The 72,089-nt window shown below is 39.3% G+C and overlaps 5 protein-coding genes across 8 annotated transcripts; 3 read left to right on the top strand and 2 right to left on the bottom strand.

Moving 5' to 3' along the window:
- Positions 1–3,241: 3,241 nt before the first annotated feature.
- LOC135465552 (magnesium-dependent phosphatase 1-like) lies at positions 3,242–16,000 on the bottom strand. Its single transcript, XM_064742794.1, has 6 exons — positions 15,480–16,000; positions 11,799–11,859; positions 9,708–9,818; positions 9,103–9,210; positions 8,713–8,798; positions 3,242–7,045 (listed from the first exon to the last, which is right to left on the bottom strand). The coding sequence occupies exons 1-6, from the start codon at positions 15,511–15,513 to the stop codon at positions 6,936–6,938; spliced, it is 510 nt and encodes a 169-aa protein (XP_064598864.1). The 5' UTR covers positions 15,514–16,000; the 3' UTR covers positions 3,242–6,935.
- A 14,351-nt stretch (positions 16,001–30,351) lies between these two features.
- LOC135465821 (regucalcin-like) lies at positions 30,352–38,556 on the top strand. 2 transcript variants are annotated; one of them, XM_064743175.1, is made up of 6 exons: positions 30,352–30,562; positions 32,343–32,540; positions 33,583–33,762; positions 34,333–34,551; positions 36,655–36,789; positions 37,851–38,556. In XM_064743175.1, the coding sequence occupies exons 2-6, from the start codon at positions 32,384–32,386 to the stop codon at positions 38,060–38,062; spliced, it is 903 nt and encodes a 300-aa protein (XP_064599245.1). In that variant the 5' UTR covers positions 30,352–30,562; positions 32,343–32,383; the 3' UTR covers positions 38,063–38,556. The 2 variants fall into 2 exon arrangements, with proteins under 2 accessions (XP_064599245.1, XP_064599246.1); XM_064743176.1 differs by lacking the exon at positions 30,352–30,562 and having other exon boundaries at positions 32,362–32,530.
- Positions 38,557–39,577: 1,021 nt separating this feature from the next.
- LOC135466021 (regucalcin-like) lies at positions 39,578–47,681 on the top strand. 3 transcript variants are annotated; one of them, XM_064743410.1, is made up of 6 exons: positions 39,578–39,634; positions 42,669–42,874; positions 43,876–44,055; positions 44,773–44,991; positions 46,330–46,464; positions 47,458–47,681. In XM_064743410.1, the coding sequence occupies exons 2-6, from the start codon at positions 42,718–42,720 to the stop codon at positions 47,667–47,669; spliced, it is 903 nt and encodes a 300-aa protein (XP_064599480.1). In that variant the 5' UTR covers positions 39,578–39,634; positions 42,669–42,717; the 3' UTR covers positions 47,670–47,681. The 3 variants fall into 3 exon arrangements, with proteins under 3 accessions (XP_064599480.1, XP_064599481.1, XP_064599482.1); XM_064743411.1 differs by lacking the exon at positions 39,578–39,634 and having other exon boundaries at positions 42,660–42,874; XM_064743412.1 differs by lacking the exon at positions 39,578–39,634 and having other exon boundaries at positions 42,710–42,864.
- Positions 47,682–50,954: 3,273 nt separating this feature from the next.
- LOC135465816 (regucalcin-like) lies at positions 50,955–59,729 on the top strand. The gene is made up of 6 exons (XM_064743168.1): positions 50,955–51,312; positions 53,866–54,045; positions 55,232–55,411; positions 56,623–56,841; positions 57,013–57,147; positions 58,850–59,729. Exons 2-6 carry the CDS (start codon positions 53,889–53,891, stop codon positions 59,059–59,061), a joined length of 903 nt encoding a protein of 300 aa, XP_064599238.1. The 5' UTR covers positions 50,955–51,312; positions 53,866–53,888; the 3' UTR covers positions 59,062–59,729.
- Positions 59,730–64,243: 4,514 nt separating this feature from the next.
- LOC135465640 (biogenesis of lysosome-related organelles complex 1 subunit 4-like) lies at positions 64,244–68,726 on the bottom strand. The gene is made up of 5 exons (XM_064742922.1): positions 68,594–68,726; positions 67,479–67,550; positions 66,481–66,582; positions 65,917–66,051; positions 64,244–65,133 (listed from the first exon to the last, which is right to left on the bottom strand). Exons 2-5 carry the CDS (start codon positions 67,518–67,520, stop codon positions 64,963–64,965), a joined length of 450 nt encoding a protein of 149 aa, XP_064598992.1. The 5' UTR covers positions 67,521–67,550; positions 68,594–68,726; the 3' UTR covers positions 64,244–64,962.
- Positions 68,727–72,089: the final 3,363 nt, after the last annotated feature.

The following is a 72,089-nucleotide window of genomic DNA, read 5'->3' as shown; positions in this document are numbered from 1 at the left end:
TCTTCGTGAGTAAAGATATAGGCTGTCTTGCCTTAAATAAGTGTTATTATGAATTAAGTGTTATTAAGAATTAGAATGGATAATTGCTATTCCATGTTATTACGTAACGTGTGGTAAATATAGCGAAATCATACGTGAATCCTGCTTGAGAGCACACGTGGTCCTCTAGCTATCATTAACATTAACATATTATGCGTAGCGGAAGTATAGATCTGAATATTTGTTATATAAGTATTTAATTGATTTGTGGAGAACTGCTTGCTCAAAATTTTTTCTCGCTTGACGTTCAGCGTTATGGGGATAGTGCAACGACTGGTTGACTCGTGTAAGTATAATGGCTCAGGCGGTGCAGCTTACTTGCCTTCGGTAAGTCATCTCAGTGAAGCAGCATTAGATAAAAGAGCGGTGGAAATCCGTCCTGTAACAAGGAGGCACATTACATACACTCTAAGGACTCCTTCGTCGTCACGTGACTGAAAAATTGCTACATTTGTGGCGCAGTGATTTTCCCCACTCTACAGTGTCTAACATAAAAAAAAAAAGATATTTCAAGGCTACCATTTTTCGATTTTATGACCTATACGTTGCTTAAGTGAATGTGTGCCATATAGGAGAAAAAGAGGAGTCAAACAGAACTGAAAAAAAAACAAGAAGCCTTACGAGTGTGTCACCGGCTGTCACTCACAACTATAGTCAGTTGCGCTTCTTGAGGTGCACAGTTTCTTGCACTGGGACCGATTTCCCGTCTTACCATATGAGGTCCTGTATGTTAGGAATCTATTTTCTGGTACCTCATACTCTCCACCTATATACCAATGCGGCCGCTGTGAGTTCAAGTCCAGCTTATGCTGACTTCCTGTGTGGAAATCAGTTCATTGCGGAGGTACTTGTTAGCATTTGTCATGTTGATATGATATGATATTGATTTGTCGAGCGACAGTGATTAATCTGTATTTACAGTCTTCAGCCTATAAAAGATGCATCCGATATTCCTTTGTTTTACACATGAGAGATAAAGCGTTTAACATCGATCAATACTTGATACTGATGCATTGCAGCTTAAATTCGACAAATGACTTCAATATCGTATTTCTTGCTGTAGCCATGGCGGATGGGCTCGGTTCGCTTTTGTTAGACGAATCCTTATATATATATTGATTGAATTGTTTATTGTATCCATTTAATTACAATGCTTGCTGACCTGATGGCGTTTACAATCTTGGTTTTTCTCATTGTTTTGTTTTCAAAGGATACGTGTCTTGAGACAACATAGCCTATTTAGTGCCCTACAACCTTTAGTTTATTTTCTACATATTCTTGATCGTAGGGCGGCTTTTCAGTGTATCAGGAAAGTCTTTCATATAAAAATATTTTTGCCCACAGAAATGCGTATACTTATTTACACAGGAAATTATTTTTCTACTCAGGGAAAAATAACTGCCTATGCATGCAGTAAAAAAGTAATTTTCCATATTTAATTATTGCCACGAAAATTTGTTTCAGTGTAGGGCTAGCAAATAGTGAAATAATTTCAGTCGTCATTACCCTCCGTGCTTCGATCTCAGTCAGTATTGTAGTATACAGGGTCCAGGGCCCGGTTGTTCAAGCGTGTCTTAAAAGTTACCTCAGGCTTAAACCTTAACACCGGTCTGTTCCCAACACAATACGGGTGGCTTTGAAGTCAAGGCCAAAGTTAATGGGTTAACTGTTCATACACTTTTGAACAACTCGTCCCAGGAGCCCAAAATTCCAGGCTATCTCACGAACAGCTATGGCCGGCATACACGAGAGCTCGAAATCCAACTCAACTTGGCTCGACAGTTGTATTGTGCCCGTGTATGGGAAACAAGGTGGTGTAACCCAGTCGTTACATGTAAACCGGCTCAATCCAAAATCGTATGGCCACCAGGGACTGGATGTAACTGGGTACAACCAGCTGGGGTTTAACGTCGTACTCAACAATTTTTCAATCATATGACGACGAAGGAATCCTTAGGGTGCATGTACGTGTAATGTGCCTACTTGTTGCAGGACGGATTTCCACCGCTCTTTTATTTAGTGCTGCTTCACTGAGACGACTTACCGAAGGCAAATAAGCCGCCCCGCCCGAGCCATTATACTGATACGGGTCAACCAGTCGTTGCACTATCCCCTTCATGCTGAACGCCAAAGTCTTAGGCGTGACTCGATCAAGGATTGATCCTGGATCTACCGGTCCCAAAGCGGACGCTCTACCAACTGTGCTATCCGGGCCGGTCTACAACCAGTTGAGCGTTTACGTCGAACTTAAATGAAGGGAGCTTGCTATTGCCAGCTATTCTTTGGAAAACTGCACTAAATGATGCATTTCTCTTTATTTCCCCCAAATGACCCTCAATACAAATAACAATAATGAATAAAGACGTCCTAGGACTGCAAACATAAATTCGTGAGAGCATATACGCAACGCTATGGGATGAATTTTAAAGTCTTCAGCCGCGTTGACACCTTGCGACTTGTTGGATTTGAAAAGTGACATGAAGCAGTGACACGGAGTGACTTGTCGAATTTGAATAGTCTAATGGCAATAGGACTGATTGTTTCCCAAGCAGCGCAGACAAAGTGTGAGTTGTCGATTTTGAGCATGTTTTTTGTTTAGTTTCCTAACTAAGCCATGTTTACACGGTAAGACTTGTTGAGTTCAAAGAGTGGAATGAAAATAAAGCTGCTTTGTTTTCCTCAAGTCGATTTCGAGCATGAAAATAGGACTGCTTTGTTTTCCAATTAAGCCACGTCCACACTTTATCCCTTGCCGAATTCAGGCAGTGGAATGAAAATAGGACTGCTTTGTGTCCCAATTATGCCCCGTTCATACGGTGTCCCATGCCGAATTCAAGCAGCGGAATGAAAATAGGACTGCTTTGTTTCCAAGTAAGCCACGTTCACACTTTATCCCTCGCCGAATTCAAGCAGTGGAATGAAAATAGGACTGCTTTGTTTGCCAATTAAGCCACGTTCATACGGTGTCCCTTGCCGAATTCAGGCAGTGGAATGATAATAGAACTGCTCTGTTTCCCCAAGCCGCATTGAAACCATGCGATGTGTCAGCTTCTACAAATCGTATAAAATCGTTGGTGGCGCTTTTCATTCGACTAATCGATTCAACAAGTGGATTCTACAAGTTGCACCGTGTGAACCCGAGTTTCGGAGTAGCGGACATTTCAATCAATGGCACAGCAAATATGAAAACGAGATGGAGAATCATACAGGTATTTTATTGGTTAAGGTATACGTCCTTCGTCTGGAAAGCAAGTTCTCATTTCTAAAAGAACTCGCATACTAGATTACAGAATTCGTCTTTACGCCGGAAATGAGTGTAGTACAAAAACAGTGTAGTAAAAAAGGAGAGAGTTTACTCTTTCACCAAACTCAACTGATCTGTCTGCTGAACTCAGCATATTGTAGGCTGGGAGATAGAGTACTTATGGCTAAAGGCAATTTTACTTAACAATGTATACGTCCATTGGACTGTATATTATATATTTGTCTGGTATTTAACGCTGTACAGTATACTCCGACATGATTTGTTTTTTTTGTTGTTTATTTTTTCACTCATACAGTACAGTGATCAGGTTTATAGGTACAGGAAACAGGGGTGCCAAGAATAAACTACCGCCCTTCGTCTTCGGCCAAGCACTTTCCATAACTTTAATCAGTAGGTAGCAAAACCAGCATGAGCCACATGCAGGGATTCGAACACAAGACCAAATTGGCCTGGATCCGATCAGGCTAGATGTGCCAAGAAGAACATTTTTAATCAAATAAGCCAGCAATGGACTGGTCGCCAGGTTATATTACGTAAAGACGTAGAGAGACCTATACATCATTGTTCCTAAGCTACAACAATGACAACCCGGATGACAGAGAAAACACACAGTGTGAATCTTGGAATTCGTTGTTAGTCGTTGTTAACTTGAAACAGAGATCTCAACCTCTCTCTGTAATTCGTGTACATACTAATGTCACATCTTTGGAAAGACAGATGAGAACAGTTCGCAGGCTAGGATCGATTTACATGCATGCAATGTATATTTTCCAAACTCAAACAAAAAATCTGTTCATTTATCTAGAAAAGTCTGTGGTCTGAGTGATGCTAGAATGTATTCTGTTATTATAACATAATATTCTGTCATATTCAACACATTATTTTGTTAGTCTAACACAATCTTTATGCTGAGTTAACAGAATGTGTGTGCTATATTTAAAACAATAATCTACTGCAATAACAGAATACATTCTACAGTACATATATCACTCAAACAAGACTTTTTGTTAAAATTAACATTATTTTTTGAAGATCATAAAAACACACGAAATATATTAGTATGTGACTGTAACAAAGACAGTGTGATAGATAAAACTATACATTTGACAGTAATCAGCATAAAGGAATAATACAACCAGGTTTGAGGGAACAAAATAATGTCTTTCAGTTATATGCGAGTAATATTCTTATGAGAATCTATTAAAGTAATAAAATTACACTGCGGGAATGAAAGTGTGTACATGTACATAGTTATAGTAAAAATAAGGTAACAATACCCCTAGCATGATAAAAAACAAAAAACAATTGCAATAATGAAACAAATACGGAACATTGGAATATGGCCGTGGTTATTTTAGGTTACACAATTCCGTTTCAAAATACTAACATAAAAACGCATGGATAGATCCAAAAAGGGGGCAAAGCAAGTAGCAATTCGCTAAATAAAATTTCACACTGATAAGGCTTCAACGAGTAGGTTTTCGCACGCCAATAAATAAAGTTCGTAAGAAACGCTTGTGTTAAAAGAGCTATTCTAGTTCCGGTAACAACAAATGACAAAGGCTCTGGACATTAACCCGCCAACATGAAAATATACTTAAGACATCATTATTCACGTCATATGGTTTTTGATTTATTTATTTGATTGGTGTTTTACGCCTTACTCAAGATTATTTCACTTATACCACGGCGGCCAGCATTATGGTGGGAGGAAACCGGGCAGAGCCCGGGGAGATCCCACAACCATCCGCAGGTTGCTGACAGACCTTCCTACTACTACTGGTTTTTCAGTTTGAACTCACATGCATTTTAACATTCAATGTTTCAACAATGAAGGAGGCAGTAAACAATATGCTCTTAAGGAAGAGAAAGACTTTTGATCTAATCATTTACTTACTTTATTTCTGATACAGGCATTTTAAGATGTATTTATTGGTTCGGTATTTTTAAGTCAATTACTTAAATAAGGAAAACAGACATATCCTTTAAATTAATGTTGTAACAGAAATCTATTCACAACAGTTTACAAACGTAGACAGCCTTGTACTTTATCCATTCTTGAATACGGCGTAAAACACCAGTGAAATAAAAAAAAAAGTAAGTTGCTCTTCACCTTGAAGTCAAAATTTTAACCTTTAGCACAATTTAGCCCAAACAAGTTCAGATTAGAGATTTGTATAAGCGCAGGATTTAGGTTTTTCTGCATGGTCTGAGTTTATCGTCATACATGAAAAGTTTTTGCATATACGGAGGAGGAAACCGTAGTGCCCGAAGTAAACCATGAGCTATTCAATGTCACAGTGAAGGAAAGCAAAATGGTCAGCGGTCATGAGTGATATATTTGTTGTTCATATTGTTTGTGACTGGGTTTTATTGTTAGATCTATTACTAAAATACTTCGTCTCACTTAGATAAGTTTAAGGTAATCAGCAGAAACCACACAGTTTTAAAATAAACCATACACTTCTCACAATATTTATTAAAATTTGTAGTACAATTGCAGAGAGCAATGTCTGGGAAGAGAAAAAAAATCTCAAGGAAATAGGTGTACCGCCCGGTATTTCGCACATCGTTGTCACGCAGACCTATTCATTTTTTTAAAGGAAAGTAGGTTGTAAAATGCCGAAAATCAGAGTGGGGAAAACAATGCATTTCTTGTGGCGTTCAATGACAGCTTTAAGCCTAACTAATTTCCAGTAATCAGTCTGGATTACGTTTAATTAGCTATCTCTACATCACTGTATCAAGATTTGCGGCAGAGGACAAGTAGTTGTGAACATAAGCAGATCACAGGCGCATGCCGTTCTCTGCGCAAGAGAACAATGGTAGTCTAAACGAATAAATTCCATCCAGAAATTCCGATCTCAGAGCAGTCCTTTGACGCCAACAACAGCAAAGACTTCACCGACTAATTGGTGTCATTTAGAAATTGGTTTAAGTAACAGCATCGTCGTTATTGAGGATTTACACTTTTTGGCTACAGCAAAGATCTTAGTCATACTGCTTACATCACATGCGTCACTCGCTATCTATCGCTTTACACCACTGCCATCAGCATTCACCAATAAAATTGTTTTAGGTTTTGGTTAGAATCATGTTGGTCATATACTTTAGATGAAGGAAAAACATACATATAAAGTATTATTAGAGACAAAGGTTGAGGCGGATTGTTTGTGTTTTCTGACATCACTTCCTGCCTCTTCACCGTGACCGCCGTGACCTCGGCGTTGTTCAAGATTTCTGTACAAAATCTGCTATTGATGGATGTGATATAAACCTACAGGTAGAGAGCGATGCATGCGCTGTAAGGAGTATGGATCCCAGTGCCCAAAATTGGCTGAGATCACTCTGGGACAAACGATCTGTGCTATACCCCAAGAGCATACATCCCAAATCGGGATAATACTGTTGGTAAAAGACACCTTCATCTGTGAATAAAGCACATGCGTGTTATAACAGCCCTTCAAATCTTGCACAAATGCATAATGACGGCAATTTTCGTCTACGAGTTCAATATTCTTCCACAATTTACATATTGGCAAATCAAAACAAAAGGCATAAAACCCGACTTTTTTTTAACTTCACGAAATAATCTCCATATCACATCTACAGTTCATTAGAATTCTTCTGGTCATAAAGCTGACGTAGATTGATTCTGGTTCCTGTCCTGCGCATATTGTTTAAAGCCGCGTTGTATCACTTCTTCTGTGACGCCATCTTCTGCCAGTATACAGGTGACACCTGAACATGATAAACGGTTACACGTCACAACTTTTACCAGCAAAAAAGTACACTAGAATCCTTTACAAGAAAAATGATCACATGTTACATTTTTAACAAGATAAATGGTCACACGTCACACCTGAAGAAACCACATGGTTACATTTAACAACAGAACTGGTTACAGGTCACACCTGAACAAGACACGTGGTTACATTTAACAAGACAACTATTCACACGTCACACCTGTACAAGACACGTGGTTATATTTAACAAGACAACTGATTACAGGTCAAACCTGAACAAGACACATACTTACATTTAACAAGACAAATGTTACCAGTTAAAAACTGAAAACTATGAAAAGACAAATTTAAGGTGACCGACTCCCTAAAGCCATTTCTGATGCAAGTCAAAATTTAAAATACAATTGCAGAGCTTTGTTTAAGTCCACAGAAATCAAATTTTTTGAACGCCTCTTAGATGCTATCTTAAGGTAAATGCTTCAAAATTTCAAACCTTTAAGGCTTTAATCGACAAGATCTTAAATTCTGACTTCAGTCAGAGATGGCTTTGTGGAATTTGCCCACAGGCCCTATAGCTTTTCTAAAGAAAAAGACAGGCATTCCTGAATTTCCATCCCCATATGTTATCCAGAAAATGTAATTCTTTACGTGTGATAAGTCGCGCTGCATTCTTCTTGCTGTTGTTGTTGTTGGAGATGGTGAATTTTATATTGTTCTTAATCGTGACCCATGCAATCTTTTGAAATGAGCATGGGTCCTCTACCATGCATACCCAACTGATGCACAAATACTCTGTGTGTATTACAACACGGACGCATGGCTCATAACAGCTTTCCTAGGTTTTCCAAGACCCTTGTCAAAACGCACGTGCCTTCCACCTTCTCGACCGGGAAAAATTTTTGTCTTGTTTCTTACAATAATTAAAGCCAAACACCGTTTTATGCATTAACAAAAGCCGTGAGTATACTTTCATGCCTCAGTAGATGTCTTATTCTTAGGCCAATCATCTTGCCCTAGTTTTTTTTATCTCACAAACAGCTCACGCGATCGTCAACTGTTGTGAGTACATAAACACGTATGTGGCTAAACTCATGTGATTTAACTGGAGCTCTGGTGATTTCTGGCCGATCAGTGTATCAGAGAACTCTTAATGAGGGGTGTATCCACTGATATACGTAGATTAAAATCTTTTCAAGCTTCAACACTAGCCTGTATAAATACGTTTTATCAACTATTTCACAATTTTGTTTTCCTTGTCATTTTTTTTTAGATTAAGCGAGATTGTACCACTATCATGATACAATATGCTATGAACCAGAAAGTTTATCTAGACTGCTAAAGGACAGTTAAATGAATGGTTTAATGTCACTATCAGAGCCTTGATCATTAAGGTCAGGTGTTCAAATCCACTTGCGCTAATCTGGCTGTGGCTTTCGATCTGGAGCTTTGCTCGTCACGTATCTGGCACAGTGTGATAGTGCTGATAGGCATTTGTCATCAAATAAATAAATAAAAAAGTAAAGTAACAGGTTTGTCTGAGAAAGAGTCCAGCTTGTGGTCAATACTAAAGAGCTGACTGAGCTTAGTAAGAACACGTCACACAACTAAGCCAGCTGTTTCACCACAGCATGCAGTCATGATTCAATTTACTCTCACACTTACCTAGGTTACGCACTTCTATTATATTCCTATGTTCATCATCAAAAAACAACATGTCCTGATACTGCAGACCACTGTTTTTCAAAAATCTGTGAAAAAATGATTCAAAATAACAAAATAAAAACAATCAATCTTTTCATTTTGATATCTTAGAAGCTAGTGTATATTGTATACATAAAAATATCAACAAAAAGAGGGCAATATGGCCAAAGTTAAGATTTCTTAAGATATTATTTTGAATCTATTTTAGAATTTTGCAAATTTTCCTTTGCCCCCCCTCCTCTGAAAAATAATAATAATATACTTGTATATATTTCAATAATAAACAACAACAAAAATCACTATCATAGTCATGACATATTATAACGACTTTACAAGAAGCCTACATCATACCTCGCAAAGTGGGTAGTTTTAGAACCTGGATATATCTCCTTGTACGCAAAGTATTTATCCCAATCAAACAGTATCAACAGTTCATTAGCCTCAGCTGTTGCGCCAGTTCTGGTAAAAAAAAACAAAAAAAACAAAAAAAAACACACCACCACTTTTAAATTATGCAGGCCTACATGAAATACATATAAGTCATAAACCATACAGTGTAGTTATAAGCTCTAATCTTTGAAGAGTTGAAATATATTAGTTTAGGATTTTTACATGTTCGAGTAACAATGTTATTTAGATACCCACATAAAAATCCTCGTCCTATCTTTATTACTTTTTTTTTTTTCATGTTGCTGTCTTCTCAAACTATTTAAAATTCGATTTGCTCTCCTAATTTCAAAGTTCCCATTACTCATTACACTATGTATCAGCCATGTTCTATAAACACACCTAAATTTTGATTCAAGAGTGTAACAGCATGTCTCAAATTAGAAGGCCTTCAGTGGTGAAATCTTGGTTTCATTGTATGCCTCTCACACTTATCTATTGCTTCTAACAGCATAGTTCTATAATCCACAATCTAGAAGGGTAAAATAAAAAAGAAAAAGTGGAAAGACCTTGATGCCACTCCAAGCTGGTAGCCTTCATTTTGAAGCCTTTGTAAGATGTCAGGCACGCAGGAATAAAACTTGATCCTCTGTCCATTCCGGTCGTGAATTCTGCCATCACTACAACAGAGCCAATGGACAGATACGGACATGAATTCTACCATCACTACAACAGAGCCAATGGACAGATATGGACATGAATTCTACAATCACTACAACAGAGCCAATGGACAGATATGGACATGAATTCTACCATCACTACAACAGAGCCAATGGACAGATATGGACATGAATTCTACCATCACTACAACAGAGCCAATGGACAGATACGGACATGAATTCTACAATCACTACAACAGAGCCAATGGACAGATATGGACATGAATTCTACCATCACTACAACAGAGCCAATGGACAGATATGGACATGAATTCTACCATCACTACAACAGAGCCAATGGACAGATACGGACATGAATTCTACCATCACTACAACAGAGCCAATGGACAGATATGGACATGAATTCTACAATCACTACAACAGAGCCAATGGACAGATACGGACATGAATTCTACCATCACTACAACAGAGCCAATGGACAGATACGGACATGAATTCTACAATCACTACAACAGAGCCAATGGACAGATATGGACATGAATTCTACCATCACTACAACAGAGCCAATGGACAGATACGGACATTCATTCTACAATCACTACAACAGAGCCAATGGACAGATATGGACATGAATTCTACCATCACTACAACAGAGCCAATGGACAGATATGGACATGAATTCTACCATCACTACAACAGAGCCAATGGACAGATACGGACATGAATTCTACAATCACTACAACAGAGCCAATGGACAGATATGGACATGAATTCTACCATCACTACAACAGAGCCAATGGACAGATATGGACATGAATTCTACAATCACTACAACAGAGCCAATGGACAGATATGGACATGAATTCTACAATCACTACAACAGAGCCAATGGACAGATATGGACATGAATTCTACAATCACTACAACAGAGCCAATGGACAGATACGGACATTCATTCTACAATCACTACAACAGAGCCAATGGACAGATACGGACATTCATTCTACCATCACTACAACAGAGCCAATGGACAGATATGGACATGAATTCTACAATCACTACAACAGAGCCAATGGACAGATATGGACATGAATTCTACCATCACTACAACAGAGCCAATGGACAGATACGGACATTCATTCTACAACCACTACAACAGAGCCAATGGACAGATACGGACATTCATTCTACAACCACTACAACAGAGCCAATGGACAGATACGGACATGAATTCTACCATCACTACAACAGAGCCAATGGACAGATATGGACATGAATTCTACCATCACTACAACAGAGCCAATGGACAGATACGGACATTCATTCTACAATCACTACAACAGAGCCAATGGACAGATATGGACATGAATTCTGCCATCACTACAACAGAGCCAATGGACAGATACGGACATTCATTCTACAACCACTACAACAGAGCCAATGGACAGATACGGACATGAATTCTACCATCACTACAACAGAGCCAATGGACAGATATGGACATGAATTCTACCATCACTACAACAGAGCCAATGGACAGATACGGACATTCATTCTACAATCACTACAACAGAGCCAATGGACAGATACGGACATGAATTCTACAATCACTACAACAGAGCCAATGGACAGATACCATCACTACAACAGAACACATAAAGAGTTACTGACTGTCAATCTTGCTGACAACATTCTGATGAGGGATTGGGAGGGTGCTTGGCTGCATAAACTATAAATCACAAATGTAATACTATTAAGTACGTGATAAAAATTAAAAAGTGCTCTCAATTTGTTCTTTACGTAAACAACAAAAAAAAGAGACTTTCACACGCTAAAAATGGTGTAAATTGAGCTTAATAACCTTCCCAATACTACAATATCTATTTTTGCTGTCTTTTTCTTTCAGAAATGTTTAGGATAGTTTTGTCAAGACATATAATGAACCCTCGTATTTTAATACATAGTCAGGTGAATGCCTACCTTTTCTTTTTGAATGGTGGATCGACATGTGTATCTATCCAGAAAGGCCATAAGGTGTAATCTGTTTGAAAAAAAAAAGCACATAATTAATGACAAAAGCTCTGCAAATGAAATCATGATGTGACTTTGTAAATTCATATTTATATTTCTTATTTTATTCATATAAATAATTCATATTTTGTTATTTATACAGTAAGTTTGACAGGGGCTGAAGAACTTTCTGCTAAAATTTGAAAGAAAAATACAAAATAAAGTAATAAAAAATGCAAATATTTGTTGAGCAGTATTTTCCTCGGCCCAACTGTTTAAAAAATGAGGCAGTTTTGAATGTTCCTCTTACAAACTTAAAACTGTTTATGTCTCTCTTGTGCCAACATATGAACTTAACAACTAAGGAATGGTGACTTGAGAGAAGGCTCAGTCTAAGGGTAGGATAATCAGGCTGTCACTGATCTACGTTATTACAAATTTGTGGCAGACCAGTCACCAGCCCCAGACCAGTCACCAGCCCCAGTTTGTGATCTGAGGTAGTGGGCTGATATTTCCATAAGTGCTCACACATCTATACACAAAGTAACCTTAAACTATTAGATCAGTAGACAGAACTTTCAAGAAGCTTTTAATGTGTAGTCAAGAGAGTGTTTTAATGATAGTCAAGATGGAGATTTACAGCAATGAGGCTTGGTGTCAACTTGTGATATAATTTATCCTCACACTCAGGTAAATACTTCACCCGTTAGAGGCAGGGAATTTCTGATCAAATACATGCACATTGTATCTGTACTAAAAATTTCCCTGAAAAGGTTAATTTTTAGAGCCATAAAACAGTACACTTGGTGCAGGACCTTGAATTTTTCTGGTACGTCTAAGCATGAAGGTAGAGAAGGGGTTCTGTGGCATAAACCATAAATCAGAAATGTAATATCATAATGTGCAATACATTTACCATCCTACCTGTCAAACAAGCCTCTGACAAAAATACCTGTTAGATCAATAGAGCTCTCAAAATTATAGGTCAAATATGTCCAGTAAATGTTGTAGTATACTACTACATCCACAGCAAAGCCCACGCAAAATCTGAAATCTCTTGTAGTATACTAAAACATCCAGAGCAAATTCTGCGCAAAATGGGAAATCTCCTGTAGTATACTAAAACATCCAGAGCAAAGCCCGTGCAAAATGGGAAATCTCCTGCTCAATAACACAAGCTGGTACTTATTTAACTGTCAGGATTGGCACATATACCTCTAAACCTTCTAGCATGATTTTAAATATTATATAAAATGCATTGTTGATATTCACACAAACGTTACTGGAATTTTTTTCATTGTTCATTAATCAGAGACTTCTACTCAGGTAAGTTTACGTTTGATCCAAAATCATTTCTTAGGCTAAGCTGAGTTTGATTTCAAATTTTGGTGACATAAACATTCCACATTAACTTCATCAGCAAATGGAAATTTCACAATATTTATATTCAGTGGACTGGGGCCTCCGTGGCTCAGTCGGTTAGCGCGCTTGCGCAGCGTAATGACCCAGGAGCCTCTCACCAATGCGGTCGCTGTGAGTTCAAGTCCAGCTCAAGCTGGCTTCCTCTTCGGCCGTAAGTGGGAAGGTCTGTCAGCAACCTGCGGATGGTCGTGGGTTTCCCCCGGGCTTTGCCGGTTTCCACCCACCATAACGCTGGCCGCCGTTGTATAAGTGAAATATTCTTGAGTACGGCGTAAAACACCAATCAAATAAATAAATAAATAAATAAATATATTCAGTGGAAAAATAGGTTATAAAACATTTTATATCTAAAGACCTCTCTCAGTCTGTATTTTCAAGACACAGTGTTGATAACCTTTGTTTCACCAATAGTCACAAACACATTACATTTCGATTTTATGCTAGAAAGCTACTTAATCCTGCAACCAGGTTTACACTAACTCGGAGAGATTTGGGCTCTCTTCCACTGAGTTTTTAACTCAAAGACAGTATTTGTAAGCAGAAATGCAGTTTTAAGGATGCACAAAACGCCTGTTTTTCATTTCTTAAGGCAGAGTATGTATATACTGTGGCTTAACATTTAGCAGTACAAAAAACCTCTCAGTTTCATTCATGGGGTATAAAAAGGGCATTATACTACAGTTTTCTAGGGCACCACTTAAGTTATCTGCTCTGGCCATACCAACGGTGATAGCTGTCAACGCTGGTCCAAAGTACACGTACGTTTGTTTTTATTATTTCCATCCAGACAGAAAATCTTTCTTGCTTCATTTTCTTTAAAATCATACTCTTCATTTTACAGTACCTTAGTTAAAGTGCTATCCTCTAAACGGATTTTATTTTATACAGTACCCATTTTCATTTCAGATCAAAACTACCTTACTGGATTGATTGCCTAAGGCTTTGAAGGCTGATGTCATTATCTATTTATCACAAGCAGGAAATCGAGGAACAGGCACAGTTACTGATTAACAGTGATCTGGTGACAGGAAGCATGGAGGGCAAGGACAAATGACAATGAAATGAATCAAAGAACTCTACAAAGGCAGCTCTTTCAAGCACACACAGCCCAGATATTACTGCTTCTTTTTTTTATTTTTCATTTAGTCCATAAAAAGCAGTTGTGCTTGTTTCACTGGAGGATATGTGAATAAAATTTGTTTTAATATGATTCCCATATCCATGAATTACACTTTTATGGAGTTACTCAGAGAATACCACTTGGAGGGAAAATTTTAAACTTCTTCTTTCACAATTTGAAGACCATACTCAAAAAGTTCGGTTGTTAATTTCAAGGGTGGAGAAAATCTGAGTGCCAAAGTATAAGTCACTGCTGAATGTTTCTAACACTGACAGAGTGGGTGGAGGAAAAGTTAAGTGGTAATTACCAGATGTAAAACTTCTCAAATGGTATCATCACAGATTCACAAACATTGAAAGCAGGGAAATTTAGAAATTCTCTGTTGATAGCCAGAGACTGAACCTGCACCTTGACCTCAAATGCTAGCAATTGGGAATCCAACACCTTACCAAACTCCTAACTCTTGGCACAGGGCGTTGAGGTTGAGGTTCAATACTGACCTTTGACAGTGAATGCTTACTCTTTTAAATAATTTTATGTGCCGTAATGACTATTTATTTACTTTTTCATTGGTGTTTTACACCGTATTCAAGAAGGTTTCACTTATTCAATGGCAGCAGAAATATGGTGGGAGGAAACCACACCGAGGAATCCCACAACCATCCCCACGTTGCTGGCAGATCCTCCCATTCAAGACTGGAGAGAAAGCCAGCATGCGCCGGGCATGAACTCACAGAGACTCTATTAATGAAAGGCTCCTGAGTCATTGTGCCATGCTGTCACACTAGACACTAATGCCACGAAAGCCCCCACTGATAATGAATAAGTGAACTTGTTACTGTGAGAGAGTATCACATAACATATTGCTACATGTATAAATAATAATAACATAGCTCATAGTATAGCCTCACCATCACATATTCTGTGAAGAGATGCCTTATCATCACATACATGAACTGTCCACTAAATTACTGTAACCGATACCACTACAGAAAAATGTGTTATTAACACGGTTAATGATAATTAACATGGTTAACGATAATTAACACTGTTAACAATAATTATCACTGTTAACAATAATTAACACCAACAAGCTGCTCTTCACCTACCTAAATCAAACACGATCAGCTTGGGTTTTGCCATTGTTGAAACGTTGGAAATGCTGGCAGGCTAAAAGTTGACTTTTCTGTGAAGGGTATCACTAAAGCATGTAGGGACTGAAACTGTCTATAGTTTACCAACACGTTGGACGGAGAGAGCGCCTAGTGTAAAACGCTGTAGTGTTATTCAGTTATCAAGTCTCATAAACAAACAGCCGACCATCGACATAGGTATTGTCCAACAACACGGAGGTTTGCGTCACTCCGACAGAAAAATGTCGATATTACGTGAGAAACTGAAAATGAAAAGATAAAATTCCGGTCTCCTCTGAGGCTGTGAAGTGTGAAGCAAAGTGAGCCGGCTCTCGACTTGTTGACTAAGCGGCTCTACCAACACAGTCCAGCACGTATGCCTAACTACCTCTCAATAATGGCGTGATTTTCTGTGGATTTAGTGTACTGACACGAAACAAAACCGCAGACTATCCTTTGACACGGATATCCGACATTGTAGCTAGCCCAGAGGAAAAATAAATTCCCCGTATAGACGTTTGACATACCGCGTGTTTGTGTACAAGGAGATTACCGAAACGTACCTCTATTAACAAAAGATCATCAGGGGGGATAACTTATTTTGCAAGTTGTTTAATGTAGTGTACCGATTGATAGAAATTCTTATTGGAGAAAAAGTGATCTGTCCGGCCCCATGATATGTGTATTCTTGCTCAGTAAAATGTTATATAATGTTGCGACTTACTGAAAGAAACAAAAGAACTGTGCATGTGCAGGTAGGCCGAAGTACTCAACTGTTTATTAGCCTGTACCTGGGACTAATACAACAGTTATGTTAGTCACAGTATACACAGACCAAATGCCGAAGTACAGCATATAGAATAAAACCAGAGCAGAGACGACAGTGTGTTAGCTGGCAAACGGTCACGTGTATTACCACTGAAATCCGGCCTCTTGTCAATTAATCTCAGTCGGTGTTTTATTCTTTCTGTTCATGTGTTGTAGGTTGGCCTTCCTAAAACGTAGCAACAACATACATGCTGGATGCCCCCTAGCAACACGCCTTCAACAGAATTAGGTTTTAAAAAATGCAGGGATGTTAGTTAGAATTAATTAGGCGTCTCTGATCCAGAAAGATTCAAATTGCCATCTTGTCACCACATTTAATATTGGCCCACAATCACACGGGGACAATTCAAAGGCAACCGGTTCTCGGGGATGCTTAGTCCCCACAGCAGAATCCTGGTTTGTACAGGAACAAAATATAGAGGGCTTGATGTATGTAACATGGAGAGTAACTAGAAAAAAACTGAATAGTGACAACAGTGTGATAGTTGATAAATTTTCACACGTAACCGCTGAAATCTGGCCTTTTGCTAGTTTACCCTGGAACTAGTCCTCTGTTTACTTTAGTTGTAGATGGTTTTGTTCCAGTTTCTCGTGTATAAGCTTAAGCATACGCCCCCGATCAAGCACCATGACTTAAGCAGATTTAGCCACAAAAATGCAGCGATGTTAGTTGATGTAGGTATCTACATATAGGCCCTAGGCTAAGCCAGATTATATACGTAAGAAGGGGACCAGGCATATAGCATAACAATACAGCGTCTTTCCTCATTCACGCCATAGGCCGCTACCATTAATTCTCAAAAAATAGTACCCATGGGTTTAGAGGGTCTGGTCATTGTGCAGTGCAGTTGCCGGATTATAGAGCGTTAGCCGCGCGAACGTGGGTCTAACGATGCACTGACGTACTAAGCAGTACTGAGCCACACCGACGAGTGGTATTAAACGGTACATCCATCCAGATCTGTGACTATTGGCTGCAAAAACATGTTTAAAACAAGGTTTTAAACAAAGATTTTAAACAATGCAATATAGCTATATTTTTAGGACCTATATTTATGGTCTGAAGATGAATGTACTGTCACGTAGTGAATGAAATGAATTTTCTTCTGGCTCCGGCGAAAGCAAACCTGTAACACTGAACCTATTTTCGGTAAATCGGAGCAGTGCAGCGCTTTGTGATCGGCAATGTTCATCTCCCGAAGAAAGAAATTGTCACATTTACCTAAAATTGAGTCGGCCGAATTTAGCGACTCCGTCACCTTACACGCAACCCACAACACGGGAAATGCGACCATTTTTTTTATCAAAGAGAGCGAACAAATAACTCTAAAATTTTATTTAAAGAAAAACATAATTATGGCCAATATTTTATGAACTAAATCAAATGCTTCACCATAACTATGCCTCGATCTAGGCGGGATTACATTGTGTTTTTCCATAACCAAACTTGCAAAAGCACAAGCTGGCGATCATGAACTTCCAGTCATGTGTAGTTGTGCTACGATCATCGGAAGACGAAATTTTACAAGCGAAGTATTTCTCTGTCGACCATTTTGACATCTGTCACACAAAAATTAAAGTGACAGAAAAACGAGCTATTTTGTATGAAAATATAACATTTCTCTCTTCTTTAATTTCCCATGGCGAATAAGACAACGCAATATTTTAAAATTAAATTTTCTGCATTTCTGTCCCTAGATTCATATGACGACCGTACGTATACCACAACATCTTATTTACGAAATGGTGCGTTCATGTTATGCAAAAGACGACGAAGTGAGAGAGCGTCGAAAATGGACATCCATATATTTCCGATGGCGGTGAGTTTTCCGGTGAAGTAAGTTACTGACGGACTTCCCTATATGAAACCTACGGATGGACTTGCACTTCGAATCGATGGAACAACGAGCATAAGAGCATAAGTCTCTTCAACCATTTGTTGTCATGGAAGCACGCCAGGCGTTTGTGGCGACTGATTTCTCAAAACGGTTGCTTGAAGGTCATCCTTCATACAACCTGTCATATTAAACTCAAGAAAGCTATAAGCTTTCATCTAAAATGGCGTATATTTACTAAGTAATAAGATTCAGTTAGCATTAAATGCAATAATGGAATTGTGGAATGGAAAACGCCTGTTCCCGGGATATTATCAACAGAACTGAAAACTAAAAACATGCAAAGAAATCCATCTTGAAAGGGCGTTGAAAGCTCCATGCAATAAGGCATCTCTTTCGTTGCGGCCAACTGACACTTGGCCAATGAATTCTCGTGCTCGCTCCATGCTGAAGAATTTTGAGCTCCTAGGTATGTAAGACCATTGCGACCATACGTCGAGCTGTTTATTTGTTCTTGAACAACAGAGAGACATTTCTCTCTTCTTTTGAAATATTTATGGGTCACCTATACGCGTCGAGGCAATATTTTACATCTTTACGTTTTTGATGGGTTTAACAATGCCTGAGAACCATTTCTTTGTAAAATGGCACAGTTCTCTCACTTTCTGCTCACAGATTGATGGGTCCACATCATGTCGACACAACATTTTAGTTAGAAAATGTCGCCTCCCGGTTATTGTACATTCATCAAATTTATGCAAGTTCGAAACAATGAAAACCAATACTGCAGTATAAGGCAATAGCCAAATCTTTTTTTCTCTGTACAAGCACAAGGTGCTGACCGACCAACGTTATGTTCATGACCACAGAGTATAGGTAATTTCAATCATCTTTCGAACACACAACTTGCATTACGTAAACCTAACACAAGCCTGTGTCATATCCTGGCATTGTGTTTTGCTGGAATCCGGACACCATTCTGTGTAGTTTTAAGTCTTTTTTCGCTGCAAGCCTGCCATTTTTGATGTACAGGTGCATGCTTGGTATTATAACGATGGAAATTGTCTAAAATTTGGGCAGGTATGAGTTTTAAGGATGAAAGTTTGACACTCTGAGCGAGAGGACACAAGGAGACTTGCGGTGATTAGTGACGAGTGGCGTCCCCTTGGCGTTGCTGGGCACCCCTCCCAGCTGCCGACATAGAAAGGTCCATATTTTTACGGTCAACCTATGTCAGTATTTCTGTGACTGCTTTCTCACAGGCTGGGACAGGTATACACCAAAGTTTATTGGCCACGGAATGTTTGCGATTGAGCTACAGTGTAAAACGTTAACATTGTCGCTTATGGAAAATTAATAGGGTCTGACACATGCTGGCTACGATATATCTTCATTGTGCAGTAACGTTAATTCAAGTTAACTCTCTAATGTTGTGAAACACTTCGGACTGAGTTACGTCTCACAGACTGCAACGTTGTGAAAGAGCAGAGAACAGTATTGAGACTACATCCTGTCACTTACATGCAGGTATATGGCGGCTAATAGCGGTAATCCCACCGATGTTGTAATTAAAACAAATCTACGACCTTCATGCCTTGGGGAAGACGCAAAAATTACAGAAATCGCGACGGGGCGCGGATACGCGGCCTCCGCGTTCTCCACCGGGTTGCGGAGAATTAAGATAAAATGGTTTTAACTTAAAACAATTTTATTAAAACCCCGACAACAACCTCTTCGTGTCCCCGCAAACTCGCGGAACACTGAGATCCTTCCGTGACCTCTACGAGAGTAATATGGTCGTGGAAGGCACGGTTCCATGTCCCGAGGGGGGCATGAAGGTCGCAAAGTACGCAATTTTAATTTAAAAAGGCGAAAGGTGCGATTGGCGTACGTCACAAATATAAATGATCTTTAGTAGTACATGTGCAATTAACTGACAATAGACCTTTCCGAATTGTCGATTAAGGACATGCAAGTGACCAATCGTATAAGATGTATTGCTGCAAATAGGTCAGCTCGATGGCCCACACATTGGTCACAAATGTTCAATCTTTCTGTGACGTCATGGCGTAACAATTACTTTCATCCGGGAATGGAATGAAAATTAACGTCACCACGAGACGGTGTGGTAGGACATCGGATGTGTTGGACCCATCCATTCATCAGCGCGTCAGAGTGACAAGGTAAAGTATTGTGTTGTCACCAATTCCCCGCAAACAGCGAGATCGGAGAATCTGCCAATTCTCTGACCTGTGCTTGGTAAAAATAAATAAATAAAACCAGTTTGTATTCACAGGCTAGTGATATCTAACACGAGCCACGCATTTATTCATTGTCAGTTAATATTTACTCCATTCAGTAACTCTTGTGTTCACGACACACTATATAGCCTTGGCTTGAATAAACCAAAGATGTCATGCACTGGTGGGGCCTCCGTGGCTCAGTTGATTAGCGCGCTAACGCAGCGTAATGACCCAGTAACCTCTCATCAATGCGATGACTGTGAGTTCAAGTCCAGCTCAAGCTGGCTTCCTCTCCGGCCGTACGTGGGAAGGTCGTACGTGGGAAGGTCGTACGTGGGAAGAAGCAACCTGCAGATGGTCGCGGGTTTCCCCGGGCTCTGCCCTGTTTCCTCCCACCATAATGTTGGCCACCATCGTCTAAGTGAAATATTCCTCACTACGGCGTAAAAACACCAATCAAATAAATCAAATAAATAAATAAATCATGCATTGGTGTAATTAAAGAATGCATCTATGTATTTAACTATTGATATTTTTTACGCAGTTTATCGATGCCCTTTCGATGTTTTCCATTTTTCTCTGGAAACAACTTTATATTGGTGTTATATGTACCTTCATATACATAAATCATAGGAAATCACAGCACATTTCAACCACCTTGACGCAAGGCGGCAATCGAGGTAAGAATTAAGAGATGGATTTCTACAAGCTATTCCTCGTCGGTTAAAGGCAACAATTTCTAATAATAGAGTTACAATTTATTATGGCTATGTGTTAATCTTGAAAGGGAAGTTTCCATGACCGTTATAGTTGCTATATATAGTTAGGCTAATCAAAAAAATATCGTGTCCTATGAATCGTTTCCAGGAAGGTCGCAAAGTGTGTGCATGTTGTTACTACAAATATGCTAAATTAGCACGCGACTGAATATATGTAGTGAACAGTGGGTGTTATTTTGCTGGGCAGCCTGTCAGGGGCTAGGTCTATATATAACATGCGTCAGGAAAAGCGGCTAGCCATTTTTTCTCCGCCTTTGGACGACTTCAAGAATTGGTCTCCTGATACCATTTCAGCCAGGTAAGTGTGTTTCCGATTTTGTGCAGAAAATCGTACTGTTGAACGTTGTTATCCAATATGCTAATGAAGAGACCAAATACATTTATTTTGCTCGGCTCTATCCCTTCGGTCTTTTATTGAAAACGCCGCAGATTTTCTTGGCAGTATAAATGTAACTAATGGTTTGGACGAGTGTTCCCATAAAAGCAGTGATTGTCAAAATATAAAGCTTTAAATTCTTTGCACGCTGAACCTGGGTCGTGGGAAGATGTCAAAATGCAGTGATATATCCAGTAAACAAAGAGGTTTGCTAATGATAAAATATTTCATTGAATTACAAGTATATTGTGCTCGAAAGTACATAAATAATTAATCCCGTACCACTTTTAGAAAATCGCTAACATCCAGCTGTAATATTCTACCGATATTTCGTAAAACCATGGCTAATCATTCACTTTTCCAAAAATTTCAACTCTCAGTTTTTAGTACATGTAATTTGTCATAAAGCCTTTCAGAGGCACGTGCAATCTGAATGACGAAATATGATATCAGAAAATGGATTTAAGAGGTTAATGAAGTCAAAAAATGACATGATAGAAAAGTGGGTTTCGTTTACCATTTACGAAAAAAAAAAACATATCAGGGAGCAGTACATATTGCAGCTGTCGGGGTTAAAACGAGATCTTCCTTTATGTCATTCCGATAGGTCACTGGGGAATGCAGGCAGACTATTTTTTGCAGGGACAATTGATCTTATATACATGCATAGTATATAGTGCTGACTTACACCATCCAAGTTACCTTACAGTTCAGGCCTTCCACTGTACCCGTTTTTCTTCTAATGTCTGATATTATTTTACGTCCCTGGATTTTGAATTTACAAGGAATCAGTTGGCTTTTACCACACAGTTCGATACTGGCGGCATGTCATTGTGTTCTTTAAAATGTCACTTGTCTGATTTTATGAATCGGGCGGCTTTAAAAGTATTCATGCTTTTTTTTTTTGCAATCTGATAGTCTATAAATGCGTATTAATTTCTTGTGATTAATTTATTGTCCCGGCATGAGAAGAAAATTTTTCCACATATCTTGGATATATCTTGGAAATGGATATGATATGTCAAAAAGATTTTCGAAAAAAGCGTTAATTAATCGATGAATATAGAATTATGGTTGCGAATTGCACAAGTACGCTATAGATATATAGTCAATGCTTCTGACGATATAAAACAAATCCAAATAACGGGATAAAATGCGTCATCCGCTCAGTCTGGGTTGTCCATGGTTACCAGGAAAGAGCGCGTGAGGAAGTCTGCTCATCTGCTTCCGTTCACTGAGCGGTAAATTCACTTCGTAATTACTGAATATAAATGGTGTTCTATGTGTGTACAATTTGTGAAGCAAACATCAGCTAGGTGTTTGCTCAACAGTATGTGATCTACATTTGAGTGAGTGAGTGAGTTCTTGGGGTTTAACGTCGTACTTAACAATTTTTCAGTCATATGACGACGAAGAAATCCTTTAGAGTGCAAGTAATGTGCCTCCTTGTTACAGGACGGATTTCCACCGCTCTTTTATCTAGTGCTGCTTCACTGAGACGACTTATGAAAGGCAAGTAACTTGCCCCGCCCGAGCCATTATACTGATACGGTCAACCAGTCTTTGCACTATCCCCTTCATGCTGAACGCCAAGCGGGAAAGTTACAACTTCGTCTTTTAAAGTCTTAGTTGTGACTCGACCCAGGATTGATCCTGGATCTACCGCTCCCGAATATCTACATTTGAAAAAGTGGGCGATGTTTGCCATTCAAGAATGTTGTTGACAAATCAAGTCATATTTATTGCATATGTTTTCTTAAGTTGGTCATCCGGACGTACCTGAAATTTATTATATAAAGACTGAATCTTTATATAAAGACTGAACCAATTTGACTGGTTATAATATATTTTATTTTGTAAACAAGAAAAAGAAAAGGCAAAAGGCTTATAATAGACATGTCACATTCTCGTTACAGGAACAGATCGGAGTCATGGAAACTTACGAAACAGTGTTGAAGATAATCATACTTAGTTTGCAGATGACGAACGGAGGTTATTCGTCCGAAGACGTCATGCCAGGCGAACCAACCTCTGATGCTATTAACAGTACTGTCACAGCGGATTGTAAACCGGCCTTTGAATGCGACTATTTGGGTTTTAAAGAGAATTCAACAAAGACCATCAGAAATTACTCTTCGCAAACGATCTTTCCGAACAATAATGCTGGTATCCTGGAAGGCGGATCGGCGCATGACAAAGTCGTGTTTGAAACAATGACTTTTGTATGTCGTCTAATTGTTTCTCCGCCTTTGATGTTCCTAGGAATAGTAGGGAATCTCTTGGTCCTTATTGCTCTTTGTAAAGGAATATTGAAGTCGTCGTCAGTAGTCTATTTCGTAGGCCTGACATTGTCTGATCTCTTTCTGTTGACCTTCAACAGCGTGGGCTTGTTCGCTTCACTCGACGCTAAATCCATAACGTTTCGGTCTGTGTACTCCATCTTTGCTTGCTACATAAACCCGTTTCAAGTGTGCTTTTATACCATCGGCATTTGGATCACGGTTGTCTTTACCATGGAACGCTACATAGCTATTTGCCATCCGATTACCGCCCAAAAAATGCGTACTGGCACTCGGGCTAAAATTGTGGTCGTCTGCGTGTACATCTTTGGCTTCGCTCTCAATATGTCACGCATGTTTCGGAGATACCCGATCTTGAAACAAGATCCCATAACGAACGAAACTTTCTGGGATATAGCTATGACGTCACTTGGTAACAGCCCAGAATACAATATGGTGAACTTTTGGGTTGGCTTCATCTTGAATGTGGCTGTACCATTCTGCATGATGACAGTCCTGAATTCTCTTATCATCAGGCAGTTGGCTTTGTCGAAGAAACTTCGAAAGTCCTTGTCTGCTGCAGCCAAGATAGCCAAACTAAAAGAACCTGAATCACGTGATGGTCAAATAACGCGAACTCTGCTAGCCATATCGGCCATGTTTTTCGTGTGTAACAGTAGCTCGGCAGTGGCTAGTGTCATGATTGCAGTGCACGGAACAAAAGTTTTTAGCAGTTGGAAGTTCCGATCGTTTCTTGAAATCTGTAATACGCTTGTCGTGGCAAATTCCGTGTTCAACTGTTTCCTGTACGCCTTCTGTAGTCATACGATGAGGCAGTCCATATTCAAAATGGCGTGTTCGTTGTGTCAAGTTGGCAAACCGAGGGACTCTCCCACCTTGAGCACAATTTCTGGTCGAATCACCGGGACTTCCGTTTCTAGGCCAAGTGTTTATTCTGTGTAATAATGGTTTCTAGCCAGTTGACAGTGTTGGTAATTCACCGGCTCAGCTATTTATTTGATTTGATTGGTGTTTTACGCCGTACTCAATATCATTTCACCTATACGACGGTGGCCACCATTATAGTGAGAGGAAAAGTAAAAATTGATTCAGAACAATCAATTTTTACTTTTATATATATATACCGGTATATATATATATATATATATATATATATATATATATATATATATATATATATATATATATATATATATATATATATATATATGGTAAGTTACTATATGTTAAGTTACTTTTAGTTAAGTGTAGGCCTACTTTATATATTTGGGCCCGGTTTTACAAAACAGTCGGAAATTGCGCCTAGCGTATTTTCCATGGCAATATATAGTGAAGAGATACGTCGTCATGGTAATTGCGCTTGGCGTGGTGTTGCGACTGCTTTGTAGAACGGGCCCATGGAACAGACGTAGGCATGCATAGTAGCGAGTGAGTGAGTACTTGGGGTTTAACGTCGTACTCAACAATTTTTCAGTCATATGACGACGAAGGAATGTAATGTGCCTCCTTGTTGCAGGACGGATTTCCACCGCTCTTTTATTTAGTGCTGCTTCACTGGGACGACTTACCAGTAAGACGCAAGTAAGCCGCCCCGCCCGAGCCATTATACTGATACTGGTCAACCAGTCGTTGCACTATCCCCTTCATGCTGAACGCCAAGCGAAGAAGTTACAACTTCCTCTTTTAAAGTCTTAGGTGTGACTCGATCAAGGATTGATCCTAGATCTACCGGTCCCGAAGCGGACGCTCTACCAACTGTGCTATCCAGGCCGGTGCATAGTAGCGAAAGTTCACACACAAAGTCAACGTCGACTATTGATTTATTTATTTATTTCATTGGTGTTTTATGTCGCACCCAAGAATATTTCACTTATACGACGGAGGCCAGATCGACTGTTCGCAGATTGCTGACAGACCTTCCCCCACGTACGGTCGGGGCTGGACTTGAACTCACAGGGAGCATATTGGTGAGAGGCTCCTGGGCCATTACACCTCGCTAGCGTGCTAAACAACTTAGCCATGGAGGCCCCTCGACTATTGAAACTCGACGTCAATTTTAAAGGCACAACATAACACCATATATAGCCTTGACATTTTATTACAGCGCAGTTGGCATGAAAGAGCTTAATGGGTGTAACGATTCAGAACGGGTCGCCCGGTTTCAGTGACTGGGTGGGATGTCATGTCTGGTGTTTTCGGTATGATACTTAAGTGGTGACAGCAACATGGACTCGCCCTGCCTTAGGAGTCACAGTGTATATCCACACACCTTAGTAACTCCTCGTCGTCATATGACTGAAATGTTGTTTAGTACGATTACAACCCAAGCATGCATTCATACATATTTGTCAAGTTAGTGTCATGTTTGCTTTTATCAGTTGTGATGGCATGTCGGGTGTCACCGGTATAACGTTATAGTGAGGCAGAACTGAAATGTGGAAGTTGTGATGATATCATGCACTTTGCACCGATGTCATGTTTTTCAACCCTGTATGCCAATTTCGAAGCTTTGAAAATGTATCATTGGCGATATTGCAAATTCAGTCACATAATTTTGGCTTATTAACACGCGTGCTAATTACTGGGACGCCTTTTCCTGCGAAATGGCGATCCGGGTCCATGAGTAGATGAGTACTACGTCACCAGTTTGCTCACAAAACATCATCTCAGTGGCAGGAAAGAGCAATATACTACAGACATTCGAACCGAACTACGTAAGACAACTATCGGGACATTGTCCGATGTATACCCTTGTGCACCATTTTGTTGTGTATTGCTGTTATAAAATCGGTTATGTCAGCCGTTTTCATATATTTGCCTTCATGTTGGTTTCATGTAAACATATAAAAGGATTTTAAATTGAATAAAAGTTTTCTGTGGAAGACGTTATATCAATTCTTTGTTTTTTAATACATTTATTTGTATATTTCATTGGTGTTTAACTGTGTACGTACGAATTTTTCACTTCCATAACGGAAGTCAGGTATAACCGATTTGACTTTAACAAACCCGCCTCATCTTTACAAACCGGTCCCGTTTATCTATAAACAGAAGGAATATAACAATCCCGTACATCACTGCCCCATTTCGACAGACCGATCCTGTGCCGCAAACACGTCTCATTTTCTCAAACCCGTCCCATCTTCACGAACACGTCTCGTCCTCTCAAGCCGCTCCATCTTCGCGAAAGCGTCTCGTCTTCTCAAACCCGTCCCATCTTCACCAACACGTCTCAACGTCTCATCTCCTCAAATCCGCTCCATCTACATGAATACGTCTCGTATGTTGCAGGTAGAGCCCGTCTGTCATAATCCTTCCCCGTCTCATATAAGCGGATCCCGCCCCTCACAAACCTTTCTCGTCTCAGATAAGCGGAAATCCGCGGAGCTATGGGGGGGGGGGGGGGGGGGGGGGGCAAATTAACATTTAATCTAGAACTATCGATATCGCTAATTTATTTATCGATATCGCTAATTCATCTATCGATATCGATAAATATGGCTATTTATCGATATCGATATCGTGTCCTAAACAACACAATAACTAAAAGAACACTACAACAAAATATTGGTACTTTGGATAACTTAAACAATAGATTGTCCCAGGATTTGGAAACTTGACACGAATAAACTCAGCGTTGTCAACAGACTCTGTGAATTCACTGAACAGGGCACTCCGCGACCTTCAAGGCGAGGTACAGGCCCGTATTTTTTTTTTTTTTTTTTTTTTTTGATTGGTGTTTTTACGCCGTACTCAAGAATATTTCACTTATACGACGGCGGCCAGCATTATGGTGGGTGGAAACCGGGCAGAGCCCGGGGGAAACCCACGACCATCCGCAGGTTGCTGCAGACCTTCCCACTTACGGCCGGAGAGGAAGTCAGCACACAGGCCCGTATACATTTGCGATCTGCACCATTATCATCAAATGTAGGCATTACAGAAAGGGTCGGCGTGGAGACTGACTTACCTACACCGCGTGGAAGTAATACTAGCAAAGGTAAGCCATTCTGCACCATTGCGCCATTATACACATTTCTCAACAAAACTTAAATTTCCATTGAAACTAAACCGGAAACACTATTTATCGATATCGTTAATTCATTTATCGATATCACTAATTCGTTATCGATATAGCTAATTCATTTATCGATATCGCTAATTCATGTATCGATATCGATAAATGGCACACAATTATCGATATCGATAAATGAATTATATTGATATCAATAAATGAATAATTTATATCAATAAATGAATAATCGATACCGATAATTCATTTATCGAAATCGATAAATATTTGTCGATATCAGTAATTCTTTTATCGATATCAATAAATGAATTAGTGATATCGATAATTTGGCCCTCCATACGGGGCGAGGGGACGAGGGGACGAGAAGGGTCACCGTTCGCGCACGATTTGCTCGGCTCTCGTGTCGCGACCAGGTGATGTAGGCATACGTGTTATAGATCAAAAGTAATAATCTGGAGCGCAGCCCGCTGAAAGAAATTGACGTGTTTGTTTGGGATTTCTAGAACTTTACACTACACTCATGAAATGAACAAACTTCCTCTCCCTTTGTGTATATGTGGGCAGATATGTCCAGTAACCTTCGGATGGTGGTGGGTTTCCCCTGAGTGCTGCCCGGTTTTCTCCCGCCATAATGATGACCACCGTCGTATGAGTGAAAAATATTTTTGAGTACGACGTAAAACACCAATAAAATAAATGATAAATTGATGAGACAAAGTAGAATGGCCACTGAACTACAGCTATGATATATCTCTGTGTGTACATGCGTGCATTGTTCAAATGAGGTTCGTGGTCATTACTTTTCATCTTACATCAGCAGCACGCCAGTTCCGAAGTTAATATATTGATCACGTGATGTTTCTCACTTTCACTAACGAGGAACATTAACACAGGGTTTACTGAACTGCGTGTACTGTGATCTGCTGGCCGCCCCTATTCAGCACTGATACTCCTCTTCAGTAGTGTTTTTTCCTGCATTATCATCCTGTATCTGTGTAATATCTATAAATCCTGGTGTATGTGTCTATGTGACATCTTTCCATCTGCACCTACAATGTATGTTAATAATGAGACAAACTCAATATCACAATGTTTTACGAGCAAATGGTAAGGTTTTGTTCTCTCAATATTTTCAAACATGGAATTAAATATGATCACTTCATTGTGTTCATTTCATTGTCCTAAGGATGTACATTGCACATCACACGCCCACGCAAATGGAGAGGTCTAATTTTGGACTGGTTCACAGAGACTCCTCTCTGTAAGGTATACGTGTTTACGTGTATGTTTTTATTTATTTATATATTTTGATTGCATGTTTTTTTACACTGCATTCAAAAAAATTTCAATATTATACGACGCCGTACAGCATTATGGTGAGAGGAAACCGGGTAGAGGCCGTGTTCACGGTATCAGTCCTATCATTTTGAATTAAATTCACACTGAGAATTACTCGCTGGCACGCTAATTACTCGACTTGTCTCATCGAGAACTATAGTAATATATCATGAAAATAAAATCTGAGAGAATATCTGGATACAGATGGAAAAAGCAGAGAAAAAGGACATGGACTAGAATCTTTGGCATTACTAATAGTCCTCTAAACAAAGTACTACATTTGGGAGAATAAATGATGGAATAATGAGCGAACTACAGCAATTCTTTACTGTTCAGAAGATTATATTTGAACTTCGGTTAACGAAATTACACCATACTGGTGGCACTGGCGGATAAAACATTTTTCTAAAGTGATTTTAAATTCTTGGTAAATTCTTGATTGCTCTAATTGAATATGGTTCTTTCCCCGCACAGTTTGTGGAAAAGAAAGCATTACTAAAGCTGGTTAGTGGTTTGTTGTTCTGCTTTGGTGTGGGTTACGCTGATATGTGGGTGTTGGTAGTTTATTTTCAAATACATTACTTGATGCATCATTGATGTGATTTTAAATGAATAGCAGGCGATGTATATAGCGTTGTATACGCATTTGTATGAAGTCTTCGTACAGTAGGTTAGAGACAACGCTTTTATCTAAACCAGTGATAACATGCAGAGCGTCCTTTTGGATATTTTCTATGGTGTTTATCTGACCTTCGGTGATATTGTCGTAAGCTGTCTCTGCACATTCCATAGGTAATATAATAAAACATTTATACATAGTTTCTATCCATTTTCTGCTCAGACAATATTTAAGAACTCTTTTCATGTATAATTTTTTAAGGGCAACCTCTACAACTTTGTCCATTTCTAAGTCTAGTGCAAGAATGACCCAGACAAACACGTGTCAATTTCTGTCAACGGGCTGCGCTCCATATAACTATTATTAGTTTATAGCGCGTAGGCCTACATCACGTGATCGCGGCCCGCGGTAAGAGGAAGGGAGTAAATCGCTGGCGAACTGTGACCCTCGTCCATTCGCCCCGCTACCCGTGGGTTGCGGCACGCAGCACGAGGACGGTACCTTTCATGCGTGATTTGCTCCATCCTCGTGCCGCGGGCTGCGGGGCGAGATGTACCTATTTGGCTTCCATAACAGACAACAAGCCGCCGCTCTTAGGGTGCTTCGACATGTGGCAGGGATTGTTGGCCGTATTTTGCCGATGATTACCAATCCCGCAGCGAAGACAAGTGACACTGCACGTGGCGGAACTTGCCGGCCTAAAAATAGGTAAGATTTATTTCTCCGAGTGGAAGGTTATTAACCTCTGAGCGACCTGTTCAGCTAATCAACTGTACTGTTGGTTTGATTATTAACGGACTCAGCCTGGATCGAATGGATTGTTTCAAAATAAGGCGTAGTCATATCACTCTTAAACTGTGTGTGTGTGTGGGGGGGGGGGGGGGGGGAGGTGTCTAGTACATGCACATATGGACACTCAGTATTTACTTTACCAGACGACTCGACACATCTTGATACAATTACAAATCTCTCCAGTATCATGATTTAAACTGCACGTGTATTGACGATACCAAAGTATCGGAATATCTTTCAGAAACTATAGGTTAACTTTTAACAGACTTACATGTGAAAAAATTGACTCAGTTATCAGTTTTAAACGACTTAATTGTACCAGTAAAGTTTTCAAATGTAATCTTCTGCATATGTGCTTGGCGTCTTACGCGATGTGATGTTTGTCTCAGTTGTTCGAAGAATCCCTTGCCAGTTTGGATAAAGACAGCTTTAATTAACGATTTAAAAAAATGCTAATTAAGGATTAAAGGGCGGACAGCGGTTAAACTGAGTAGGCTCAGTGCTTTGCATATATCAGAATAAATGTCACACTCGAATAAAACAGAAGCCGATTTTCGGTTTAAAAATGTATCAGTAACAAAAGTAAGAAAATAGCGGCGCGTCTTTGTAAAAGGAACCGTCTATAAAATTCAAGTTTGTACCAAGAACTCGATTTGTTTCGCAACATTTAAACGACATGAATTGTATGTAATCCGGGTCACATATGCTGTCTTCCGTTTCTTTATCTCTCAGGGTATACGGAAGCTGATTTCTGCCGTATTTCAGTTCGTAGATACACAGGGAAGAAATTTTAACAACTCATTAACAAAGTTTAGTAGAAAAGAAACACGACATCAACAACCCATTTTCGAAAAACGTCGTAAATTAGCTTTTCGTAACTTTTCTACTAAATCACATCGACCTTTTATACAACGTTATGTGTGAAAAAATATTTTGAGGAAATAGACACAAGAAGTTTGTGAAATTAGTCCTCTGTTGTAGCGATAGCAGTTAATGAAACTTTACTAAGGACATAGATATGCCTCTACATGTATAACAACTTAAAAATATCACTTGTGGTTCTTTCCAGCTAACTGATCAATGCGGCCTCTCTTTTGTCTTCATTTTACTGATTTTATTTGTAGTTAATGTAGGCTTGTTAATGTAGAAAACTCTCCGCCGTAACTCACTCACTCACTCACTCACGGACTTCTATGTAGCATATCTTGGTCACCATGGCAAATGGCTGCTAGCTGGATGAGCGTTTGTATGTAGTAGACTTTGCTTCTCGACTTAGGCCTCGTGGAAAGGCCATTAGCTAACAGGCGGAAATATAAAATGGAATAATAAATGAACAAATAAATAATTACATAAATAAATGTTGATATCAGGCTAACACTGTGTATGATGTATCTCTTTTTGCCACTTGTACATTTCAAGTAAGTTGAATAAAGCTCTTAACATATACAATCGCTTTAAAGCTTTGTGTAGGATTTATTTTCTTTGAAGTTCACTTTGACTTGACAGGCACGGCAGCACAAATAATTACAACAAAGGGAAGCGAAGACAACTACAGCTGCGCCTTGTTTGTTTATGGGAAGGAGGGGAAATGGCGTCAAGGGTATTTATTTTATCCATATTAATCAATCTCCATCCATTCTCCTCGTGTATCTCAATTTCCAGATTAAATGACGATATACGATCAATTTTGGCGCAGGTTTGGAAGTTTAATAAAGCAATCACAGGAGAGTGTGCGAAATGGATGTCTCCGTGGTGCTCAAGAACGTTGCCATGACGACTGGGGAGGGTCCACATTGGGATGACAGGTGTCATTCACTGTATCATGTGGACATTAACTGTGGCGATGTTCATAAATGGGACTCCATCACTGGGGAGGACACAAAGGTACATATTGGTGAGTGTCATACAAAGGTACATATTGGTAGGTGTCATATGAAGGTACATATTGGTAAGTATCATACAGTGCTACATTTTGGTAAGTATCATACAAAGGTACATATTGGTAAGTGTCATGTGGAGGTACATATTGGTAAGTGTCATACAAAGGTACATATTGGTGAGTATCATACAAAGCTACATATTGTCATATAAACGTACATATTGGCAAGTATCATACAATGCTACATATGGGTAAGTGTCATACAAAGGTACATATTGGTAAGAGTCATATGAAGGTACATATTGGTAAGTATCATACAAAGGCACATATTGGTAAGTATCATACAAAGCTACATATTGGTAAGTGTGACAGGAAGGTACATATTGGTAAGTGTCGTGTAAAGGTACATGTTGGTGAGTGTCATACAAAGGTACATAATGGTAAGTGTCATATGAACGTACATATTCATGCAAAGTGTCATGCAAATGCAAATGTTCGTGATAGCGTCATAAAAACTCATGTACATAATGTTAAATGTCATGCATGACGTAAATTGGTATTCATTTATTGATTTATTTCATTGGTGTTTTACGTCGTACTCAAGAATATATCACTCACGTGACGACTGTGGGAAGTATTATAGTGGGAGGAAACGGCATATATTAGCAGGTGTGGTATAGAAAGGTGCATATTACTAAGTTTCGTACAAAAGTTACATAGCGGTGAGTGTCATAAAAAATTATGTTTCGTGCTAAGGTACATACTGGTAAGTCTCATTTTTAAGGTGCACATGGGTACACTCCACCCAGCGACATTATACTGACACCGGACGAACTACTAGCATTATACTGACACCGGATCAAGCGTTCTGAGCACCAAGAGACCCAGCAACAAGTATCATATTTAAAGATATTGATATGACAGCGGTCTCCGGACTTCGAGGCGGACAATATAACCATTAGACCACCCTTAGCGAGAACATGAAATGTATATAGAATAGTACATTTCTGAATCTATTTAATCGAGTATGACCTCTCTTTCATCACAACGCCTTTAGATGGAAATGTCGGATTTGTGATACCTCGGAAATCTGGCGGTCTGATCGTTGGTCAGAATTTGTCAATTTGTCACCTTGACTGGGACTCAAAGGCTATCAAGGTGATAGCAGAGGACAAGGAATCGAAGGCGTTCCGGATTAACGATGCTAAATGTGACGTCACTGGGCGACTGTGGGCAGGTAAAAATAACTTGTTGTTAATATACGGTACCGAATAAAGTTTTTGATCGATCCTGAACTGGTTGTTACACCGAATAATATCACCATCCTCATGAATTTTCATCACTGTTATCCTTATTAACCAATACCGTCTTTATCATCTTCATCGTTACTGCCAACGTCGTTGCTATCACCAACATTACCATTATTATCAACACAATCATCACTATTATTATCATTATCACCAACAACGTCATCACACTCATAATCATTGTTGCCGAAGTTGTCGTATTCATCATCGTCGTCACCATAAGTATCATTGCCATCGTCATCACTATGATATAATTACTACTCCCTGGGCCACAGCTGTTGCAGCTACCACAGCTGCCGTCGCCGTCTTCGTCATTGTCATCATCATCGCCGCGATCATTGGCATCATCTTCATCAAACATCAGCATCATAATCATCAACATTGTTATTTTTTGTCATCATCGTCATCGTAATTATCATCTTCGTCGTTAAATCTGAATTATGATAATTTTGAAGAAATTATAAAGACATAAATATGATTAAAATGCTGGCTGACCACAGGCAGTATGCAGAAGACACGTCGTCCCCTGGAGGAGACCCCACAGCGCTGTGCTGCCCTCTACTCCCTAGAAACAGACGGACGGCTGGTGAAGCGATTGACTGACGTCAGTCTGTCTAACGGACTCACCTGGAGCCCAGATAACGCCATCTTTTATTACATTGATTCAATTCCGAGAAAAATCTACGCTTTCGATTTCGACCCACAAACCGGTGATATTAGTAAGTAAATGCCACTGATAAGTAATACACTTCTTAAAGAGGGAAAAAGTATGGAATGTGGAATGTTAACAGTTACGATGGAGTACTGGGTTGTGGCCTGAGGTCTTTAGAATGAACTCCTGCTGTACTATAAATAGGATAGTATTGAGCCTGAACGAAAAATCTTTACAAGAAGAAAGAAAATCTACAAGAAACCTTTTGAAGAAAGGGTTGAGTTTGAATCAAATGTAAATCAGTCTGTCACTCCAATGATGTATTTGACTGTAACGCATATGTGCTCTCTAGCGTTAAGTCTCTGTATGTTTCTTAAAATAGACAAAATAATTTTTCTGTGTCATAAATATAAAAAGAGAGAGAAATGTACGCCACGCGGTTCCGTAGAAAATGGAAAAGTAATCATTTATGCAAACCATTAATGTTAGATAATAATTTTACTCAAATGACACCCCAGTCCTTTTGGAGGGAGAAACTGTAAATAAATAAAGCAAATGAAAATAGAAAGTGTTTGTGGGAAAGATTGGGTTTAAAGACAGAACGCGTAGAAAACAAACGCCAAACATTTTCTTTGAAAACTAAAAAAATTTGATAGGTGTCATTATAAATTTGATATTGTGTGTACAGTGTAAATCTGTTTGGTTTTTTAACTAGTTGCTGTAATTTTACTGCATTTGTCATCATTTGGGACATCCAAATTATAGGGTTGTATATAATTTGCTTTAGTTCAAAGTAGGATGATTCATTTGATATGTTATGTCATTTCCCACCAATGAATTGATGAGATTGTCAGTAACTATAAAGTCAACAACAGGAGCTCAGTCAGCATTGGGATCAGGTCACAAATGGACGCACCTTGCGCCACGCATGTGTTCCTTTTTTTGGAGAAAGTATATGAACACGAAAGAGGTTTTATAAAGTTGTGTGAAAAATTGAAACTTCCGCATGTCTTCGGGATATATTTATTGTTCATTTTGTTACATGTAAATGCCCAAAGTAGGACTGAAACTGTTTATAAAATCCAAGTACCCAGGAGCCTATAGGCAGCTCTATACACAGAGGATGATGTGTCGCGACACGTTTTGTCCATTTCCGCAGTTGTCATGGTTACAAGATTGCCATTTCCCTATATATACTATATAAATAGATATGATTTCGTGTTCGGGCTATAACCACAACAGTTCTCCACATAAAGTTTTAAATTTTGGTGGATAGATAGATACACATTGACGATGTATCGCGACTCATATTTGTCCATTTCCGCAGTTGTCATGGTTACAAGACTGCCATTTCCCTATGTATATTATACAAAGAAATATTAATTCGTGCCCGGGCTATAACTCCAACAGTTTTCTGCGTAGAGTTTTAATTTTTGGTGGATACAAATACAGCTGGCAATGTGTCGCGACTCCCATTTGTCTATTTCCGCAGTTGTCATGGTTACCAGATTGCCATTTCCCTATGTATACTATATAAATAGATATGATTTCATGTCCAGGCTCTAACCCCAAACTGTTTCCTGTGTAGAGTTTTAATTTTTGGTGGATACATGGATACACAGATGACAATGTGCTACGGCTCACATTTGTTTATTTTCGCGGTTGTCGTTGTAACCAGATAGCCATTTTCCTGATATATACCACATAAATAGATATGATTTCGTGTTCGGACTGCACCTCCAACAGTTTTCCGCAACTGTTTGGATTTGGGGTGGACACCTTTGTTCACTTGAGACGATTCCCCACCCACCTCACCCCCACCCAGGGGTTATACGCACCACAATGCTGCTGGTGTTTTTTTCTTTATGCATCTCAAACAAATGCATTTGTTGGGCCATTGTTGTGCCTCTTGTGTCTCACCAGAATTCTTGTTTCACATTATCGTTCTGGTTTGGTCAAAAACTGTAATCTCGAAATATTTGAAACTGGATACTCAAACTTGGCTGAAATGAGAGGTCAGACTTTTATCGATTAAATGCATATATTTAAGAGTTGAATTTGGATAGCAATTTTATGCTTAAGCAAGAAATAGAATGGTGCCCCTGGGTTCGACCATGTTAATGAGACATGTCTAATTAACATTTAACCACACCTGTAAGTAACTTGACAGGCAATCAGCGGGAAGTGAGGGACGGAACTGACGGCTCTCTGGGCTTACCGGACGGGATGACAATAGACACGGAGGGAAAACTCTGGGTGGTGTGTTACGGGGAGGGTAAACTGGTCCGTATAGACCCAGAAACAGGTAATTTATAACCTAGTCCAAAGTATTTAGTGACATTAACTTTATTGCATGCAAAACTGCATGAAAGCCGTATGATCTCCATAAAAACTCCATATTTGTTACTTTGATTTATGGGCCTCCGTGGCCTAGTGTTTGGCGTCCTAGAGCAGCACGGTGATATCCAAGAGCCTCTTACCAATGCAGTGGTTTTAATTTCATGTCCCAGCCCATGCTGGCTTCACCTTCGGTCGAATGTGGTAAGCGGATAGTTGTGGGTTTCCACCGGTTTGCTACCATTATGATGCTGTCGTAAACGTGAAATATTACTGAGTACGAAATATTACTAGTTACCACTTATTAACTATAACAGTGACTGGCTTTGAGCTCCTTTATAAATCTACAATATTTTTTTTTACAAGTAATAGAAAGCAGGTATTGATAAACCTTATAATCACCATCGTGTTACATCAACGCTGTGGTATTTAAGATTTGCGCATTTAGAAAACACGTTTCCTGCAGTGTATATAACTGCAAAGGAAATGTACATTTATGTAATTTGTATTTGATATATCTGTGTCTTTAAATCCTAAGATCAGCAGCTCTCCTGCTATGTAAATGTCGAAATGGTAATGTAAATTCTTAGACTAATTCATTTATTCATTTGTGTAGATTTATTTCAATGCCTGTTATATGTATATAATTCCAAATAACGGTGACAGTTTAAAGAGGATTTATAAATACAAAGTGGGTATATATTTGTGATCCTTTTGTACCATTTGTCTATCTTATTCAGGACAAAACATCGGGTGCATAAAATACTATATAATTATGTGGGACATTTTTATCGGTGACCTTTGAATAATTAGCATATATATTTTTCATAAAATACTAAGAAATATTATTTATCAAAATAACTATAAAAAAAACAAAAAACAAACACACACACACACACACACACACAGACACACACACACACACACACACACACACACACACACACACACACACACACACACACACACACAAGGAATTGTGATCTTATAGTCGTGCGATCTTTCAGATGTTGATGTGTACATTTCCAGGCAAAACTATCCTAGACGTGCTCATCCCCAATGCCAAAATGGTGACGTCATGCTGCTTTGGTGGAAAGGAAATGAATGAACTGTTTGTTACCTCAAAACGCTACGGTCTCTCTGACGATGAGTTTCAGTCAGAGCAGCCATTGGCTGGATCAGTGTTTAAGGTCAGGGGTCAAGGCATCAAAGGCCTTCCAGCTTACATGTACGAAGGATAAAATGGATGACTGGTATAAAGGTGTCTCAGACTATTGTGTCAAGACAGACTTTGCAAAGAATAACAATGTCATTGTTGGTGGCTGTGCTGAGTTCAGATTCTAATACTTCTACTATTTTAATAATTAATATTCAACCGAAGTCTTTGGCTCGTCGCCGTCCTTTGACCAGTGAAGTCTCGGGTTTGTTAAGTCAGGAGGTTAGACATGTCATTACTCGGCAAAGACCCGTAGTTTTTCTCTGGAAACGCCTTCACCCATCAAAATGAATTCGTTGTATACGTGAAAAATTCTTGAGCACGGTGTTCAACATCAATAAAATAAATAAGGTTACCATCTGCTCTATGTAATATATAGGGTTAAGACCGACCTTTCCCACGAGTGACTTTTTTGTTGTCACCTATCAATGTCAGTAAACCAGAAAATGCCACGATCGTTTACTGACTCTGAAATTATTAACCAGGCTGTTACATATGAGGCTAAATACATACAGCAACTTCGATGTGAAGTCACAAGTTAGCAAGGTTAATATTTTATGCCTACGCGACCTCGCTCAATCTGAACCTAATGTGGACATGCGTAATTGGAGATATATGGCACAAATGTGTTTAATGCAGCGTTAGTGAATGCGAGCGGAGTTCAACGTCCTGTATACACATACTATATTTCACTTTTTGTGGGTGGAGAGCCAAACCCCCTGACTACAGGAGATGGACGTGGCTCAGTGAATACACTAAAAACATTAATCTGTTAATTTTAACAGAGGGTCAGTGGTCTGAGTGATGCTAGAATATATTCTGTTATTGGAACAGATTAGTATATGATATATTACACATATGTTCTATTAATTTAACATAAAAACTTATGTTAACAGGATATTCTGTTGAATATAACAGGGTATTGTGTTATAATAACAGAATACTTTCTGGTATCACTCAATAACAGACTTTTTGTTTTTTAAATTAACAGATTAATGTTTGGAGTGTTAGGTGGTTTAACAAAGACAGAATAGTTTCGCGATGCACCATATTCGATATGCACCATGGATGCACCTTGTTTTGTTATTCGATATCCATTGAAAATGTTTCACCGTTGAAAGTGCTGAAGCCTTTATAGCAAGTATTGCTAGACACTGCTCTGGAGGTTACCATGGTAACACTCTGAGCCCTTACTTCTAGCCGCTATAATTTAAAAAGACATATTGGTCATGTTAAGTACAATTTTGTATAAGCCTGTATGTGTTGTAAAAGAAAGTGGAAGCTATATATGGTTGTAGGGTATGATGCCACACGAATGTTTGACGATGACACATGGATTTGAGTGCAAAAATATACAAATTTATAACATGGATATAGGACGGAAAATAAATGAATGTCAAAGTGTAACCTTTATATACGCAACGGAAGTTTGGTAGAGTACCGACCAGATGGATGAGTCCACTATTGGGCGATTCCATCCCGGACTTGAGTCATGAGTACAGGCATGGATTGTCATCTGATATAGACTCAAACTAACACAGGACATCGCATATACTCTCTTTTGTGAGGTGATGACACCCTGAGTTCATGTACTGACGTAAGTAAGTTAGACCTATTGTAAATAGTTCTATAGCCTGCTTACAGTATAGACCGTCTAACGCGCGTGTTGATTCCATGCAGTTCCAGATTTTTTTTTGATTTTTTTTATTTTGGCAAAGAGCCATTTGGAAGCACATCACCGTCCCAATGAGACCTACTTCTTCCGCCACTGGAAACTCCTGGTGCAATACTTGATCCCGATCTTGGATTCACAGAAGACATATCGGCTGTGATCCAGGAACTGATCTCTGGAAGGACTTATAGGCCTAATGCGCATGATCTGAACGTCAAGGGAAGTTTAGACGAAACTGAATTCTTATATTTATCACTGGAAACCTTTATTTTACTTGGGCGAATTGCGTGGAATATAGTTATTCGTTTTTTATATATAGGTCCATGCATGTATTTTTACATACTAAACTCTGTCAAAAAAGAAACTCAACCCCCATATTTTAGAGATTTTAATATTTAGTTTTAGGACGGCACAACTTTTTCTTGTTGAAGACAGAAGTCAGAAATTTGGCAGAATAATAATCAAGATGGTCATGTTTAAAACTGTCTATTCAAAAGTCATCTCACAGACACCAGTTGCTCACCAGGGGGCGTCTTCCTCAGTATCTCGTATGACCACCACGAGCTGCAATCACTGCACGGCATCTCCTTGGACAAGAACGGATAAGACGCCGGATTCTCTCCTGGGGAATGGCCCTCCACTCCTCCTGTAACGCAACGGCGAGCTGTTGAAGCGTCTGTGGCGGTGGCTGACGTTGACGCACGTGTCGATCCAGAGTATCCCACAGGTGTTCAATAGGATTGAGGTCTGGTGATTTAGAGGGCCACGGCAAGACATTGACGGAATCCTGCAGAAAGTTCATTGTTGCACGTGCAGTATGAGGCCTGGCGTTGTCCTGTTGAAAAAGCTGTGTCTGTCTGTCAATAATCGGGAGAAGGTGAGGCTGTAACACGTGGTTGATGTAACGTTGGGCTGTCAGGTTCCCTGGAACGATCCCCAAGTCTGATTTCTGGTTGTACGAGATGGCTCCCCAAACCATAACACTGCCTCCGCCAAATCTGTCCACCTGCCGGACGCAGATGGGCGCAAAGCGTTCATGACGTCTCCTATACACACGCTGTCTTCCGTCGTGACGTGTCAAAAGAAAACGGGATTCATGAGAAAACCAGATGCGCCTCCAGTTTTGCAAAGTCCATATCCTTACGTTGTTGCACCACCTGAGTCGTAGGCGTCGATGTAAGGGGCGTAGTACAGGTCTAACAACTGGTCTACAGGCACGTAAACCCGCTTCTTTCAGACGGCTCCTAATCGTTTGAGCCGACACTCTCCTCAAACCTGGTATTTGTGTGGCAGTCACGATTGGTAGGGCATGCCGATTACGCAGGTGAAGGACCCGGATGTACCGATCTTGAAGTGGGGTCGTGATTCTTGGCCTTCCACTTCTCGGGCGATCGTTGGTCGAATTAAAGTTGTTGTAACGGCTCCAAAGTCGGGATATCGTTGTTTTGTGAACATTTAGGTGTCGTGCAATAGTACCAAAACTTTCTCCGGCTTGAAGACGACCAATGGCGATATTTCGGTCGGCAGCACTCAGTCGCGGCATTTTACCGACTGCCTTTCGTCGACGAATGAATGAATAAAATACGAAAGCACATGGGCTTTTGTACACCCCCACACTATAACTGCCATTGACATGATTTGCATGTGAATGGTTCTGTGTGCGACGTCAAGAGGGTCAGTCCATGCGTTGTGACGTCATAAGCAATAAAATACACTTAGGAGAGAAAAGACAGTTGTTTGGATGGTAATCTTCATTAAAAACGTGTATAATTTCATTACATTTGGCTAAAATTTAGTTTGGAAGCAATAACTTTATTCGAACGAATTTTTGATATCCGAGGACAGGGTTTGCGTTTCTTTTTTGACAGAGTTTATATTAGTTTCGAAACCAATATTTTATAACTAACACTTCTACTATATACTGGGTAATTTATAAGCATAATTTCCAAACTGATAGTAAAAGAAATTCTTCTTACCGTGGATGTTTAGTCGCCATGTAAAATATGGTTTAAATACTTTTAATGTGACGGCCTCCAACCTGATCGTAGGCGGGTCACGAATTCCAGCAATTTTTAATTCACGTGATACACTTCACAAACGGTTTTTTTTAGCTGTAAACGTTACTTTTTAAATAATACTAATGTTTTATTCACAGGTCAGGTGTAGTGGTATTAATTTTAGGTGTATGGGTCATTGGTGACTTCCGGTGAATTTTGCTATGCAAAATTACGCATGAATGGCTACTCTTATCTGTATAACTATATATAAATATTATTGAGTAACGCGTTAAGTATCAAGCACATAATAATTAATAAATAAATCTTTCCAGTGATATATAAGCGGACTTATCTGCCTTCACTACAAACTGTGGCAGCACTATACAGAAACATTTGTCTTGTCCTTTCAGTTGTATAATGTCTTGTAGTATAGGCTTATTTCCAGCATTTCTTTTTATTGCTGCATCTTGAACATCTTTCATATATCGGAAAATTTCAATGTTTAACTTATATATTTGTATATTCATTTTTTAAAATTTGTTGGTGTTTAACGGAAGACTCAGTCATTGTTCACTTTTATGACAGCGACCAGGTGTAGCCCATATGCATGGGGGGAAGAAACTGAAGAGCTCGGAGTAAACCACCGCCCATCGCCGGGAAGATGACAAATCTCATAACGACTGACTTTTCAAACTCTTTCATCTGAACTTCATCTAGTGTTTTATGTTTTCTCCACCTTTAACCGACTGAGCCATATATTAATTTGACTGATAGCTTTAAGGCGGATATACACAAATCTTTGGACATTAAAGCAGCCCCTTTGGGTGCAGCGCATAGATGTGATCATCATTTCCAGTATCAAGACTCTGCTAAATACCTGGCTTAGCAATAATCACATGTACAGATGTAGACGGGTTCAAATTAATTTTCTAACGTTGAACATACATTCAATTTTGGCGCAGTTTTGGAAGTCTGTTGAGATCATAAAGCAATCAGAGGAGAGTGTGCGAAATGGACGTCTCCGTGGTGCTCAAGAACGTTGCCATGACGACTGGGGAGGGTCCACATTGGGATGATAGGTGTCAGTCACTGTATTATGTGGATGTTCAGTGTGGCGATGTTCACAAATGGGACTCCATCACTGGGGAGGATACAAAGGTACATACTGGTGAGTCATACAAAGGTACATATTGGTAGGTGTCATATGAAAGTACATATTGGTGAGTGTCATGTAAAGGTACATATTGGTAAGTGTCATATGACGCTACATATTGGTAAGTCATATGAAGCTACATATTGGTCAGTGTCATGCAAAGGTTCATATTGGTATGTGTCATATAAAGGTACATATGGGTAAGTCATATGACGGTACATATTGGCAAGTATCATACAATGCTACATATGGGTAAGTGTCATACAAAGGTACATATTGGTAAGAGTCATATGAAGGTACATATTGGTAAGTATCATACAAAGGCACATATTGGTAAGTATCATACAAAGCTACATATTGGTAAGTGTGACAGGAAGGTACATATTGGTAAGTGTCGTGTAAAGGTACATGTTGGTGAGTGTCATACAAAGGTACATAATGGTAAGTGTCATATGAACGTACATATTCATGCAAAGTGTCATGCAAATGCAAATGCTAATGACAGTGTCATAAAAACTCATGTACATAATGTTAAATGTCATGCATGACGTAAATTGGTATTCATTTATTGATTGATTTCATTGGTGTTTTACGTCGTACTCAAGAATATATCACTCACGTGACGACTGTGGGCAGTATTATAGTGGGAGGAAACCGCATATATTAGAAGGTGTCGTATAAAACAGTACATATTACTAAGATACTGGTAAGTCTCATTTTTAAGGTACATCAGGGTACATGTAGGTAAGTTTATTTACTCATTTGATTGGTGTTTTACACCCCACTCAGTGACATTATCCTGACACCGGATCAAGCGTGCTAAGCACCAAGAGAACCAGCAACAAGTATCTTATTTAAAGTCATTAATATGACAGCAGTTTCTCAATTTCGAGTCGGACGCTATAATCATTAGGCCACCCTTAGCAAGTACATTAAATCTATATAGAATAGTACATTTCTGAACCTATTTAATTAAGTCAGAACCTATTTTTCATCACAACGCCTTGCTTTTTCAGATGGTAATGTCGGATTTGCGATACCCCGGAAATCTGGCGGTCTGATCGTTGGTCAGAATTTGTCAATTTGTCACCTTGACTGGGACTCAAAGGCTATCAAGGTGATAGCAGAGGACAAGGAATCGAAGGCGTTCCAGATTAACGATGCTAAATGTGACGTTACTGGGCGACTGTGGGCAGGTAAAAATGACTTGTTGTTAATGTACGGTACCGAATAAACTATTTTGGGCGATCCTGAATTGGTTCTTGCACCGAATAATATCGCCATATTCATCAGTCTTCATCACTGTTATCCTTATTAACCAATACCGTCTTTATCATCTTCATCGTTACTGCCAACGTCGTTGCTATCACCATCATCACCATTATTACCAACACAATCATCACTATTATTATCATTATCACCAACACCATCATCACACTCATAATCATTGTTGCCGAAGTTGTCTTATTCATCATCATCGTCACCATAAGTATCATTGTCATCGTCATCACTATGATATAATTACTTCTCCCTGAGTCACAGCTGTCGCAGCTGCCGTCGCCGTCATTATCATCGTCGTCATTATCGCCGCGATCATTATCATCCTCTTCATCAAACGCCAGCATCATAATCATCATCATTGTTATTTTTGTCATCATCGTCATCGTAATTAACATCTTCGTCGTTGTCGTCGTTGTCATCCTTCGCTATGACTGTCGCTGAATGGGAATATATGATTTCTTAAACGTATCCTCGTCATTTGCATTTTTCTTTTGAAGCGTTTGGCTTTCAAGCGGAAATAAAAACAGTTGTCCATTGCATGTATATCTAAACACAAGCGTTAAATCTGAATTATAATAATTTTGAAGAAAATATAAAGACATAAATATGATTAAAATTCTGGCTGACCACAGGAAGTATGCAGAAAGTCCGTCATCCCCTGGAGGAGACCCCACAGCGCTGTGCTGCCCTCTACTCCCTAGAAACAGACGGACGGCTGGTGAAGCGATTGGCTGACGTCAGTCTGTCTAATGGACTTACCTGGAGCCCAGATAACGCCATCTTTTATTACATTGATTCAATTCCGAGAAAAATCTACGCTTTCGATTTCGACCCACAAACCGGTGATATTAGTAAGTAAATGCCACTGATAAGTAATACACTTCTTAAAGAGGGAAAAAGTAAGGAATGTGGAATGTTAACAGTTACGATGGAGTACTGGGTTGTGGCCTGAGGTCTTTAGAATGAACTCCTGCTGTACCATAAATATGATAGTATTGAGCCTGAACTAAAAATCTTTACAAGAAGAAAGAAAATCTACGAGAAACCTTTTGAAGAAAGGGTTGAGTTTGAATCAAATGAAAATCAGTCTGTCACTCCAATGATGTATTTGACTGTAACGCATATGTGCTCTCTAGAGTTAAGTCTCTGTATGTTTCTTAAAATAGACAAAATAATTTTTCTGTGTCATAATTATAACAAGAGAGAGAAATGTACGCCAAGCGATTCCGTAGAAACTGGAAGAATAATCAACTCTAATCGTTTATGCAAACCATTAATCTTAGATAATAATTTTACCCAAATGACACCCCACTCCTTTCGGAGGGAGAAACTGTAAATAAATAAAGCAAATGAAAATAGAAAGTGTTTGTGGGAAAGATTGGGTTTAAAGCCAGAACGCGTAGAAAACAAACGCGAAACATTTTCTTTGAAAACGACGAATGATTTTGATAGGCGTCATTATAAATTTTATATTCCAAGAGAACTGTGTAAATCTGTTTGGTTTTTAACTAGTTGCTGTAGTTTTACTACATTTGTTATCATTTGGGACATCCAAATTATAGGGTTGTATATAATTTGTTTTAGTTCAAAGTAGGGTGTCATTTCCCACCAATGAATTAGTGAGATTGTCAGTAACTATAAAGTCAGCAACTGGAGCTCAGTCAGCATTGGGATTAGGTCACAAATGGACGCACCTTGCGCCACGTATGTGTTCCTATTTGTTTTGAGAAGGTATATAAACACGAAAAAGGTTTCATAAAGTTGTGTGAAAAATTGAAACGTCCACATATCTACGGGTTATATTTATTGTTCAGTTTGTTACAAGTATTCCCCTCAGGGGTTACACTCACCACAATGCTGCTGGTATTTTTTTATGCATATCAAACAAATGGATTTGTTGGGGCGTATGTTGTGTCTACCAGAACACTTGTTAGTCATGGGGTCTGCTGGCTTCACGTTGTCGTTCTGGCTTGGTCAAAAAATGTAACCTCCTTAAGAAAACAGAATATTTGAAACTGGATACTCAAACTTGGCTGAAATGAGAGGTCAGACTTTTATCGATTAAATGTATAAATTTAAAAATTGAATTTGGATAGTAATTTTAGGTTTATGCAGGATATAGAAAGGTACCCCTGGGTACAACCATGTTAATGAGACAGGTATTTAACTGCACCAAAGTAACTTGACAGGCAATCAACAGGAAGTGAGGGACGGAACTGACGGCTCTCTGGGCTTACCGGACGGGATGACAATAGACACGGAGGGAAAACTCTGGGTGGTGTGTTACGGGGAGGGTAAGCTCGTCCGTATAGACCCAGAAACAGGTAATTTATAACCTAGTCCAAAGTGACTTTTTTTAGTGACATAACCTTTATTGCATGCAAAACTGCATGAAAGCCGTATGATCTCCATAAGAACTCCATGTTTGTTACTTTGATTTATGGGCCTCCGTGGCCTAGTGTTTGGCGTCCTAGAGCAGCAGGGTGATATCCAAGAGCCTCTTACCAATGCAGTGGTTTTAATTTCATGTCCCAGCCCATGCTGGCTTCACCTTCGGTCGTACGTGGTGAGCAACCTGCGGATGGTTGTGGGTTTCCCCCGGTTTTCTACCATTATGATGCTGTCGTAAACGTGAAATATTACTGAGTACGAAATATTACTAGTTACCACTTATTAACTATAACAGTGACTGGCTTTGCGCTCCTTTATAAATCTACAATATTTTTTTTACAAGTAATAGAAAGCAGGTATTGATAAACCTTATAATCACCATCGTGATACATCAACGCTGTGGTATTTAAGATTTGCACATTTAGAAAACACGTTTCCTGCGGTGTATATAAATGCAAAGGAAATGTACATTTATATAATTTGTATTTGATATATCTGTATCTATAAATCCTAAGATCTGCAGCTCTTCTCCTATGTTAATGTCGAAATGGTAATGTAAATTCTTGGACTAAATCTTTTATTCATTTGTGTAGATTTATTTCAGTGCCTGTTATATGTATATAATTCCAAATAACGGTGACAGTTTTAAAGAGGATTTATAAATACCCAGTGGGTATATATGTATATTGCTTTGTGATCCTTTTGTACCATTTGTCTATCTTATTCAGAACAAAGTATCGGGTGCATAAAATACTATATAATTATGTGGGACATTTTATATTATGGGTGACTTTTGAATAGTTAGCATGTATTTTTTCATAAAATACTAAGAAATATTATTTATCAAAATAATTGAAAAAAAAAACACAAGGAATTGTGATCTTATAGTCGTGCGATCTTTCAGATGTTGATGTGTACATTTCCAGGCAAAACTATCCTAGACGTGCTCATCCCCAATGCCAAAATGGTGACATCATGCTGCTTTGGTGGAAAGGAAATGAATGAACTGTTTGTTACCTCAAGACGCTACGGTCTCTCTGACGACGAGTTTCAGCCAGTGCAGCCATTGGCTGGATCAGTGTTTAAGGTCACGGGTCAAGGCATCAAAGGCCTTCCAGCTTACATGTACGAAGGATAAAATGGATGACTGTTATAACGGTGTCTCAGGGTATTGTGTCGAGAGAGATGTTTCAAAGAATAACAATGTCACCGTTGGTGGCTGTGCTGAGTTCAGATTCTAATACTTCTACTATTTTAATAATTAATATTCATCCGAAGCCCTTGGCTTGCCGCAGTCCTTTGACCAATGATTTTTTTTTTTTTTTTTTTTGGATTGGTGTTTTACGCCGTACACAAGAATATTTCACTTATACGACGGCGGCCAGCATTACGGTGGGTGGAAACCGGGCAGAGCCCGGGGGAAACCCACGACCATCCGCATGTTGATGACAGACCTTCTCACGTACGGCCGGAGAGGAAGCGAGACTTGACTTGAACTCACAGCGACCGCATTGGTGAGAGACTCCTGGGTCATTACGCTGCGCTAGCGCTTTAACCGACTGAGCCACGGAGCCCCCCCCCCCTCCTCTTTGACCAATGAGGTCACGGGTTCGAATCACGGCTTTGTTAAGTCAGGAGGTTAGACATGTCATTACTCGACAAAGACCGGTAGTTTAACTCTGGGAACGCCTTCACAAATAAAAATGAATCCGTCATATATGTGAAAAATTTCTTGAGCACGATGTTAAACATCAATAGAATAAATAAAGGGTAGGAAGACAGCGAGGGTATGGGTGAATACACTTTAATGATATACTATTTGAATAGTTGGCCATTTATTTATTTACTCTATTTAACTGACTGTTGCTTAACTCAGTACTTAGAATCTGTCATTATACGATGAAAGCGAATTTTTTGAATGGATGAAAGCCAGGAATGAACCACTGAGATTTGGACAGTCACTGATGAACTTTCATAGGACGTACATACACAGTCTTGAACGCCATTTTGCTCGAAGTGAGAGCGAAGAATGTACTCACTCCCTGGCAAAGGACGACTTTCAAAATTTAACATGTTGTATAACACAACACTTTCACAGTAAATATGTTACACTTTTGTAGAATCTTCGGCAGTAGATTAAAATTAATCGATGATATGATTAATTTAAAAACGACGAAAACATAACGATTGATCTTGTGTTCTCATGCATGCCTTTGCCACCCGAATCTATAGAAATCCGATACAATCAAGGTTTCGGCTTGGCTCTCAGCATTTGTTCGGTATCAGGCGGTGTTATTTGTAGGTGAGCCAAATGGAATGGAAACAGAACAAAAGCGCTCGGCCTTGGCGGAGAAATGTTCTCGTCAAAGACCATGGACCCTTGCCATCGTATACAGCTAAAGACGCATCGGAAGTAATAAATCGTAATATGGTGCGCTACTAAAATGATCCACGGAGGGGGGGGGGGGGCGCGTTTAATTACAGGTTATGCAATTGGGTACAAAGTTTTCTTGCGAATGAAGCGTGAAGGGTCACTAAATGGATAATACTGGCACTCAGACATTATATGTTGTTGATACACTATAAAGTTGTGCATTCTTATTTTGCAGTTAAAATATATAATTTTTGTCTGTTTTGGATAGAACTGAAAAATTGTTGCCCATGACAAATGTTACTATCCACCCTCTGGAAGCAACAACAGCTCAAAACATGGTGGCCACCCTATAGGTTGATTTTTGAATATGTCGTAAGGCAAAGTACAAGCTGCATGTGGTGTTATGGCATGATACCAGGGGAAGGTTAGGGGATATATACTTTTGGGGTTAAAGATAAGAAATTTACCACATAAATAGAAAGGAAAATCAACGCGATTCCTGCAAGATTCTGATCGGTTTGTGATTTAGGACGCTTTGAACTGGGATCTGTTTAATTTTTCCCAGTATAGTTTCCAGAAATACAGTTTTGTACCTTTCCCTTCACTATCCTGGACACCGGTCGATTGTGCTGTCAAAACTATACATAACAACATCTTTCCTTTTATCCTACAGAAATTAATGTTAGTAGGTATCTGCAGGATTTAGACTGGTATGACCCAGCCATGCAGGGTCTGAGCCCAGGGGCCACTTTCACAAAGCGGCGTACAACATTAATGTATCGCACATTTGTCGTGTGATATTTTGTACGTCACTATTAACATACCATTGTTCTATATGTGTGATATCGTACGAAATCTATGTGAAAGTGGCCCCAGGTTTCCCAACTTCATTTGCAGACTGTAGGTCTATAGTACACCTACATCATGATACACACAGTAAGCCACATGGTATATACTGGGTGGTTACTGAACAGGGTTGACCAACTGATTCACTTGGTTTTTGCAGAAGTACACGTGGAGATCGACACTGTTGTTCAGTTTTCAGTATACAGCGTACGTGTGATGATAGTTGGGCTCTGTGGTACTGGACACCAAAAGGTTATCCCCTGCTCTAAGTAATATATAGGGCAAAACCGACCTTTTCCCATGAGTGACTCTCTACTTGTCATCTATCAATGTCAGTAAACCAGAAAATGTCATGATCGTATACTGACTCTGAAATTATTAACGAGACTGTTACTTTTGGGGCTAAATACATACAGCAATCCCGGTGTGACAAGTTAACACGATTAACATTTTATGCCTACGCGACCTCGCTCAAACCTAAATCTGAACGAAATCTACACGTGTGTAACTGGAGAAGAAGAGAAAAATATGACACAGATGTGTTTAATCCAGCGTTAGAGTTCAACGTCCTGTATACACATACTATATTTCGCTTATGTGAGTGGAGAGCCAAACCTCCTGAGTATAGGAGAGGGACGTGGCTCAGGGAATACACTAAAAAATTAATCTGTTAATTTTAACAGAGGGTCAGTTGTCTGAGTGATGCTAGAATATATTCTATTATTGGAACACTTTAATATATGATATATAACACATATATTCTATTAATTCAACATAAAAACTTCTATTAAACTAACAGGATATTGTGTTGAATATAACAGGGTATTGTGTTATAATAACAGAATACTTTCTGGTATCACTCAATAACAGACTTTCTGTTAAAATTAACAGAATAATTGTTTGAGTATTAGGCGTTTTAACTCTTATAAACGCAAGACACCCGATGTGAGGAATTATTCCACTTTTGGGGTAATATTGCCACACAGACAGAATAGTTCTGGGATGCACCATATGGGTGTGTTCTGTTATACGATATCCATTGAAAATGTTTCGCATGTTAAGGTACTAAAGGCTTTATAGCAAGTATTGCTACACGCCGCTCTGGAGGTTGCCATGGTAACACTCTGAGCCCTTACTTCTAGCCGCTATAATTCAAAAAGACTTATTGGTCAGGCTAAGTAAAATTTTGTATAAGCCTATTTGTGTTGTAAAGGAAAGTGGAAGCTGTGTACGTGGTTGCAGAATATGATGCCGCACGAATGTTTGACGATGACACATGGATTTGAGTGCAAAAATGTGCAAATTTATAACATGGATATAGGACGGAAAATAAATGTATGTCAAAGCGTAACCTTTATATACGCAACAGAAGTTTGGTAGATTACCGACCAGATGGAAGAGTTCACTATTGGACGACTCCATTCCGAATTTGAGTCATGAGCATAGCATGGGTTTTCATCTGATGTAGACTTACGTTAACATAGGACAAACTGCACAGGATTTCGTACATCGTATAAACTCTATTTTGTGAGGTGATGAGACCCTAAGTTCATAGACTCAGGTGAGTACTTAGCAGCCATTGTAAATAGTTCTATAGCCTGCTGACAGTATAGACCGTCTAACACGCGCGTGTTGATTCCGTGCAGTTCCAGATTTTTTTTGTTTTTTGGGGCAAGGAGGCATTCGGTAGCACATCATCGCTCCAGTGAGACCTACTTCTTCCGCCACAGGATGCTCCTTGTGTAGTACTTCATCCCGTATCGTGAATTCACAGCAGACATGGGCTGGGATACAGGAACTGATCTCTGGAAGGACCTATAGACCTAATGCGCATGAACTGGACCTCAAGGGAAGTTTAGACCAAACTGAATTCTCATATTTATCACTGGAAACCTTTTTTTCCCTTGCGCGAATTTGCGTGAAATACAATTTTTCCATGCATGTATATAGGTCCCGGGGGCCTCCGTGGCTCAGTTGGTTAGCGCACTAGCGCAGCGTAATGACCCAGGAGCCTCTCCCCAATGCGGTCGCTGTGAGTTCAAGTCCAGATCATGCTGGTCTCCTCTCTGGCCGTACGTGGGAAGGTCTGACTGCAACCTGCGGGTGGTCGTGGGTTCCCCCGGGCTGTGCCCGGTTTCCTCCCACCATAATGCTGGCGGCCGTCGTACGAATGAAATATTCTTGAGTATGGTGTAAAACACCATTGAAATAAATAAATAAATATATAGGTCAATGCATGTATTAGTTTAGAAACTAATATATTATAACTGCGGGGCCTCCGTGGCTTTGTTGGTTAGCGCGCTAGAGCAGCCTTATGACCCATGAGCCTGTGAGTTCAAGTCACATGCTGGCTTCCTCTCTGGCCATACGTGGAAAGGTCTGCCAGCAACCTGGGGATGGTCGTGGGTTTTCCCTCGCTTTGCCCCGTTTCCTCACACCATAATGCTGGCCGCCGTCGTATAAGTAAAATATTCTTGAGTACGGCGTAAAACCCCAATCAAATAAAGAAATAAATAAATATATTATAACTAATACTAATACTATTATAATATAAGCATACATTTCAAAATATAAGAAATTCTTCTTACAGTGGATGTTTAGTCGCCAAGCACGACATGGTTGAATACTTTGAATACGACCTGATCGTAGGCGGGTCACGAATTCCAGCAATTTTAATTTACGTGATACAATTTACAAACGCCTTTTTAGCTGTTGACCTTTCTTTTTAAATAATACTCTTGTTTTATTCACAGGTACTGGTATTAATTTCACGTATATGTGTCATTGCTGACTTCCGGTGAATTTTGTAATGCAAAATTAAGCATGAATGGCTACTATTATCTGTATAACTATATATAAATATTATTGAGTAACGCGTTAAGTATAAAGCACATAATAAATTAATAAATAAATCTTTCCAGTGATATATAAGCCGACTTATTTGCCTTCACTACAAACTGTGGCAGCACTATACAGAAACATTTGTCTTGTCCTTTCAGTTGCATAATGTCTTGTAGTATAGGCTTATTTCCAGCATTTCTTTTTATTGCTGCATCTTGATCATCTTTTATATATCGGAACCTTTCAGTGTTTAACTTTTATATTCGTATATTCATTACTGATTAAATAAATTTATTTCTTTGTTAGTGTTTAAGGCAAGACTCAGTCATTCCTCACTTTTACGACAGCGACCAGGTGTAGCGCATATGCATGGGTGGAGGAATGTGAAGTGCTCAGAGTAAAACACTGCCCATCGCCGGGAAGGTGACAAATTTCCTGACTTTAAAGCCGTAGTGAAAGCGGCAGCTGTAATGAGCCTGCGCTTAAAATAAGAAGAAAACAAAGATGATGCACATACCAAATGGAAGAGCGAGAAAAGTTATTTGCAAATGTGGTTTTTAATTTTATTTTCCATTTGTTTTTCAAGACAAAAGGATATAATATTTTTACACGATGGGTATTTGGGACCACCTCTTGATATTTATCATCCTAGCATAATTATGTTTCAAAAAGTATGTGATGCATGTCTAATAAATTTATTTGAAAGTAAATCTGTTGTTTATATCCAAACACATGCATTTAATCTGAATTATGATAATATTTATGAATATATTAAAAATGTAAGTATGATTAAAACTCGGGTTGAACACATCTGTTAGCTGAAAAGATAAAATATATTTATTAAACACGAGTTACATCTTTATTTAGAGCATTATTATAGAAAGAGAATACCAAGAAATGGTTCCAAATACCCACCATATAAAATTTTTTTTCTTTCAGATTTTTTTGATCTCAATAATGAAAATTGGGGAAAAAAACAAAACAAAAAAAAAAGCAAATTACGACTGACTTTTCAAAACTATTTCATCTGAACTTCATCCGGTGATTTATGTTTTCTTCACTTTTAACCGCCTGAGCCATTAATTTGACTGATAGCTCTAGGACGGATATACACAAATGTTTGGACATAAAAGCAGCCCCTTTGGGTATAAGCTTATATGTGATCATCATCTCCAGTATCAATACTCTGCTAGATTCCTGGCTTAGCAATAATCGAATGTGCAGATGTACACTAGTTCAACAGAATTTTCTAACGTTGAACATATATTTTCAGGTCGAGTCTTATCGTATAACAAAATGGCAACGTCTGTGCTTCTGAAAGACGTCTCCATGACAACTGGGAAGAGTCCATTTTGGGACGAATCCACGCAGGCCCTCCTTCATGTGGACATAGAATGTGGTGACGTACATTCTTGGAACTCGGTGACCGGAGAAGATTCTGTAGTAAATTTAGGTCAGTGCTGACGCAAGCTTGAATTATGTAGCCCAAGGTTGAAGATATTGTGGTAGATCATATGTCATATTCGACGAGCACAAACTTTTTTCTCTATGGAACGTTGATTATTTGTTTAGTGGAAATGTCATGTGGAGTGCTCGTATAGCGAAAAATTTGTCAGTAATTTCTGAGAATGGCAGGCACGCTAAAACTGTGTTTGAGTGGAACACAACTATAATCATGCAGCTCATTTTTAAAGAAGCCCACTTTCTTTCTAGAGCCTAGGGAACGGGATTGTGCACACTGAGCAAATATAGAGCGCAACTCATAATCAGGACGAGCGGGTTCAAGTCTGGCCTTGGGCACTTCGTAAATTCTCAAGGCCGCACTATCCGTACAGGTCTCGGTGACAGTAACTAATACGACGTTGCAGACCGTGAGGAAAAGATCGTCGGTAACAGCCCAAGGCTGGAAATTTGCCTTGGGCCTTTCGGTTTACCTCCACACTGACATTTAAAGCTCGATTCCCATTACACCGTGCTTAATAGGTGATTTGAAACGTACAGAAAGCGTAAAGGGCGCCCTCTCCTTATTTTATCATGAACTTTTCTTGTTTTATAATGCATTTCATTATAGGGAAAACTGCTTCTTTTAGTCACTGAAATAGCTGGAATTTATCCGAGTTGATGTAAGAGACCCAAATATATCATACCAACAGAAACATCCGTTCCAGATTAACCACCATTGTGGTACAAATCTATAGAAAATAACATGACCATATGAAATGCTTTCTCAACAAAGGTTTACGGCCATCCTTACAAAAAGTATTTGTTTGAGGTAACATGATTCCGCTCGGCCATCCTTACAAAAAGTATTTGTTTGAGGTAACATAATTCCCGCTCGGTTCTTTTTTTATTCTGGTTAATTAAAGATGTAGTGATTTTAAAGAAATTAACATTTACAGAAAGATAAAAAGGAACTCCATCAAAACCTCAATAAAAATTATGGTAGGTCCCTTTTTGAATGCTTGGTCGAGTTGTCTCCAACTAACATATTTTTAGTGATGGCTAAGAGCGTCGTTCATATCTTAGAAAGGAATTCGGGCCTCTGGTCATACATATAATGAGCTTATATGTATATTAAGAGCAAATGAATAAGTTTGCTAACTGCACGTGCAATCATATTAAATTATTTCAAATTCCAGACGGCAATGTAAGCTTCGTCATTCCGCGAGAAAATGGGGGTCACGTGATTGGGTTTCATCGGGAGATCTACAACCTGGACTGGAAGAATGAAATTGTGACGGTCATCGCCGAGGATGCGGAGAGCAAAGCTTACCGGATGAGTGATGGCAAATGTGACGTCGCAGGACGCCTGTGGGCGGGTACGTGTTTGCGTCTCAGGAAAATGCACTATTCCAAAACTGTAACTAATACCATTTTCTAACATTACTGTCTAAACTTCTTTGACGTTGTCTTTTCAACAGAATAAGAGACCTCTGTGGCCGAAGGGATTTGCACGCCGGCACGGTGCAATGACCCAGGAGCCTAAAACTTTACCATCGCAGTGATTTATTTATTTATTTGATTGGTGTTTTACGCCGTACTCAAGAATATTTCGCTTATACGACGGCGGCCAGCGTTATGGTGGGTGAAAACCGGGCAGAGCCAGGGGAAACCCACGACCATCCACGTACGACCGGAGAGGAAGCCAGCGTGAGCTGGACTTGAACTCACAGCCGCCGCACTAGTGAGAACGATCGCCGTGAGTTCAAGTCCAGCTCATACTGGCTCCCTCTCTGGTCGCACTTGGGATGGTCTTCCAGCAACCTGCGGATGATCGTGGGTTCCCCAGCGCTCTGTCCGCTTTCCTCCCACCATAATGCTGGTCGCCGTCATATAAGTGCAATATTCTTGAGTACGGCGTAAAACATCAAATAAACAAATCAACAGAGTAAAACGCGCATAATGACATAATTACTCATGACAATTGTTGGCATCTTGATTTTGACCCATGGATAGAATTTTTGCGAACTTAATCTAAACAGTTTTCTAATTCTACCTTAACTTTAGATGATCAAACACAAAGTGCTGTGGTGTCTAAACTTTCCTATTTGAATGCTCCTAGTTTTTTTAAGGAAAGAAAATAAGTTAAGATAGCTTCTGATAGAGTCGTTTCTCAAGTTGCTCATACGTATTATTAGTCGTGTATTTTAGGAATTTCCCCCGAATAAATAGCTTTACGTGTTAGGTCACTCCAGCGGGATCATGTACGGAGAAGTGGCGTGGTTGGGTGTGTGTCAAGAATCGACCATGGGTGTTGACTTGAAGCCGCTTTCCCACACACAATATCTTCGTTCGAAGTTGGAAAGTATAATACACAGTGGTAGGGGTGTGGGGGGGGGGGGAGCAAGAATTGACGATGGATGCTGACTTAATAACACAATATCCTTGATCTGAGGCAGGAAGTTTAATGCACAATGGATTGGTGTGGGTAGGGGGAGTGGGGGGGGGGGCAAGAATTTATGAGACAGGGCAAAAAAATACAAACTGGGTGAATTGGTGCTATAGATTTTAGATTTGTCGTTTTCTGTAGGTACCACCCAGAAGACGAGGCGGCCCCGCGCTGAAGTCCCTCGGGGAGAAGCTGCCTTGTATTGCCTGGATAGTGACGGCGTATTAAAGAAAAAGCGTGACAAGATCAGTGTTTCGAGTGGTATAGCCTGGAGCCCTGACAACACGGTGATGTATCACGTCGATTCCATACCCCGAAAAATCTACGCCTTCGACTACGATGTTGCGAATGGAGATATCAGTAAGTTGCAGAAGTTTTTCCACTATCTGCATGAGGAAAGTACATGAAAAGAACGATCTTGGTCTCTTGGTCTAGAAAAATCTCTCCATGTCGCTAAGGATTCAGCGTTCCTAAATTCAAAATATGCAATTGTATGAATGCCGCACGTTTTTTGTTTGTTTGTTTGCATAGGTAACGAACGGGTAGTTCGTCACGCTGCCGACGGTAGCCTCGGCCTACCGGATGGTATGACGTCAGACGTTGAAGGCAAGCTATGGTTGGCGTGTTTTGGCGAGGGCAAGGTCGTCCGGCTTGACCCAGAAACAGGCAAGTATATTCCTATGTCACACGCCTTTTCATATCAAACAATAAGACGTATGTGACCTCCGACCTTTGAAATATCTTTCCCTTGCATGCGCTCTATCAAATTGGTCAGAATAAGCGTCTGACCGCCGTTCCGCACATATATTTGACTTGTCAGAAAGTTTGTGAATTCGGCGACGAAGCATATGGTTAAACGCGTATACACCTTCAAACACCTTCGCGTCACCTGTAACCCCTGAGGATATAAAGGCTTAGTTTATTTATTTGCTTGATTCTTAACGGCATACTCACAAATTTTTAACTTATGCGATGGATTTCATGGGTGGAGGAAACGGGAATGCGCAGTGTACGGAGTGCTTGGTAAAAACCACAGATATTTGGTAAGTTACTGACGAACTTTCTCACAAGTGCTCTTCAATGACGGTTAGACAGCGCAGGAAGACAATACGAGCATCGTCAAATGGTTATTGTCACGAAGACCTCACTAATTTCCCCTCTTAACAAGACATGTTTTGGACCCACTCCTCAGTGTTATTTATGACGACAAAATGAGGAAATGTGTTTTAGAAGTTATCCATACTCGCTGTTATCTATATAGGCTATAGATGACTTACTATATTTAAGGAACTGTTCAGAATGTGAGGTCCTATTAAAGATATATTAAATGTGATTAGAACGGTACGGTTTTGGACACAAATTGGTTGGGAACGTTCAGGTTCTGGCCATAGCTGTATTTCTTTAAGTATGGTTAAAACAGCCATGTTTTGGTTAGGCCTACCGACGGATTAAGTATAGTTAGAACGGCTAAGGTTCTAGTTATATCTGAGGTAAGTATCATATGAGAAAATTAAGTTCTGGTCAGAGCTGTATTAAGTGTGATTGGAACGGTCTATAAGTTCTGCTTGCATGATTCTGGCTTTAAGTATGATTGAAATGTTTGGATTCTGGTTACAACTGTATTAAAAAGGGCAGCTGTCATACACAAGTAAGAGCGAAGTTCGGAGTTCGAATCTGTCTATATCTATGCGTCGATACAGACATTCGTATACCAGCCTTCAATCAATGAAAACACTCCCGGTCAATAATCGCCTGGCTAGTTTCCAATAGCGACGTATAACACGAACCGCAAAAGAACTAAAAAAGTGTATCAAGTATGAAAATAGGACGGAATGATGCAAAGAAAAGCAGTCAACAGAAGCAGTTTTCAGTGATGATGGAAAGACGCAAGGTGTGTTCTAGGCGACTGAGTGAAACTAGTATTCCAATCGTGTACCTTGCTAGTATATCATTTGTCGATAACAAAATATGTATCTCAGACGCACTTTGATTGCAACTGTTCATATATCCAACATGGCGATCTAATTCAACACGATGAATATACCGCCTCTAGCCCCGTAGTAAGCGGGTGTGACATTTTGGGAATTGGCCTTGCGATTATTGACCTGGAACGTCCTTATTGGTTGACGGCTGGAATACCAATGCCTGTTTCGACGAATAGATGTCAAAAATGTTAGGCAACTATTTTTGATCACATTTGCTATAACATTTGTGGCCGATAAAGTTTCACGATAAGTTATTTAGAGGCAACGAAAGATAATAAGTAAATATTTATACAAAAATTAATGAATACTTGTATATCATTCACTTATAATTGCCTTTATAATGTAATTTGCAGTATTTTTGTTCTTCAACCTTACAAATGTAGGTAAAATACTTCAGGAAGTGATGTTCCCTCAGGCTAAGCTGATTACCTCATGTTGTTTTGGCGGGAAGAACCTGGATGAGTTATACATCACATCCAGAAGATACGGATTAACGGAATCGCATTTTATGAGAGAACAACCCTATGCTGGCTCCATATTCAGAGTTACCGCCCTTGGGATAAAAGGTCTGCCGTCGTACAAATTTCGGGGTTAATACTGGAGGTGAGAGTGAGCGTTTGACACAGGTACAAGTTTACTATTGGAAGTGGGTAAACGGGTACCGAAAGTAGTAATGTACCTAACATTAATAGGCATACGCTGCAAATTTGTTATCATCTTCAACATAAATTGTATATTCTTTGAAATATAAAACGGACAAAATGTGCATTGAGCGTTTGAAAGATTGCTTCATCCAGTACATGTATCTAATGTACAGGGTGTGGGGTTGAATTAGGCCCAGAAGTGTAGCCTTTCAACACCGAAACTAGGAATTCACCTGTGGTAAATAAAAAATTGAATATCAAAATTATTTGGACTGAAATACTCATTTATGCAAGGTTATAAATATCTCAAAGAACGCAATTCCATGGTTGGTAAGAGTGATAAAAACATTCTCTTCTAATCCGGCCACATTTCAATGAAAGACTATAACTAGGCCTACATAGCTAACAGTATTGTAATATACATTCTCGCTTCATGACAAGCCTCATCGTGGCCTCCGTGATTAGCGTGCCAGCACGGCGTAATGGCCCCGAAGCCTGTCACTAATACGGTTGTTGTGAGTTCAAGTCCAGCTCATGTTGGCTTCCTCTCCGGCCGAATGTGGGAAGGTCTGCCAGCAGCTTATGGATGGTCGTGAGTTTCCCAAGGGTTCTGCCCGGTCTCCTCTCACGATATTGATGGCGGCCGTGGTATACAAGTAAGTGAAATATTCTTGAATTGGCTTTTTCTGTATTTTCTCGGCTATGTATAAAATTTGTCTATTTCACCTGCGTTTCTTATTTTTTTCACCAGACAGTATAAAGCTGACTTGCTGTCAAGTGAGTCATTCTTCGACGATAATTGCTATCAACCTCTGGCATATCTGGTATCCATTCTACCCAATAGCCAGAGATTTTAATCCCGGATAAGACCCACTAACAATACATGACTATGCCACCTTAAAAAACTCTGAAGTCACGCAGCTTTGTCACTGCTCTGTACAGAATGGGTAATCGATCCTTTGTGGCAATTTTCGTTGTGGAGATCCAAAATTTGAGGATATATTTCAATGCATTAGAATGATGTTGCGTGTAGTAGCTCATTCCGTGATAAACGTTAAATATGGCTACTGAAATATCTGTTCAACACTGGCTAACCCAACGGAACCTTGGTCCACATGCTGCCAAAGTTCACAACACTGGTAACCCAACATTGGTAAATCAGACGGAATCTTGGTGCGCATCCTGTCAAACGTCACAACACTGGTATTCCCAACAACAGTGATAAGCCCAACGAAACCTTGGTCAGCTTCTTGTCAAACTTCACACATCAGTAAGCCCAGTGGAGCCTTGCCCGCACACTGCCAAATTTCACAAAATTGGTAAACCCAACGCAACCTATGTCGGCATCCTGCTAAAATTAACAACATTTGTAAATCCAACGGAATCTTGGTCCGCACCCTGTCAAACTTCACAACAAAAGTAAGCCCAATGAAGTCTTGGCCCACACAGTGCCAAATTTCACAAAATTGGTAAACCCAAAGTAACCTGCGTTAGCATTCCACTAAAATTTACAACACTTGTAAATCCAACGGAGTCTTGGTCCGCATCCTGACAAACTCCCCAACACTGGTATTTCTCAACGGAACCCAGGTCCGCATCCTGACAAATACCTGTTCAATTACACGACATTGGTAAACTCAACGGAACCTTGGTCCGTACTCTGCCAAATACCTGTCCAGCTTCACAGCATTGGTAAACCAACGGAACCTTTGTCCCTGCCCTGTTAAATACCTGTACAACTTCACAGCACTGGTAAACCCATCGGAATCCAGGTCCCTACCCTGCCAAATACCTGTCCAGCTTCACAACCTTGGTAAAACCTTGTCCGTACCCTGCCAAACTTCACGACACTGGTAAATCCACGGTACCCTGGCATGTTCCTGCCAACGTCCCTGAGATACGTTCCTGTCACAGCTCCGCACACTGCCAAACTTCACATGGTAAAGTCAACGGACTCATCTTGGTCCAAGTTCACAGCGTTGATTAATCCCAGTGGAACCTTGTACAGCGTCTCTGTACAGCGTTACAGCTCCGCACACTGCCAAACTTCAGACTGGTAAAGTCAACGGACTCATCTTGGTTCGCATCTTGATTAATACCTGCCCTACTTCACAACATTGGCAAAAACCAACAGAACTTAGATCCACACACGGTCAAAGTTCACAGCATTGGCAACCCAACGAAGCCATGGTCCGTAGCCTGAAAAATACCTGTCTAACTTCACGACATAAATAAACCGAAACCCCAATCAGCCGCAACTTGTTCAGCAAATAGCTACAGTCAATTGATTGTCCAGGTATTTGGCACGAATGATCCGGTATCTCTGGGCCTACATTTAAAGAAAATTGGTGGTGTTAATGAACTGGCTTCAGATGATTTTACAAGACAAATCTCAAGTTTTTGAGATATTTCGTTTATTATTTGCTGAAAATGAATTTCCACAACGCCGTGCCGTTACACGAGTATTTTTGCATGAAATATTTACTCACGAGACGATGTGTTTTCAGACAACTGAAAGTGTCTGAAGTCTCCTAAGAAACAGGGACCACTTTCACAAAACTTCGTATATCATTTCTTCGTAATCTTTTTACTTATTTTCTTGCATTTTTACTTTGCATTTGCTTATCTGTTTACTTTTTTATTCAAATCCTGTGGTAAAGAATATTTACTTACGAATATAAAGGCAAAGCCTGCGAGAACATAAATTAAGAGGTACATTCAGGTACATTACGCCCCAAAAAAGGAAATCACAAGAGAAATATGTACCTTATTCCAGAGGAAACACTGTGCATAGATACATCCAAACAACAGAAGCTAGGTACAGATACAGATAGACTTCTCAAGGAAGAACTGAAAACCTACCAAACATTAACAAAAATAAAGAAAGATTCACCACGACCCGAAAAACAGGCACATTTACCCAAAAGGAGCGGAAATTTATGTATCATAAGAGCAGTATGTACATTATTTCAAGACATGCAAGAGGAAACTTTTGGCGAAGTATTATTCAGTGGCCTATATATGTACCTTCTAACATCACAATTGACTACCTTGACGCTATTTCCATCGGTCAAGCTGCCAAATCCAATATATAGGTTATTATTTATTTACATGTGTCTGTGATGTCAGCCAAAGCCTCACGGCATAGAATATAGTCAGTCTAGCCAGGTGGATATTTGCATAGACCCAGGTACAAACAACAGATCTTGATACAAAAGGACGATTAACCTTGAATACATGCACTTACCACTGACTTGTTTCACAAGGTAGTCTTAAACCTCTTTGAGGCAAAGACACGGGCAAGATTATGGACGTTGTGCACCTCATTTAATTACCTCAGACATATTATGCAAATGATCATTCTGTCTGGCACTATTAAAAAAAACACCTTCTTCTTTGAAGGAAGAAAAACAGTGAAAATATGGGCATTATTCTATGGAAGAGCTGCTGAATGGCATATAGAGTTAAGGACCAATTTCCACTAGACGTGACAAACTACACAAGACGACGTCATTTGATCAGAACGTTACGAAGCAATCCTCCTGTAAGGGAGGGCAACGTGGTGTAATTCCCACACAATTCGCATTCATACATTTGTTCAGAAATATTTCACTCATACGATGGCACCCAGCATTATGGTGGTTGGAAACCTTGCAAAATCCGGGAGAAACCCACGACTATCCGCAGGTTCGTTTATACCGTCACTTTTGGAGTTACCACTTCTAGTGCTCTCTATCCACTGGCTTGACAAGTAGCGTGTAGTTCTGTTACTAATTCTAAAGTGGCAACATCAGGCAGGCATAAGGAACATTTTCCACTTAAAGTAATTGTAATTGTAAAGTGATTGTATATTAAATGTGATGACAACACGGCATATTTAGTAATTTTATATCAGTGAAGTCTAATATATTGCAACTCTCACTTCATATTTTTTACTAATTCTGTGACGTGTAAGTTGCTACTTCTGAAGCATATACATGAGCGGTCGGAATAAAACGCTATCTGAGGTAAATCTACAAGAGGCCAGGAAGAGAACAATAGTGGATTCTGCTTGAACCAAGGTCGTCATTGGTACTCTATTGGCACTGTGACAAACACAACGTTCTGATCAAATGACGGCGTGTCTTGCAGTTGCTGCTTCCGTCGCAGTGTGTGTCTTGTAGAAATCGGGATTAACTCACACAAAAAAGAAAATAGAAGTGAATCTCTACTATCATCAGGCCCAATCCAAATTGGCTTCAATTTACTAAACACTGTCATTTATACTCATACATGTCTTAAGTGCTTCTTTCTATGCAATAATTTAGATAATTTTAATACATTTTGATGCGCATATTTACATACATAAAATGAAAGGTGTTAATTTGACATACAAATACAAATAACATTTACACAATATTTGAGAAAAAGATTGATTGGCTTGTCGATTGATTATAGTGCTTAACGATAAGGACGTTTATAGAGAACAACCAGGGACTGATTTCATGCATAAAGACATTTCTGACCAAACGTCCAAATTTTGAAATTTGATCTCGAAGCTTATTTTTCGACATTAGAAAATCAAATTTTGTCCACCTCATCAGTGACAAATGTGTCCAAATTACAACTTCCAGTTCCAAAAACTAAGCGCTGTGAAGAGGTTTTAAATTTCGACCGAAGTTGAAAATGACTTTGTGGAATTGGTCCCGGGGCTGTAATACAGTGTATTGCGCACTACACTTAGGGGAAAAAAACAGAAACTGAATGAATTGGACTAGATATAATAACCTCATTTTAAAAATCAGTTCAATGAAACTGAATGCAGCTACCATAATGACTTTAGAACTAAATAGCCTGCAGTTCAAACGTTCCATACTTGCCGACTGGAAATATCACATTACACTAAGTATTCACACAATGTAACTGTCTCATCGAGTCCATTACACTATTAAATTCTTTGACCCATTTCATACGTGCTCAAGCGTGCAAGCAACTTAAGCATCAAACTAATCTGACAGACAAAATACACCTCTTTCTTATTATAACAAGCAATTCAACACGCACTGTCACAAATGTATACCCTTTGCACTCAGTTGTTGCTGACGACTATGTACGGGATTGTGTCCCACATAGGCCTACTTTTGAAAAAGATCCTTAAAAGAAGTATTTATTAACTGAAACCCACTGTACAGCCGTATTATATTGACTTGGCATACAATTAACCGCCGTATGTTTTCCTATCTTATATAGCGGGCAATGACTATCACACAGTTCACACCACTTATAATAACACAATAGACAGATTTGGTCAAGGGTTCCCAACAGTAATTATTTTGTATTATTGATTTGTTTTTTTCCTTTTCAATTGTTTACGATGATGGACAGTTCTATGGGTGGAGGACACTGGAGTGCCCTGCCCAAACCAACTTGACTTACAGCTATGTATATCATACTGGTGAAAGACAAGTGGTGTCCACCGAAAATTAGACTGTGCAAAAGGCCACGTGAGTGTCGTGTACTGTTTATTGTCACTGAGGTCCAGGAAACAGAGCAGTGGAATCTACAAACTATCTGTCTAAGATTGGGTTTGAATCCCAATTAACTGACAGGTGTTATATGACTGCAGCCAAGAATATTTCTTCCATTTAACACTTCAATTTAACCTCTTGACAATTGGTTTCAGCCGGATTAATAAAACACATGATGATTTCCATAAAAGCACGATTTTTTCGATTCCATCATTCATGTATATACACAGAAACACTGATGAATAACAAAAATAAAATAACCGAAAATCCATCCTACATCTCATTTGCTAATATATTATTTTCTGTTATATTCCGACATTTTGGGGGATGGGGTATTACACTGTACTATGTCTGAATTCCCTCTGAAGCACTTGGCTCTGGGGATTTAGCTATCACAGCTGGAGGGGCATGACTGCTGGCAGGGAAAAATCTATCTGTTTCAAATATTTCCAGTGCTTCGAAACGTAGGCCTTTATCCACTTTACCCTCTGTTTTTTGCTTGTTTGCTGATTTTTTCTGAAAGACAAAAAAGTAAACAATCCCAGCAATTCAACAGAGTTGAATAATTTAAATAACTTAAAACTTCAAAATACTATAATAAAGTCAGACAACTGAAAGAAAAACAGAACCAGCTGCCTTACAACTACAGAGCTAAAAAGCCAATTAAAGCGGCAAAAAACAGAATTTACAATGGTAATTTGGCTGGTACAATTCTGAATGAATATATGTATGCATGCATGTATGTTTGTACATGTATAGCCTGTGTTGTTATATTTTATATACCAATTTTTCAATCATAAGACCATGCCGAGTCATTAGGTGTGTGTGTGTGCATATATAGTGTGTCTTCTTGTGGCAAGGCGTCCATGCCGCCAAAGTGCTATCGCGGCTGAAGTATCATGCCAAAGACACCTGACATGACACCCCACCCAGTCACATTATACTGACACCAGACCAGCCAGTCCTGCTTCCATGCTCTCTCAATGTTGAGCACCAAGCAAGGCAACAACAAGTACTTTGGTATGACCAGACCCAGGTTGATCATTTAAATACACATATTCAATTTCATAATCAGGACTTAAATCAGCAGCGCAGGTGGACAACTAATTGACAAATCACACCAATCAATATCTGCATAGGATGTGAACTAGAATCAGGCTTTAGTGAAATCGTAGTACATTCCTTTTTATTGGGCTTAATATGAATCGGACAAAACAAGAGAACATAACTCAGTACATGCACAGTTTATAGTTACCTCCCATGCATAAAATTTGTTTAAGGCACAGAAAATCGTCTTACCGGACTCATGAATGACGGAATGCTAATAGAGCTCAACATTTTCTTAATGCCACTAAGGGAACCCATATCTGCCTCTGCCTTATTTACACGATCCTCCACTTCTGACACGTTACGTTTGACAGCCGTAACAAATGCCTATAAAAATACAGACAGACACATGTTCAATAAAAGCCAATAAACCCAACACAGTCTACATACTGGCACAGGACATAAATATTAACAGCTTTGATTGTTTTTATATACTTTTCTGTTTAATATATACATTTCATTCAACACTCTGTTGCAAGATCCATCAAAAGCACAGTTTAAAAGCATCAATTAACTACGTCATATATGCACTGGAAAACAAGCATCAGTTTACCCTATATTTCAGCCAGAATCTTGGTTTCTTGCATACATGTATGTCCATTCAAAGTGAAACAAGTTAGACAGTCATGCTGACTCCCATATGGCTTAATAAAGAAACTGAAAATCTTACAGAATAAAGTACAAGTATTCAAAGCCTCAAAACAGCCTAAATACAAGGCTGTTTTGTATTTATATATACATGTACTCTTACATTACCTCCAACTTGTCAATTTTGCCAAAAATGACTTGGATTTCTTTGCATTTTTCTTGTATTTCAGGCATTGTTCTGTACAAACACAAGGCAGTGTCACTTCGGATCTGCAATGGAAATGCATAAGAACATGGATGATAGGATATTATGGAATTATTTGATCTTTGTATTAGTGATGTCATTCAGAATTAAATAATCTGCTGCTCCACTTTACAGTAATTTAAATTAAGTCTACTCCACAATAAGAATACTAAATAATCCTTGGAAATTGCAAAGTCTGATTACTGAAGAATATTTATTTATTTATTTGACTGGTGTTTTACACCATACTCAAGAATATTTCACTTATATGAAGGCGACCAGCATCATGGTGAGTGGAAACCGGGCACTGCCCGGGGGAAACCCCCGACCATCCGCAGGTTGCTTCAGACCGTCCCACATACGGCCAGAGAGGAAGCCAGCATGAGCAGGACTTGAACTCACACCAACCGCATTTGTGAGAGGATCATTACCCTGCGCTAGGGCGCTAACCAACAGAGCCATGGAGGCCACCTACTGATGAATATGCTGAAAGAAGTAGAATGCAAATTTATTATGAATCCAAAACAGTGGAAATATGCCATAATCAAGGGTATATGGAGAAAAAAGGTCTATTTGATGCTGCTAATTACTTGCTCAGTAGACTGATTTGAACTCTTGATCTCATAGGTTAATGGACAGTGATATGCAGCGAATGATACCTTTATTTATGTATTTGATTTGGTGCTTACAGGCTTTCACCAGCAGGACAAATATCTTCACACATACTAAAGTTTAATTAAATTAAGTTTTATGCAGATGACGTCTAAAATAACAGCTCACTTTTTTTCAACATCGGGTGCATATCCCTTTAATATATAGTTGGAATAAATTCTGCAAACCTGCAAAGCCCCCTCAAATCGATTCAACTTCTTTAATTATTTTCCACCACAGGCCTGCTATGATCACAAATCAGCTGACTTACCATATCAACTAATCCACAAAATTCATCCAGCTTTATCAGCATTTCATCCACAGTTTCTGAGTACTTCTTTCTCTATATATAAATAAAAAATATAAATAAAGTATATTATGTAATTAAAAAATATTCAAATTGTTCAAGGCAACAAGGTTTAATTTAGCCCCAGGTGGATTCTCTGACTCCTCTCTTTATTCTGGGCTAGCAGAGTTTAGTAGCCGCTGGGGCAACCAATGGTAAACCATCCACTGATACTCCGCCAACCCAGTATGAAGAGAGGACTTGACTTAGCTACCTAGGCCTTGGTTTTATTTAAAAACACAACTGTTTTTGTTTATTTATTTGGTTTATTGATGTTTTACACCATACTCAAGAATATTTCACTGATACGATGGCGGCCAGCAATACGGTGGGAGGAAACTGGGCAGAGTCTGGTGGAAACTCACAACCATCCACGTGTAGTTTCCTTTCAGACCTTCCCACGCATGACCAGAGAGGAAGCCAGCATGAGCTGGACTTGAACTCACAGAAACTGCATTTGCTGAGAGGCTCATTTGTCATTGTGCCGCGATGGCAAGCTAGCCAACTTGGCCACAATCGTCCCCCGCAACCCCCACACCCACAAACTGTTTTTGATCTACATAACTACATGTATGTAAACCCCTATGCAAATAAGGAAAATATTCAATTATTCAAAAAACACACACAAAAAAAAAGCTGCTGCTTTATAACTATAAGGTCAGTGACAAATTCAGGATATCTGGTAATTACAAATACTATATGATGAATTTTCACGTCACATCACCCTGCCTGAAGATGAAGAGAAAAATTCCAAACATGGCAGAAGTTGATTTGAGTTGTCCGATTCCAAAGTTTAAACGGCTGTATTACTGCTGAAAAATGATTTACCAACTCTGCCTTTGACATATTACATTTCGGGCGTTCTAAGGAATCTATGAATAGCAAAATTACGGTAGAGTTCGAGCCGGTTTTTTTAGTTTTTTTTTTTCATATGGTGCATTGCAACAGATGTCAGTGTGTGTTTTTTCCACTTCGGAAACTGAACACCTCATAATCCACTTCAGCTCAGTAAAATAACGGCTTGACTGTCTGATAAATACCTCCGCTGATGTGTCAATGTCAACATATTCTGCATAATCGCTTCCAAGCTTCTCAACCAGTTCTGTAGTCGATGGATTTTCCTCTTCACTCTCCTTAGCGATCGGAGTTTCTTCCTGGTTATCGGGCTGTCCCGTGCTCTGCTCCATTTTGACAGATGGGACTGTTTAAACCTCCAAAGATGGAGAGTTCCTTCTGTGCAGTCACAAATGGGCTTATACGACATGTGGTGGTCACCTTTGGACCATATGCATAATTAGTCGAAACTTTATTCGCGGTTAAACTGATTCGCTGTCTATTCACACCGCGCACGAGTTCGTTAAATCTAACATAGGTGTTAGCAAGAATGCCTGTACCAATGCTGTACGCCCGGAACTTGGCCTGTTACCGGTATCGAAAGCTAATATTAAAAAATATTGATGTTACTTTGCCAGATAGAAGATTTGTTCAATAAGTCTACATGTACACTCGCATGCAAAATCTTAGTTTGTCTGGAACTAACAACTGTATTGCTACAAAGTAAAGCCGCTGTTATCACAAGAATTACTATAGAGACTGAAAGTGCTCGGTATAGGCATATAGTATAGATCTGTTATAACAAGAGAGTTCTGTATTTCCAAGTCGTATTAGGTGTAGACTAATACTTCCAACGCAACCAGATTATTTCCAAAATTTATTAATTTTAGTTATGTGAAACGAATGTTAACTTTAAACTAAGCTACAAATTGACAACGCAACGTTTTGTTCTCGACAGTCTTCGCATAGTGTTTGTTTGTGTATTATTGTTTTTGTTGTATCTATAACTTGGTCATAACTAACTTGTGTTAGTATCAATGAAATCATTTGAATTTGTATGTTCTCTCTGAGTAATAACACGGTAAGTATGTGCTAGCGAGTGTCTTATCCGATCCTGGGGAAAAAGACCGCTTCTAGTAGGCTATTAACACTGGCATCTCCGAAGACGTGCGATATATGTATACATGTGGGTGGGCCTACTTCTAAAAATAATCGCCGCGAAATGTTTTGGTGTTCTCAATTAAAGCTTGACTTACATCACAATCGTTCTCCAATTTCACTAAAAGAACTATATGCTCGTGACAGTTCCTGGAAAACTGTGATTTGATATTTAAGTATTCATTTCACGGCCTTCCACCGAAATGGCGCGTATAAATATATGCGCACATTTACTTCACACGTTCGCCAATAACTTGCCCAAGGTCGGTGGTTTATCCCAGGTACCCCTTCAGCCATAAAGCTTCCCGCTATCGTAATGGATGACCAAAATTTTAATTTTGACTTCAACGAAAAATGTACAAATGAATTCTAACAAATCTGACTCCTTCGGTTGTCTGGTTAGAGCGCCCAGGATCAAATCCGGGTCAGGTCACACGAAAAAATTTTAAAATGATGCATGTACTTGCCCCTATCTCGCTTAATTGGAGCTAAGGTTTGAGAGGTCAGAGCAAGGAAACAGGTCTGGTTGGCCTGGTGTCAGCATAATGTGACTGGGTTTGGGTGTCATGTCTACATGGCGTATTCGGCATACTCATACTCCATACAGCGTATGCACCGCTATCCACGTTCACTTTCCATCACTGCCACCACTAGGCACATGAACCATGAACAACGCCGAGGTCATTGAGGTCACGGTGATGAAGCACGAAGTGATATAAAAAAAAGCCCACAAAACTCTGTCTCATCCTTTGTTTCTAATAATATTTTAGACACGTGTATTCTCTATATCTATTGTGTGCATATGATTTTAACCATCACATGAAACAATTTTACTGATGAATGCCGATTAAAAATAATTCAGCGCGAGGACACCAGCGGTGAGGCTTAGGCTAACACGCCTGCGTGCGCCCTACAGGCTCCAAAGGTCAATCTTATCTAGTGGTGGCAGTGATGTAAAGCAAGCGTAAAGAGCGGCACATGCGTTGTAATTAGTATGCGACATGATACACTGTACGTCAGTAAAATTGCCCTGCTACAAGAAATCACAGTATATTTACACACACACCTGAAAACTACTCCTTGTCGTCTATAACACTGAAAAATTGCTAGTGCGACGTAAAACTCCAAGCATGTATACATTTATACTTACCAAATCTTTTAAGAAACACATTAACACTAATATATAAAAGAAGTTTTGTGTCTTAGTTTTTCTTAGGTTACTTCCGGCGCGCGAGAAAAATGACCAATATTAAGATACCAGTACAGAATTAGTAACATAGAATTTGATACGGCATTCTAAAGATTTCGAAAGCATGACATAACAAAGATCTTGTGCGCACGACTTAGCAAGGATCTCGAGACAGGACACAATAAAGATTTATCACAAATAAGTATCTCAAATTATATATATATATATATATATATATATATATATATATATATATATATATATATATATGTGTGTGTGTGTGTGTGTTAGATGGTGGACAGGCAATTTGTTGAAGACAATTTTATTTATTCACAAGGTAAACTAACATATATACACATTCATTTTAATTTAATATGAAAAGCATAATATACAAAAAAGCTTACCTACACCGGCTATAGGTATTGTACCAAAGTACAATTTATCAAATCTTCCAAAACTAACCTATTGTGTACACAAGACATTCGAACATCCAACATATTTTACATAAAGCTTTTGGTGTGTACGTGATTGTCCGACAGTCAGCCAAGTATTGCGGCAACATGAATTCTGCACAAGAGGTAGATAAATGTCAAATGTAAAAACAAAATTGCTCACCTTTTATTCGTACACTGGACGGATAGATATATTAAATATGTATACATTGTTAAACAAGCGTGCCGTGAGATGGCAAATGTGTACACGTCTGTTATTTATTTATTTGATTTGTGTTTTACGCCATACTCAAGAATATTTCTCGTTTACAACGGCGGCGAGCATTATAGTGGGAGGAAACCGGGCAGAGCTCGGGGGAAGCCCATGATCATCCGCTGGTTGCTGGAAGACTTTCCAACGTACGACAGGAGAGGAAGCCAGCCTGGGCTGGACTTGAACTCACAGGTACCACGGTGGTGGCAGGATCCTGGTTGATTGCGCTGTGTGTTAACACGACAGGAAAGTTGATAGGGCGGAGGAAACTTTACAGAGCACGGAGAAGCCGACCACCTTAACCAAACAATCTGATTTATCCCCTAGGCCAGTGGAGAACATATATGCAAATTATGTATTTATCTGATATGTGTTTAACACTGAACCCTGGAATACATTTCTACGATTTTGGTCAGGTTCATGGAGGGGGGAAACCATTTAAAGTACCTGGATCAAATCATTGGCACTTCCCAGTTTCCCTATGTGGCCCATAGGCCTTTACACGAAAGAGAAACTAAGTCAATGTGTGTATGCCATTCTGGTGGAAGGGAAGTGAATACAAAAAACACTTGTGTTGAAATCTAACACAGCTTGTTGTTTCGTTCAATACAGAAATGATTTACCCCACCACAAACATGTGTTACATAAAT

The sequence above is a fragment of the Liolophura sinensis genome, chromosome 5, assembly GCF_032854445.1.
Source record: "Liolophura sinensis isolate JHLJ2023 chromosome 5, CUHK_Ljap_v2, whole genome shotgun sequence".
NCBI lineage: Eukaryota > Metazoa > Mollusca > Polyplacophora > Chitonida > Chitonidae > Liolophura > Liolophura sinensis.
Note: the sequence above shows the minus strand (reverse complement) of the source record. Positions and strands in the feature narration are given on the sequence as shown.

What these genes read in the sequence shown, in the direction of transcription:
- LOC135465552 (XM_064742794.1), bottom strand. Translation starts at nt 15,513, where the DNA reads ATGGCAAAACCCAAGCTGATCGTGTTTGATTTAG. An exon ending in CCACCATTCAAAAAGAAAAG is followed by an intron (nt 9,819 to 11,798) that starts GTAGGCATTCAC and finishes GCTCTGTTGTAG; the next exon opens with TGATGGCAGAATTCACGACC. An exon ending in CAGCTTGGAGTGGCATCAAG is followed by an intron (nt 9,211 to 9,707) that starts GTCTTTCCACTT and finishes TTTTTTTACCAG; the next exon opens with AACTGGCGCAACAGCTGAGG.
- LOC135466021 (XM_064743410.1), top strand. Translation starts at nt 42,718, where the DNA reads ATGGACGTCTCCGTGGTGCTCAAGAACGTTGCCATGACGACTGGGGAG. An exon ending in GGATACAAAGGTACATACTG is followed by an intron (nt 42,875 to 43,875) that starts GTGAGTCATACA and finishes TTGCTTTTTCAG; the next exon opens with ATGGTAATGTCGGATTTGCG. An exon ending in CCGTATAGACCCAGAAACAG is followed by an intron (nt 46,465 to 47,457) that starts GTAATTTATAAC and finishes GTACATTTCCAG; the next exon opens with GCAAAACTATCCTAGACGTG.
- LOC135465821 (XM_064743175.1), top strand. Translation starts at nt 32,384, where the DNA reads ATGGATGTCTCCGTGGTGCTCAAGAACGTTGCCATGACGACTGGGGAG. An exon ending in CACTGGGCGACTGTGGGCAG is followed by an intron (nt 33,763 to 34,332) that starts GTAAAAATAACT and finishes GGCTGACCACAG; the next exon opens with GCAGTATGCAGAAGACACGT. An exon ending in CCGTATAGACCCAGAAACAG is followed by an intron (nt 36,790 to 37,850) that starts GTAATTTATAAC and finishes GTACATTTCCAG; the next exon opens with GCAAAACTATCCTAGACGTG.
- LOC135465640 (XM_064742922.1), bottom strand. Translation starts at nt 67,520, where the DNA reads ATGCTGATAAAGCTGGATGAATTTTGTGGATTAGTTGATATG. An exon ending in GCAAAATTGACAAGTTGGAG is followed by an intron (nt 66,052 to 66,480) that starts GTAATGTAAGAG and finishes GTATTTTTATAG; the next exon opens with GCATTTGTTACGGCTGTCAA. An exon ending in TTCCGTCATTCATGAGTCCG is followed by an intron (nt 65,134 to 65,916) that starts GTAAGACGATTT and finishes TTTGTCTTTCAG; the next exon opens with AAAAAATCAGCAAACAAGCA.
- LOC135465816 (XM_064743168.1), top strand. Translation starts at nt 53,889, where the DNA reads ATGGCAACGTCTGTGCTTCTGAAAGACGTCTCCATGACAACTGGGAAG. An exon ending in AGATTCTGTAGTAAATTTAG is followed by an intron (nt 54,046 to 55,231) that starts GTCAGTGCTGAC and finishes TTCAAATTCCAG; the next exon opens with ACGGCAATGTAAGCTTCGTC. An exon ending in TGTTGCGAATGGAGATATCA is followed by an intron (nt 56,842 to 57,012) that starts GTAAGTTGCAGA and finishes TTGTTTGCATAG; the next exon opens with GTAACGAACGGGTAGTTCGT.